General features: G+C 33.2%; 2 protein-coding genes across 5 annotated transcripts; both read left to right on the forward strand.

Moving 5' to 3' along the window:
- The first annotated feature begins 3,076 nt into the window (after positions 1-3,076).
- Positions 3,077-43,117, forward strand: LOC142614220 (uncharacterized). Its single transcript, XM_075786783.1, has 10 exons — positions 3,077-3,157; positions 36,652-37,192; positions 37,410-37,559; positions 37,782-37,862; positions 38,669-38,773; positions 38,932-39,000; positions 39,212-39,313; positions 39,400-39,543; positions 40,856-41,211; positions 42,444-43,117. The coding sequence occupies exons 2-10, from the start codon at positions 36,652-36,654 to the stop codon at positions 43,053-43,055; spliced, it is 2,160 nt and encodes a 719-aa protein (XP_075642898.1). The 5' UTR covers positions 3,077-3,157; the 3' UTR covers positions 43,056-43,117.
- Positions 14,764-22,956, forward strand: LOC142614140 (uncharacterized). Of its 4 annotated transcripts, none has more exons than XM_075786682.1 (7): positions 14,764-15,377; positions 15,569-15,718; positions 15,904-16,047; positions 16,517-16,609; positions 16,990-17,097; positions 18,900-19,411; positions 22,202-22,956. In XM_075786682.1, exons 1-7 carry the CDS (start codon positions 14,807-14,809, stop codon positions 22,826-22,828), a joined length of 2,205 nt encoding a protein of 734 aa, XP_075642797.1. In that variant the 5' UTR covers positions 14,764-14,806; the 3' UTR covers positions 22,829-22,956. The 4 variants fall into 4 exon arrangements, with proteins under 4 accessions (XP_075642797.1, XP_075642798.1, XP_075642800.1 ...); XM_075786683.1 differs by having other exon boundaries at positions 16,529-16,609; positions 22,202-22,938; XM_075786685.1 differs by lacking the exon at positions 16,990-17,097 and having other exon boundaries at positions 22,202-22,938.
- Positions 43,118-72,089: the final 28,972 nt, after the last annotated feature.

The raw sequence follows: 72,089 nt of genomic DNA on the forward strand, positions 1-72,089 counted from the left end.
TTATTTAGGTTAACATAATTTTATAAAAAATAAAAAATAAAAAGCCATACCATCACAACATAAAAAATAAAAAATAAAAACCCTTAAAGTTTCATCAAAACCAAAAATTTATCCTTAAAAAAAAAAACCCCAAAAATTGATGTTTTGGTAGAATCGGTTGGATCCCATACGATCTTATACAATTCTACACGATCTTACATACGATCCTACCATTTTTACGATCTTAGTGCGATTCTAAACATTTTGGTGAGTTGGGATCGTAAAATCGTGTAATCTTACGATTCAGATCGCGATTTTGACAACCATGATTGTGAGTATACTGTAAAATTTTTAAGATTGATAGAGTATCTCAAGTAAATAAACATCAAATCACTACTTTGTCTTTCTTTTCATTTGCTCCCATGTACCCACTCCCTCTTTTAATATCGGATTACAAATGTAACACCCCATGATTTTGACACCAATTTAATTATTATACGTAAATTAAAAAAGAGTCTTACAATTAAATGGGTTTAATTGAATTGGGCCTAAGATATTAAAAATAATATAAATACTATGGAATATGAATGTCACGCCCCAAACTTCAAAAGGTCCAAAGCATGAGAAAGACGTCTCAAGTACCTGTAAAATTTTTCTTTTTGACAATTCAATTCACATAAAATTTACGCCATGCCTTACCACTGAAGTTTTTGCTGGGTTTAACAGCATTCTACATTTCCATAGCTTCTACCTTGGTGTCCTTCACAACCGGACATTTCTTCATCTTTAGAAATCAACTAAAATTTGTCTTTTGCTTCGTATATAGTGACCTACACGCTTGTAACAGTCTCTTCTATGGAAATATTTCCACACTACTTTCAATTGGTGTAGAATACCTTCAAGAAGGTGCCACAACGGAAATACAGGGTTAATATTCCTCGATGGTTTTTGGAAGATTAACTAGTATTTATATTCCTATCTTCAAGGATCTGATGGCTGAGGTTATTGATTGGTACACTTTCTCCAATAATATTGATACTGGACTTGTACTATGTGTTCTATTCAATAAACCAAATCATATTTATTTAGGTGAATTGAATATTATCTACCTTCTTAATTAAGTTGTTGAACCACAATTTATCGTTGGGAGTTCAATTGGTCTGGTTGTTTTATTTTTATTATCATTATGAATTTGAATTTGAATGTTCCGAGTCAACTTTAATTATATATAGTTTGTGGGATATAAAAAATTTATTAAGTTTGTATTTTCATTTAATTTTGTTGGCTTAGTCATTGTCTAAACAAATATGTTGATCTTTAACATGTAATTCCAATGGTCTCATCTTTTTAGTAATCTCCCTAAGCTAGTTAGACATAGGACTATAATGGTCCGTTTAGATTAAGGGGTAGAGGAGAAGAAATAGAGTAGAGTAGAGTAGAAATGGCCTAAAATTAGTTTATTTTTAGTCAATTCTACTCTACTCCCTAAATCTAAACAGACCCTAAATGAACCAGATTATTTATGAATAACTTGAGGTTGGCTTGGGAAAATGTTTGTTTATATTAGTGTGTTTAGCAAAGGGGCCAATCTTGTACTCGTGTTTAAGCTTGACTATAATATGGATTAAGCTCAAACATAATAATGTGTTCGTAAACAAATTTGTATGTGTAAGACTTGATTTAATATGTACATGAAAACAAAAGGTATCTATCCTTTGCATTTAACTATGTCAATCTCAGTATTGTGATAATGTCATTCAAAAAGAGAGAGGAACAAAAATAAGTTTTTTGCTTTATTTACAAAAAATAAATCAAACATTAGTGTTTGCATAGTAAAATTTGAGGTGAGGTTTCAATTTTTAATTTTAATTTTTCAAAATTGACCCCACCGCGTTTTATATTTTAATTTATATATGAGAACTGTTTTAAAAATGGCTTACTCAACAAGCCCTTGCTTTTGGGATATTGATCAAAAGAAAAAACTAGAACTTGATATTTGTATATATATATATTTTTTAAATCTAAGCCAAAAACGGTAGAAGAGACATCTTCCTTTGCCTCAATTCCATCTGTAACAGCAACCTAGAGAGTAGAGATCCCTATTACAGAAAAAAGGGTGGGGTGAGACTGTTCTACGCTAATGTTTAACTTCAGCAAAAAGTTTTGTCATTTTATTATTTGTTTAATATTTGCTCTCCAGTAATGAAAAAAAAAATGCTAATAGCAGTACTATATAAAACCTTAGCAAATTATGAGACCCCATAATCATTTTACAGCTTAATCACTTTTAAATCCTTAACTGTGTACTTAATAGTCTAAATTTTAAGTGATTAACCAAATTTCATATTACATACATATATAAACACAAGCCAAATTAAGTATAAATCAATATAAAACTTAAGGGACTAATAGTATTCATTGGGTAAATTTCATGGACCAAGAGTACAGTTTCATTAAAAGTTTAAATTAGCAAAAAAGTAAGAAGAATATAATTTCAATTTTAATAAAAAAATTGTAAAGTGAAATAAATATTATTTAATTTTTTTAATTAAAGAAATACCTTAAAGTTATAGTCATAGACTTGTTTTTGAGAAAGTAGTCATAGACTAGTTACATTAAATCAGTTCTGATTTAGCCCGGAAAGATAATCTCTATCTTGACTGCTTTATTACTATAGTTATTGCGTGTTCATTTCTCTAGTATCAAATTCTTTACTTCATCATTTTTGATAAGAATCAAATTCTTTAGGTGATATCAATGTTGTACATAATTTAATCAAATACTTTAAAAATAACGTGTTCCCCTTCTTTTAAAAAGTTAACATGTTCCCTCGTTCTCTTTTTCAAGGTAAGGTTCTAGGGTTTTTTTTGTTTAATAAAAAAGGCTTAAATTTGTGTACAAAAGACGACGAAGAGAGAAAGAGAGATCGATTACTCATTAATGATATGGAATATTAGCTTAATTAAACTCCAAGTCTTCTGGTCCCGTTTCACTTCACAATCTCCTTTAACACCATTAATTAATTAAGCAGGTGCGCTAATAACCAACATAATGATAATGCTATAACTAAACTGGTAGGTTTCCATGAGCCTTGGACGATATTCCGTCAGAAAGCTCAACACCAACATATAGTACTGGAACTTGGAAGGCGACTTGGCAGCCAGTGACATCTTTCCTGGTATAAACAACTTCAGTAATTAATTTGTTAATGAATTTCCCCATCATTTTTTTTGTCTGTATTAATGTGTTATGTTCAATTTAATTATCTATATGTATTTTAAGTAAAGATCATCTTGCATGGGGTTTCTTAGGGGTTCTCTTTTTATTGACTAAAGTACACTTTTGGGCCTCAAAGTTTTAAGTTTTGTTTCTGACCCTTTACATTTGATTCTGTTTTAATATTGCTTATGTTGATTATTTCTGTTAATAATCCAACAGTTTAGTAACCTTTATATTTAACTATTTTAAAAAAATACTAATTCTAAAATGTAAGAATTGTAAATAGAAAAAAAATTATGGATAATCAAATTACTAATGGAAATGGATTGCACTTGTAAATGGTATGCATGTCATCAAATACAATATTTAATTATAAATCAAACTAAAAAATTGCCATGTTTTGCAGGATATATATTTCTATTAGGTTTTTTTTTTTTTTTTTTTTTTTTGCATAGGGATGGCAATTGGTATGGGATTCGGAGGATTGCAGATTCATTTTCAGTACTTGATGATTAAAAAAAGTTCCATTGTTGCAAACTTGTTTCCACAACCCTAATCCTAATTCTGTCCATTTTTCATCTTCACTGTTCCAAGTAGATGATGCTGATACATATTGTCTTGAACAAGAGAAACCATTGGATGATGATCACCACTTTGAACCCTGTCCAAACCTTGAATCCCATCCCGTTGAGGACGTTGCAGAAAGATTGTCTCAAAGTGCTGCCAAAGGTGAATGGAATGAAGTCTGTAAGATATGTCAAAAAGACTGGCTTTTAGATGTTCCGATCACCAAGTTAGGGGGCACGGTACTCCACCTAGCAGCGTACCATAACCTAGAAGATATATTTGAGCTTCTTCTACAAAAATTAGCTCCCGGAAGTCCTCAGGCAGAATCTTATTTAAAAAGGGAAAACATTAAAGGAAATACCCCTCTTCACTATGCAGCATCAGTGGGGAGTGTGAGGATGCGTATTAGCATCATTGATAAAGCTGGCTCAACAACGTTGCTAAGTGTTTGTAACAATGAAGGTGAGACCCCTCTCTTCTCAGCAGTACTTCATGGTCACAAAGACGCTTTCTTTTACCTCGATTCTATCTGCTGCCCCCACGAAATCTCCAATTACTGGACAAGGAAAAATGGTGACACTATTCTCCATTGCGCCATCTCTGAAGAACACTATGGTGAGCATTTTTTCTGCTTAAGAGGAACACAATCATGGGTAACTATAGAATTCTCTCCTTTCACATATGAATCTTAGTAATTAAATCCATGATGAGATTCATGCGACAGAAATGAGTGTACATAATACATTTATCTTATGCAAAAAGTATTCTATAGTTTTTCATTGTTAAATACGTTGGAATGTTAAAATTTCGTTTCATTATTGTGTTTGGCAGAATTGTCCTTAATAATACTACGTATAAGTATAGAGCTCTTGTAAACCTTGGTAATAAGGATGGCATGACCCCTCTCCATCTCTTAGCGAGTAAGCCTTCTACCTTCAAAAGTGGCAATGATCTTCTATGGTTTGAAAATATCATCTATCACTGTAAGTATTCTATATCTAAGACAAAACTAATTCTTGTAAGATTAACAACCTCATATATATCAGAAATCATCAAATAATAGTGCGACAAGAGTAACTAGGGAGATCACACTTTGTTTCCTTGTGTTATGAGTCTTATGACCTGATCTTACTTCATCATCTTGTAGCATGAAAAAATCATTTAAAATAATGTGCTTAGTAACTATGCTGCTTTCATTTCAGCATTTGCCATAACAGACGAACAGGAACTATTTTGGGAAGCAGATGAACAGAACCTTGAAACACCACAAGTTACCCATGGAGGCAGGCACCAAAGTGAGTAATGTTCACGCACACACACATCACAATGTGTTACTAAACAAAAAAGTACACTAACATTATTAGTGTGTTCAAGTAGATAGAGATAAAACGAAGGGCACATGCATTGAATATAAATGCAATCATATAGGGGTACTTTATGAAATTTGATTGAAATATGACTCCATTCTATCTTCCGATCATGTTATATCAAATATGAAATACAAATTCTTGTTTCTATTCTTGTGTTATCACCAAAAATATCTATAGCGTTAGGTATTAAATTACAGTTTTTTTGTATTTCTTGTAATTAATTAAAAACTAATACAATGTATAGAAAAATTTAATAAAATATGAATTTTTAAAAAATGTTTAATTAAAAATGAAATTTGATAATTATAGCAACTATTAATAAACATTTATTATGATTGTGTTTGTAAATTGGACTATATATATATATATGTATTCTACTATTTTTATTAAAAAAATTAATTGGTAAGATTTTAATGGAATGTTTAAATACAAAGTAAAATTAAAATTTAATTAAAGATTTACAATAGATTAATGATGTGTAAAATTATAAGGATTGAAATGCTTATGAAGCAAAATATTTTAAAATTAACCAAAAGTCAAATGTTTTTAGATTTATATATATTATTATAAATTCTAAATATAGCAACCTTGCCTTAAAATTGGTCATTGGTGTCATGACTTGCTTCTATATATTGTTATGGGTCAAGACAATGATATTAATAACGGATTGGTATTGATAAATTGTCTTTGTGAATAGGACACCGATCAACCAACGGAGCTACAGGGAAACAACTTCCACCAAATTACAGAACCTGCTTTCAACTTGTAGAACCTGTATACAAGGCAGTGTCATCTATATTTGGTATGCTTCTTTAACCTGTGTTTTATATTTGATTCGTATTTATTTTATACTTTTATATGATTAGGATCTTTTACAGTTGTTAGAATATTTATTACTAAACTATTAATGACACTTTCATTCGAGATATGCTTTATAACTAAGATACTTTTCATTTCAGCATTTAGCAAAAAGAATGCAAGGAATGCAATCAAGGGCGTTGATACAGAGAACCCTGAAAGTGCCCAAGGTAGATATCAATGCAAGAAATGTTCACACTACAATATGTTACAAGAAAAACAAAATATGTTCACAATAATCGATGGTGTATTTATGGCTAAGAAGTTTGAGAAAAAAATTACCACCCAAAATCAAGTTAGTGGTTTGACTTGTGCTTCTGTTGCAATCGGTCTAGTTAAGAGACTGATAATGGATTGTTACGGATCAATTTTGTACTGTAGGAGCTGATCAAGGGCATGGGCATCAATTACAAATCCCACCCAATTACAGTTCCTGCTTTTTGTTTGTAAAACTTGTCTTCAAGGCAGTGCAATGTATATTTGGTATACATTCTCCTTCAACTATTTTCTGTTCCGTTTCCTTTATATATTTCCTTGCTCACTTTGGTGGTATACTGGTATGTCTTTAGAACCTTTGGAATTGGTAAGGAAGGTAAGGATGACGAAGGTGAGGCACACATGGTCTATTCTGATCATGAATGAATTGCTGAAAAATGCTTCAATGTATCAGTTTTCATCAGTACGCAAAAGCTTAAATAATATGCATGAAAAAGGTAACCATCTAATCCTAGTCTATTCTACCCGAACTTTTTTCTTTTGAGATAATTACAAATTCTTTATTTTTGTTTTTAATGGCATTTAAATTATTTTCTTATGATTTAAATAAGAAAATATAATTCAAATTATTTTCTTACATAAAAATACACAAAATTTATAATAATAATAATAATAATAATAATAATCTTTAAATTATGTTCTTTAAAAAGTAAACTTATTAAAGGAAACAGTGACTTTGATATGCAGAATGCAGTGGTGGGACTAGAAATTTTACTTTAGAGGGCAGGCTAAATATATATGAAAAATAAAATATTAAATTTGAAGAATAAGCTACTAAGAATATACACACATTTATTTATATTACTTATACATAAAATGTGTATATAACATGATTTAACATATGTTATTTTCTTATATATAACAACAGTATTTGCATCAAGTTAGTATTTGCATATTACAAAATAATATTTTTCATCGAATCAGGTTATAAACTGTGAAAAATCGTTAAAATCATATTGATTTTAATTAAAATAATTAAATATTTTTTATCAAGATTTTTGTTAGATAATTTAGTGATTGCACCTTAGAATATATTAATAGTTTTAAAAATTTTGAAGCATATGGAAAATTATTCAATTTTAAATAATTTAAAAAATAAATGTCTATTTACATGCCTAAACATCGAAGTCAATATGACAAAAATGTAGCAATAACAAAATCTAAATAAAAATCTTTTTTTTTTCATAGATTATAAATGCAATAATTTTTTTTTAACACTTACTTACCATGAAATCCACAATTGTCCATTCTTTTAAAGTAAAAATAAAAACAAATACGTAACTTCCATGCACATCTCCAATTTCTGAATGTTAAATTAAAATACATGTAAATATATATTGTAAGCGCACACTGTACCTGATCCCAAGAACAGTTATGGGCTCAGGCCCAATGAGCCTTAAACAATATGAATTTGTAGAGTGTGAGCTTGAAACCCAGGTTAGAAGCGTATGAGGATTAAATGACAAACTAAAGATTGCAAATGCTTGGAAACAACAAGGAGTATAGTCAATCAGCCTCCTCGGACATAAGCCAGGAGTTGTTATTATATTATCTCTCTCCTTGTTTCTTTTCTTTTTAGGTTACAAAAAGTCCGTCCCCCTTTTTGTCTTAAATTGCTCTTTATATATTACTCTTTTGAATGCTTTGTACACGTGTTGCCTCACCTCCCCCTTAGACTAGATATTTCTTTTCTCAGTGCCTTTGAATAGTAACCAGAAGTTTCTCTTCCACTGTTCAGGTGTCACTTCCCCATAAATGCGGCCAGGGTGGTAGGTGCAGGGTTTTTAATGTGGAGGTAGCAGCCTTTATCTTTGACATTTCTTCAACACCGGTGCTTCTGGGGCGTTCTAGGGTTCACCCCTTTTAACCATTGGCCTTAACTGTGTCATCCCCTAACCTTTACTATGAAATCCCGAGTTCTTCGGTGCTCATCCGAGGGTAAGTTCACCCTCGGCTGGATCCTCGGATCCTCGGCGTATGGGCCGACCCATAGTACTAACAACTTCTAAACCCAGGGTCAGGTCGGCCTTCCTTAACACGACCCAAAAGGCCCACGTTCCCATCAGGATCTTTTTACTCCCCACATATATATATATATATATATATATATATATATATATATATATATATATATATATAATTATTTGGGCATATTAATAGATCTAGCAAATTCAATTGTGAGAAAGTGGACCTCCCTTCAAACCCCTAGCCCCACTTATTTTTGGATGAGTAGTGCTATGGGTACTACTATAAATTTTACTACATAGAGTTTACAAATTGATGTGTTACTAATAAAAAAGAGGCAATTCAAATATTTATTTATAAGGTGGTTAAAGTCTATCAATCACATTCATTGCAATTAATTTGTAAGGTTTTTTTTTGTTTTTTGCAATAAAACTTCTAGTAGTTTTAGCATTTTTCTGAGATAATTATATTTTATCATCTTAAACTATACCTCAAATTGCAATTTATAACATAAACTTCCTGGATGTATAGTTAGCCTAAACTATCATATAACACTTTGCTCCCCACCTTTTATGCTGCTATTATCTTGAAGTAAAATTTATTTTCTTGTGCAATAACAGAGAAGAATGAAAATGAAGAGGCGCTCATTGATCTACCTGCAGAGGCAATACTGATTGCAGCAAAGAATGGAATTACCAAAATGGTTGAGAAAATCATTAAAATTTATCCTATGGCTATATATGTATGACGTGGATAAAGACCAGAAGAACATAGTGCTATTAACAGTGGAGTATAAGCAACCAAGTGTATATGAACTCCTACTCTCACTTAGGGAGAAGAATGTTATAAACGACACTGTATTTAAGTGGACAGTGAAGGTAATAGTGCATTGCACCTTGCCGCGACGAAAGCAGAATTTAATTGGCCAGTTCCAGGAGCCGCATCCCAAATGCAGTGGAAAATTAGATGGTATGAGCTACGAGCCAAATATGAACTTTTTATTTCTATTTTTTTATAATTCAATAGTTGAGAATAGAAAGATTTAAAGTCTCTATAGGAAACATTAGGAGATAGCAGTTGAGTTTTGGGTTGTTAGGCTGTGGTGGAGCCACATAAGGATAGTTAGTGTTTATATATAGATTATCTCAAAATTTTAAAAGATTATTAAGTATATCTACTTTATGGCCTCCAAATCCTAATTACTAAAATTGACACTATAAATAAAATAATTTAAAAATATATAAATGAAATAAAGTATGAGATTCTTTATATTCATTTGATAAAATTACAATCCTATAAATGAGAGTTTTATATACCAATTACTAAAATTAATTAGTCATTCATAAAATTACAATGAACATATAGTTATCTTGAAAATTATCTTAAAAATTAAAGAAAAAAGAAAAAAAAAGTTTTTTTGTAGTACAAATTGGATAATAAAGTACATAATTAATATCTTGAATTTATGTTTATAGTATTATTTTATATTTCTGTACATAGTAGGAAGATAATTATTACGAAGAAAACAATACTTAATCATCATATTTTTATTTGCACACTAAAAAAAAATTCAAATTCCTAGCCCACGTAGAGTGAGATTTTGGATAGTATTTTAGTCATAAATAATATATTAAAGTCAAAACATAATCAAAATTCAAATGGAATTCAATTAGCTTCTAATTGTAATATAATTTTGCATCAAATGTCCTTTTTAATTTTCTTAATTTTGGCGTCAAGTGATTCATACATAATATTATGTTCTAAAGTCTAAATGACCACCTCACACACATAGATAATACCATTTTATCATCGCTATTATTTAATGTTTTCGTTAATAGAAAAGTGAGCACAAATTAGTTTTTATTTAAAATACAATGAGAGAGAGAGAGAGAGAGAGAGAGAGAGAGAGAGAGAGTATGTCGATCTTGGATGAACAATCAAGCCACAACCTAACCATGGTATGTCGGAAATCAACTACTATAGATTAATACAATGGGGTCACAAACATGCTTTCAGAAAGAAACAAATGTGTTCCTTAGTTTGTAACTTGACCACAGATGTAGGAAAGAATAACCTTGTCTTTTAATTTTGGGATGTAGTACATAAAGAACTCCATGAAAAGAGGCTTCCTTCCTCTCCTCAACAAGAATGGCCAAACCCCTGAAGAGGTCTTCACCAAAAACCACAAATATCTTGTTAAAGAGGGCGGGGATTGGCTAATAAGCACATCAGATGCCTGCTCAGTAGTAGCAGGTCTCTTCGTCTCCATTACCTTTTCCATAGCAACCACCCTGCCTGATGGTATCGAAGGGAACAAACACAGTAATGCATCCAAAATTTTTGCGGGTTCATCCTTTGTCTCCTTCTACTCTTCACTCTTAGCAGTAGTCATGTTCCTTGCAATTCTCACATCTGGGTGTATAGAAAGAGATTTTCGCCATGCCTTACCATGGAAGCTTTTGCTAGGCTTAACGGCATTCTACATGTCTATAGCTTCTACCTTGGTATCTTTCACAACCGGACATTTCTTCATCTTCAGGGATCAACTAAAATTTGTGTCCTCCACCTCCTATATGGTGGCCTACCTACAGGTAACATTGTTTTCTATAGGAGTGTTTCCGCTCTACTTTCATTTGGCTTGGGCTACCTTGAAGAAGGTGCCACAACGTAAATACAAGGTGAATATTCCTCACTGGCTTTTGGAAGATTAACTAGTATCTACATTCCAATTTGATTCAAGGGTCTGATGGCTCTGGTTATTGATTGATAAACTTTTTCCACCAATATTGATGTTGAACTTGTACTGTGTGTTCAATTTCAATAAAGTAAAACATTTATCTATTTATTTATTTCTACACATAATATATATATATATATATATATATGTGTGTGTGTGTATATGTATATTTCTTTTTTTGCTTGAACGTATAATCAACCTCATACAATTCATTTAAAAATAATTTTGTTAAAACAAATGAGTTTTACTCTAAAGATTACATTAATATATTCAAAGTCTCCACGTTTAGAAAGAATTTCACTTAAATTTAGCCAAACCAAAATAGACCAATAAGCTACGTGAATGTGGCTTAATAAAAACGTAGCAATAATAAGTGTTATGCTTAAAATTTTAGATATTACAAGTTGAAGATCTATACTTTTTTAATAATTTGGATTTAGAATAAGTTCTCTCAACTCAAATTTGTATTTTGTCATTATGTAAGTGTACAAGAATGGACTAAATGTAATGAATGGATCAAAGTGGACCAAAATATATCAAAATAGACTAAAGTAGACGAAAATGGACCCAATTATACCAAAATGGACCAAATTGAACCGAATGGACTAAAGTTGACTGCAGTAGACTGAATAAGATGAAAGTGGACCGAATAAGGAGAATGATCCGAATAGGACGAAATTGAACCGAAGTGAACAGAATAGACTAAGTAGAAACAACGTGGACCGAATAGGACCAAAGTGGATAGAATGGACTGAGTAGGACTAAAGTGAGCCAAATTAGACCAAAATGAATTGAATAGGACCAAATTCGACCAAATAATAAAGAATGGGACCGAATAGAATCAATGAATAGAGCCAAAGAGGACCAAATATGACCAAATGAATCAAATCGGATAGAATAAAACCAAAGTGGACTAAATAGGACTGAAATGGACTGAAGAATACTGAATAAGACAAAAGGGGACAGATAAGACCGACTAGAACCAAAGTAGACTGAATAGGACTGAATAGAACCAAAGTGAACCAAATAAAACTAAATAAGACCGAATGAACTGAATAGGCCCAAAGTGGACTGAATATATATTTTTTGCATAATTAGATTGGAATTGAATGCTCTAAACCACAAGTGTCTATATATATATATATATATATATATATATATATATATATATATATATATATATATATATATATATATATATATCAAATAATGTCACATGTGGCTGAAAATTAGAGGAAACTGAAATATTTAAATGGGAGGGGATATCTTACAACATTTGTTCCCTCCGCAATTCTAATTAGATTTTTTATTTTCTTTTTTTGGTTTTTGTTTTTAAATTTCTTTAATATATTTCTTATTCATATATTAAAATTTTAACATACTTATAATCAATACATTAATTTTTTTATATCGCAAAATGCATTCAAAAAAGAAAGAAAGTGTTTCATATTTTATCAGTGTTTAAAGGTTCAAAACATATAAAAATTAAAGAAAAATAGGGAAAATGAAAAATTAAACTTGCATCATTAGCGGATTAAGATCAGGTGTAAGTGCTAAATTGCACCATGCAATTACACCATTTCCTTCACAAATTTTTTTACATTTTTAACCTTTTAACTTTAACTTTTTACTTTTTTAATATATTTTTTATTTTATAGTTTAAATTAAAAGTTGCTTCTCAACCATTCATTACTATTGCATTAGGTGTAATACCCTAGGTAATGCACCTGATCTCAATCCCACCATTAGCATTGTGTTTGTTCCCATTTAGGCTAACATATTCCTTCTTTTCTTTTTTCTTTTTGTCCCCCTCTGGCCCTCTCTCTTTTTTAATGCAAGGTTCTATTCTTTTTTTTTTTTTTTGGTTTGGTATAGACAAAAGAAAAGGCTAAATTCTTGTTTAGAAGATGACAAAGAAACCAAGCTAGCCACAGTTTTTTCCTGTTGAAGCAGTTCATTACTCTAGGTACTGCACGTGATCTCAATCTCACCATTAACATTGCGTGTGTTCCCATTTAAGCTAACATATTCCTTCTTTTCTTTTTTATTTTGGTCCCCCTCTGGCCCTCTCTCTATTTTAATGCAAGGTTCTATTCTTTTTTTTCTTTTCTTTTTTTTTTTTCTTTTTTTGGTTTAGTATAGACAAAAGAAAAGGCTAAATTCTTGTTCAAAAGATGACAAAGAAACCGTGCTAGCCACGGTTTTTTCCTGTTGAAGCAGTTCATTACACACGAACTAATCCGGGAGACGCCTACTAAGTACTAACAACAAGAAATGTTACTAATGTAACACTGCTCCAAAAAGATCCAATGCTTAAATTAGGGGAAAATATGATAATAGAAAGTAACTAGACATTGATTCTTTTTCTTTTTCCTTTTCTTTTTTTGAGAAACAACTAGCCAGACATAGATTCTTTTTTTCGCTGAGGAGCCAGACATCGATTCTTTTTTTTACTGAGAAGCTAGACATTGATTCTAGTTGTTCTATACATATGTTACCTATATTATATTGGAGTCACTCCTTATATAGAACTGTTGTCAATATTTAATTATTATTACTTTTAAGGTTGTCGAAGGAAAAAAAAAAAAGAAGAAAAAAAAAAGAAGAAGAAGAAGATAATTACTATTTTTTTTTTTTATATTTCCTTAATTTCAGCCATTATATATATATAAAAGATAAAAATTTTATTCTAACTTGATATAAATATATATGTATGTGAAACTCCTTCTTAGAGACTTAAACTTTGGTCATTACCTCTCACATCTCTAAATACTTATATTTATAGAATGATCATCATACTAAGAGTGTGCGGTGATTCAGCCATTCTTTTCGGTGGCAGTATTGGATATTAGATTACGGCTATAACCATCCTCAGAGGAGTGAATAATTTTCTCCGAGGTCGTGATTCTCATTGGTGTATCCTGAGATTTTCTATAATGGGGTTTAAGTGGTTCTCCCGTATTTGGTGTCGGACGTGGTCTGCAGGCAGGGTTGTCCTTGTTGGACAGTCAATATTTTTTTGGAACTGATGTACATAACATGTTAACACCATTATATTGGCCTTTCTACAGTTATTGCGTGCATGTTCATATCTACCATTTCGATCGTTTCCTTAAAGATATGCACAGTTGATGATCCCATGAATGCTTTCTTCATTTAACTTGTTAATGTTCCCTCTTTAGTCTTTCGCTTTTTCAAAGACAAGGTTCCTTTGTTTTTAATGAACTTCAAACACAAGGTTCTATTTGATTGAAAAACAGTAGGTCGAATGAAATTAAATGTCACTCTCACAAAGTCATAGTATTGTTTATATTCTGCTTATAGATTTCAGAGTACAAGATAGGATTTAAAAGTTGGAACTTGGATCAGATAAAGATTATAGAAATTCAAAAATCCTAAGAAGCAAATAATAATAATAATAATAATGATGATGAGGCTAGTCCAAAATCAATTGTATCTCAATATAATCATAACACTGTGCACTTGATTATTTTAATGTTGATTTTCATTTGCTTGTTATGTTAATTAATATGGATTTTTTTTTCTTGAATAAGAGGTATTTATTACTTATTAGCACTAAAAGAACATTAGGGCCTTAGCCATCTCGATTCACAGCACATATGGTAGTAGCACTACAAGTTCCCAGCATGGAATAATTAATTATCCACTTTTTCTTTTTTCCTTTCTCTTTTCCTTGTCCATTTCTTTTTTTCTTTTTCTTTTCTCTTTTTATTCCTGTGCCAACATCATTGGGATTTGTTGATACTTGATACTATAAAAATTGATAGACAGTTCCGGTAATGTGAGCTCCGCAAACATACCTTTTGCCTAAAATATGAGTATGTTCTCCAGGTTGTTTAGTCCTTCAACTGCTCTTGAAAATTTGGAAGAAATTACAGACAATTTTGAAGAAACTATCAATTTCGAAAGAAAAATATACAAAAAAATCAGGTCCCGGCAGTGGGCTGATGTTGTCAACATATATCGGGTACATTTTGATCGGGCTCACAAGGTGATGGCGATGTTAAGGGAAACAGTCTTGCACTTAGCTATCGCCCATGGCTCAGAAGATGTCGTTGAGGAACTCGTAAAAATAATTGATGATAACAAAGACCGGTTCAAGAATGTTCTACAATATAAAAACGATCAAGGGGATACCCCTTTGCATGTGGCAGCATCAACAGGGAGTCTGAGTACGTGTATCTGCGTTGCTGAAGCCGAGCCATCAATGGGGAATGAACGTAACAAAGAGGGTAAGAGCCCTCTCTTCTTGGCTGCTCTGCTTGGTAGAACAGAGATTTTCTTTCACCTCCATTCCATCTGTGAAAGACACCTAGACACATCCTACTACAGAAAAGAAGATGGTGAGACAATTCTACACTGCGCCATCAAAAGGGAGTATTGGGGTGAGCATTTTAATTAATTTGTTGAAATTCACTTCATGCCTGTCAGATAATTTAATATAATAAACTAATGTTTAAACCAATAGTTGCTACATGTTTACTTGTAACAAAATCATGGAATCTACTGTATATTGGTGAAATTGGTGGCTGATTGAATACTTGCCAAACCATATTTTAAACGTTGTGGTTGACAGATTTGGCATATCGGATACTTCTCCTACACGGAGAACTTGCTACTTGTGTGGATGAGAATGGAACATTGCCGATCCATCTCTTAGCAGAGAAGCCTTCTGCCTTCCGAAGTGGTTGCCACCTTGGATGGTGGAGCATCATCATTTATCATTGTAAGTGTTACTAAATTGTCAAGCCGATGGGAATGCTCGTAATTGTTGAAATCCGAGTTGTTCAATACATTCACAAGAGATTATTAGGTGCAATTAGCACACCTAATAATTTGTCTACATTATACCTTCGAAATATTTCTGTTGTACTGCATTACATATCATTATCCTTCGTTGTTTATTCGAAGGGACACCGGTTGACGTGCCTAAGAAAATTAATAAGAGTCGTACAAGACAATTGAATAAAAGGCGTGAACAGAATTTTCCAGAGAACTACCAAACATGCGTCAGCTTCATTCAATTGCTGCGGAGGTGGACTATAATTCAAGTTGGTAAGTGAAATAAAATCTTACATTAAGAATAACTAGTTAAAGTCACTTAAAAAAATCACTTTAAAACAAATTATGGCAATTGGAATGAATGAGTGATTTTTTTTTTTTTTTTAAAGGAAGGAATAAGCAGCAGTCGAAACTTTTTCTCCCTAGAACTCTAAGCATTTTATATATAGGAAAGTAGCAATTAAGCTATAAAGCCCTTGGCCATGATTAATACTTAAAATAACATAACCGGTTCAAGTCTATAAACTTAAGTTTTGGGATTAAATATAATGTATATGTATGCTGTATTAGCTTCTCATTTGGAATATCCGATATTATTTCCCCAGCAAAAATTTTAACACACAAAAATACATAACCAATGAAAAGCCTCTCTTTTTTCTTTTTTCTTTTATATTTATATCTAATTATGTGTGTGCTTAGTCACATAACCAAACTAGTTCCTAATTTCTCTCCTAATCTATAGTGGCTATTATAGGAAAAGTATGTGAAAAAGTCAAAAATGCTGATGAAGAGAATCCTGAAAGATCGAATGTTACTACTAAATCGAGACATGAAGGTGAGTAGTGCAATTGTAACAAGTGTGTTCTAAATGCTAAAGAATCCTGCATCGGTTAGGTTCAAGACTTAGTAAAGGTTTATGTACAAGTTGATCCTCTCCACCTATTATTTTTTGGGTTGGATACTCTAATGACCTTCTAGTACTATGCTAAATCTTACATATGCCATTTACCTTTATGCCCATAAAATTCTATTCTTTTAGGTTTTACATTTTTGTTTTAATAAGTACTTAACTTATTTGTTTGTGCATTTTTTTTTTCTTTCTAAAGCCTATCTTTTTTTAGGTACAACTTTTCAGCAAAAAACTACATCCAAAGGTAGACAACTAGTGAATCTTACTATTTGCACATTATAATAATCTAATCTTATTTTGTGAAGGATCCAAAAATGAAGATCATAAGCATTATTCATTTTGGAAATATTGTTGCGCCCCCTGTATGATTATCACATTTGCTTGCAGAGGAATAAAGCGCATTCTTGGATTTGGTACACCATTCTTTTCACTTTTTAGCCTTCCTTATTTTATGTTTCTCTATTTGAAAATAGGAAAATCTTAATGGAAAATACTTGTTACGGGTGGTGTTTATTGCACACTATTTATTACACACATATTTACACATATGAAAATTGCATTGAAAACGTGAGTCACAATTTCCACTTGGATGTACATATTTACATTTTTCATTCACACCTTTGAGTTGTGTCCACAAGAGGTTAGCATAGTAAAGATGTTCAAGCAGGGCCAGACCCATATAGGGGTGATGGCCCACCTTTAATATTACATATAAAAGTAAAATTTTAAATTTTAAATACAAAATTAAGTGTACTTAGCCCCCTAAAAATTTTTAAAAATTATCAAAAGCCCTCAATAAAAAAAAAATTAGACATTACATTTCTGTGATTATGCACTCTGAGATCAAATTTAGCTGTGTGGTGTGTGAAGTTTTTTACTTTCTCTGAACTTCACACCATGTTTCTTAATTTTTAAATTTTTTTTCTTTTAAATTCAACATACTTTTGTTGTTAAGTTGTTTGACCTTTTTATTGTTCATTGTTTGTAACACCGTTTTTTTTTTCTTGGTAACAGTAATTAGTTCAAAAAATATTTGACATGTAATTAGAAGATATATATGACTTTTATTTAATTAGTACATTACGGAAAATTTAGCTACAAATATTTGGGTTTTTCAAAAGAAAAATACAAATCATTCCGAATAAATGGAGGGTTCTAGCTGCTGCATACAACCGTAACCAACTCCTCTCGCTCCAATATCTTTATCACTCTCTTGATCCAATTTGAAGAATTCTTGTAACCTCTATGAAAGATTAGGTTTACAATATTGTAACACAAGCAAAAACATAACGTTCTCTCCCTCTGGTTTAATTGGATCAAAACCCCATGACTATCTCGATCAGAAAAAATGTTCACAACTCATTTTGTACATGTGATATGAAAATCAATATTATCTCAAATTTTTCCCGTTTGGTAATTTTCTCACTCATCCTATGCAATTTCCAATCGGCCAACCAAGCACATTTGCATTCATATCCCATTGAAAAACAATCAATTTTTTCAAATAATTCTCAGAACCAACAATCCATTTAATTTCTCTATCAAAGATTACAAACTACAATGCCCCGGTACCAACCCATAAAAAAAAAGCCACAACGTCATCAATTAATTATTAAGAATTAGTATCCTATAAAGAAAAAAATTAAGAATTAGTAAATTTGGTGACAGCCTTAGTTCCCCAAGATAGCTGGACATGCCACATCAACAATTTATAAATAAAATATTAAAATAGTTTGTAGCCCAAATATTATTCTTTTTTATTTATTGTGTATTTTTTTTTTTTTTTGCTGAAAGAATTATTTATTATGTTATTGATCTTACATTAGGATGTGAGCTTTTTGTAAAAGGGCAAAACTTAGATGCACCTCCAATTAATTCAAATACATACTTGCATTTATTAAGGAAACACATGCAAACAGTTTTACTTTTCAATGACAATTAAATTAAATAAAGCTATATGTTTGAATTTAATTAGAGAGTCTAATATATGCGTTTGAGTAACAATATCTATGTTTTAGCCTATGTAAAATTAGTACCATATTCAGCATTTTTCATACTAATATTTTGTTAACATAGCACTAGTTTGCATTAAAAAATTGTTTGTTTGGCCCTCGAATTAAAATCCTGGTTCGGCCCTGTGTTGTTCATGTAACTATATGTACATTAATATATTGGGATCATAATATATATTCTGTTATATGGTTCCGAGGATCAGGGGAAATAAAGAAGATAAAAGAGACGCACAGATTGACCGTTAAGATCATGAAACTTTGTATCAAACCTATAAGCGTAGAGCACTACTTCGACGGAGGGACGAACCCTTGGCTAACCAGAAATGAAGATGAAGACTTTAGTTTTATTGCTGCATATAGGGATGTTGCGTCGGCGTATCGTCTACAGCCACAGGAAGAGAAAGAGACACCCATATTGTCTGCGGCAAAAAATGGAATCACAGAAATGGTTATGGGAATACTACGCAGGTTTCCAATGGCTATCCATGACGAAACGAGAGATGGAAAAAATATAGTACTGTTGGCAGCCGAGCACAGACGAACACAAGTATATGAGCTATTCCGCAAAAGCCATTTACCGATTGAAAGTATATTTCATAAACTGGATAAAAACGGAAATAGCGCACTGCACCTTGCAGCTGAACTACGAGAGCAGAAGTCGGGCCTAATTCCTGGGGCTGCATTGCAAATGCAATGGGAGATTAAGTGGTATGAGGTATGAATCCAAAGTGCACTTTTCTTCTTTCTTTCTATTTTTGGGATAAATAAAATAAGTAATACTCTTATTAATCAAAGAAACAAAGATACAAGCACCAATCCAAGTAAGGAAATTATGTGGTTTGAGGTTTGACCACCTACATCTATAGGATAAAACTCTAGAAGTTATATTTGTACTGTATACTTAATTCATGTTTACAACAACCCTTAAGCAAGATTTATATATATATATATATATATATATATATATATATATATATATATATATATATATATATATATATATATAAAGATTAGGAATTAGGAATTTAGGATTAGTCTGATTGGACATTACACTAAATTTAGACTCTTAAGCCATTACATCATATATTATATAACAAAAATTGGCTCCTAAAAGCTGCGGTTAGACAAAGTAGCAAACTTTTATATGCACCAAGTACATACTGTAAGTGCAAAATTGCACCTGGCCCCAAGAACAGTTACGGGCTCAGGCCCAATGAGCCTTAAACAATATGAATTTGTAGAGTGTGGGCTTGAAACCCAGGTTAAAAATGTCTGAGGATTAAATGACAAGCCAAAGATCGCAAACACTTGAAAACAACAAGGAATATTGTAAATCAACCTGCTCGGACGTAAGCCGAGAGCTGTTCTTATATTATCTCTTTCTTTTTTTTCTTTTTCTTTTTAGATTACAAAAAAGGGAGGCCCCCATTCCTGTTCTAGGTTTCTTCTTAAATACTCATCTTTTTGATACTTTGTACACGTGTTGCCCCAACTCCCCCTTAGCCTAAATATTTCTTTTCTCAGTGCCTTTGAATAGTAACCAGAAGTTTCTCTTCCACTGTTCAGGTGTCACTTCCCCATTAATGCGGCCAGGGTGGTAGGTGCGGGGTCTTTAATGTGGAGGTGGCAGCCTTTATCTTTGGTATTTCTCTAACATCGGTGCTTCTAGGACATTCAAGGGTTCCCCCCCTTTAACCATTGGTCTTAACCGTGTCGTTCCCTAACCTTTACAATGAAGTCCCGGATTCTCCGGTGTCCGTCCGAGGGGAAAATCACCCTCGGCTGGACCCTCGGATCCTCGGCGTATGGGCCGACTCGTAGTACTAACAAGTTCTAAACCCAAGAGCAGGTCGGTCTTCCTTAGCATGGCCCAATGGCCCACCAGAGTCTTTTTACTCCCCACACATACATTCTCATTAATTATTAAAAAAAAATTCTCTATAATATAAAGATAGTTTATCCTAGATTAAACTACACAACCAATAATTTACTTTACGTAAGACTATATTGTTTGAGTTTTAAACCTTATAATTTTGAGTAAATTCTTGATAGTTAAGTTTAATTCAAGATAAAATATTGAAACATTATCAACAAAAAAAATAATAATAATAAAGCTTGTGCCAAATGTCTTAATATGCTATGTATTACACCAATAGTTTGTACAAAATAATTTAAATGAATTTAAATATTTGTTGAATGTTGCAAACCTTACCAAGTGGCTCACTAATTGTTAATACAATTTTGAGTAAAGTCATGCATCACATGGGCACATCCTAGTAATCGTAAACATTACAATTATTACTTTTAACAATTTCCCTCAAACTCAAGGTAGAAGTTTGATGATGCCTTAAGTTTGAAATAAAAGCTTGTAAAGACCCCTCAAAGTTGGCTTTAATAAAGTCTTGAAAGAGACCAAATTGGATGAATGATAGACTGGCACATGATATGATATAAATTTGTAAGTGGATTGGTGAATTTGGTATATACAAGGCCCAAATGCTCCAATTTGAGTATTTTTGAGCCTTACATGAGAAATCAATCCAAACAAAAATTTATGCCAAAAAAAAAAATACATGGTAGGCTTAATTGAAAAAGTCAACTAGTCAAATTAATTGTCAAAAGTCAACAATAAGAGGGCTAAGTCAATAGTAAAAAAAAGTCAAAAGTTTAGTAGTATCAAATCCAGATCAAAACTAGTTCGAGAATTCAGGTCATATAAGAAAGAGGACTTGTTGACATAGCAAGTGATATATATCATTGACATCGTTGGTACGGGCTTAGGGCTCACGTAAAATGACTAAATTGTAACACATGACATGGTATTTAAACCACTGGCAACATTAACCTGGAAAAAAGTTGGGCAATGATGCACGTTTAGGGTGCCAATTGATAACCTTTCTTGATCATTGACATCATTGAGTCAATTGCTCTTCTAGGATTGTACCAAAGTTTGTTGTGTTGAGTCTTGGCTTTAAATATAAAGTTTCTAGGTCTAACGTTCAAGTACACAAACCTTAGATACAATGAAAGAATTGGATAACCATTCTTTTAGTTTTTAACTTTTTTGTTTTACACATCTTAGATATTACCTAAATTTTAGATATAAAATAAAATGAATTTAAGAAAAACCCACACTTTTATCTTTCTGTTTAATATAAATCATATCATTTCAAAGCTAGAAATGTAAATTAGAATCATGGGAGAATTATATATGTCGGACTTGGATTTGTAACCTTGTTAATGATCCTATGGTCGAGTGTCTATTTATAATTAAGGAAAATATTTTTTAGATTCGAACTTTGAATCCATGCAACGTCTGGGAAAGTGTTTGAAATTTTGGTGGGCTAGCCTACCACTATTATATACAATAGCCCGAGAAAAAAATTAAAAATTAAAGATTCCAATTTTTTTTTAAAAATTTCTTGATGAAATTCCAAAATCCTAATAGCCATTATTCTTTTGTTGTTATTGTTGCCATTGTTTCCTTTGGTCTTAATGAATACAGCACATAATGAACTCCGTGCCACGAGGCTTCCTTCATCTCTCCAACAATGAAGGAAAAACTCCAGGGGAAATCTTCATGAAAGAACATGAGATTCTTGTGGAAAATGGTGGAAAGTGGCTACACGACACATCAAATGCATGCTCAATTGTTGCAGGTCTCTTTGTCACGGTTGCCTTTAACATGTCAACCACCGTGCCTGGTAACGTGGATGACGAAGGCAATCCTCACTTCGAAAGGCAACTGGCATTTAATATTTTCGCAATTTCATCCTATGTCTCCTTCTATTCTTCATTGTTATCGGTGATCATGTTCCTTGCAATCCTCACCTCTGGTCACAAAGAAAGCAGTTTTCGTAGTACCCTACCAATGAAGCTTTTGTTGGCTTTAACTGCGTTCTACCTGTCTATAGCATCTACCGCAATATGTTTTTCTGCAGCACACTTCTTCATTCTAAGAGAAAAGCTTAAATCTGCAGCTTTTCCATCATATTCATGGGCAGTCTTGCTGCTAATATTCTTTGCTATAGCGGGCTTTCCATTGTACTTTCATTTGACATGGGCTATCTTCAAGAAAGTCCCACGTCATCATCACCTAATAACTCCGGCTGGTTTTCATATTAAACATTAAGTAAAATTGTTGCTTCCTAGCTTATTCAAGAGTCTTGATTTATTTACATATAAGTAAAATTGAATTAAGAACCACTGGTGAGTCAGATTTATATATATATATCGATAAAGTCATTTATTTATTTCCTGTGATGATCAACTTGTACCGTGTGTGTGATCTATTGAATATTATCTTTCTTCTTAATTAATACTAGCAAGATGTTCTGCAATTGTCAAAGGATAGTTATAAGACTAGAATTTTATCATTGGGAGTCTCAATAATTTGTGTAGAGCTATCATGATTCATAACTGCCTGCTCTTGCATTACTTTTTACCTTACAAATAGCACCCTCAACACTTTGCAACAGAAATGGTATATAGCTTCTTGCACCAAAAAGAAAAAAATTGCACCTCACTTACATTTCAATGGTTAAAGAAGGGGCAGCAAAATAAGACAGGTAACATATTCCTTTTCCCTACCTTAGGAGAGTCATGCTCGACGCACTTTGATGAACAGCTAGATTCAGGTTGATGAGAGATAGTGGCTTCCTAAACAAAAGATATCGAGCCATACCTTGTTAGCACCTCATTAGTCAAAAAAAGAGACCAGTGTGGATAAAAAGTACGTAGAACCATTTTGCTTTTACCTAGCTTTGCTGATTTGACTTCAATCTCAAGTTCTCAACATCCTTTAGAAACCCATGGAGGCAAAATAGGACGGAACAAGGGTTAGGGTTCTGTTATCCGGAGGCTTTGGATAACAAATCAAATAGGCCCAAAGCCCACCGGCCCATTTACCGACAAAATCAAACTCAGATTATAGACAGGAGTCCAAGGTAGTTATGAGATTGACTCAAAATGGGCCCATAAAAAGCCCAGCCCGGGACCACAAAAGTTTGGCTACTAGCCTTGTCAGCATACAACAACAACATGATTTGAGGCCTGCACGGAATTCCAAGAAAGGAGGGATGTCATAAGCAAAATGAAAAACACGAGAAAGGAGGGATGTCATAGGAATTCAATAGAAGAAGGTTTTGAATGCATCTGCAAAGAAGTAGTTCACAAAAATAGAGGGCAATTAGTAACTTTAGATTGAAATTCAGACCAAAAGGGATGCAGAGGTCATGATTTTTGCTTAAATATATTAAGGTTCTCTCAAGCTGATCCTCAATCAACATTCTAATGTTAAAAAAATATCTCACAGTCTAAGCACTAAGCCAACACCCATTGGTGAATTTCATTTGAAAATGTCTCAAATTCAAAAGTTCACCTATTTTCTAGGTAGCACATGCCCATGTTTCAGCTCTAGTGACCATATAGAACTACTACAGATGCAAAATTTACATAAAACACTCATGAAAAACACATCAAACTTTGAATTCCAAAAGACCATTGAACATATCCATTGTCCACAAGTTAGTTCCTGGAAATTCCATCTACTTACAACTTAAATCTAAACTATTAAAGCTATAAACTAATTATCCTCCACAAATCTCTTGTAGGGGTATTGGGCCCAGCAATTTATGAAGGGCGGCCCAACGAAATCTTTTGGGCTAGAAACCCAAATCCGAAAACATCAAAATGATCATAGAGTATTTAAATGTCCCAAACGTCCGAGGAGTAGATTTGTCCTCGGAATATTAAGCCGAGGACACGCAGTATACGTGGAGGACAATAAAAAGAGCGGTGGAATGTCTAAAGTAAAGCTGCTGCCACCGCCCATACATTAAAAGCTCTGTAATTGATACGCTGGCTGATAGAGGGAAGGATGGGACCTGAGCATAGAGCTTGGAACTTGGTCCCTAATCCCAGCGGGCTTTAGGGAAGAATGGATGGGACAAGTATCCGAAAATCAGGATTGCAACCATAAAGTGGAAGATATAAATAGAAGGGAAGGGATACGAAGAAGGGAGGGGCTTTTTGAGAGAGAAAAAGTGTATGATAATCAATATTTGTATCCGAACTTGAGAAACACTCCAAACTTGAGAAATACTATTAGAAACTATCCTCGGAAACAGTCCGAGGAGGAATTCTCAGTCTTACTCTTTGCAAACGATTCTTTGTTTTCTTCCATTGGGCCCAAAGCCCGTTCTTTTTGTAATTGTCTAAACCATCCTTGAAATCTAGATTACAAACCCATCCTCTACAAATTCATTGTGAAGAAAGGCCTTTCAAGCCCATTTCCTCCCAGTCGTGGTTTGGGAATCTGAATTGTGTCCTTACATCTCTTATTCTTTGTTTTCCTTTTAATTTATTTTTTACTCTTTGGGTAATTTCCACAAGCACTTGGCACACATACTCTATGTCTAGACTTGCACAGACCAGGTTATTTTTTACTCTAAATCAGAGTTACCTAATGCCTAACACTAGTCCTCCTATGAGTAGCCTCCAATTAAAGGAGATATTTGAAGCCAAAATAGACAAATTGAAAAACAAACCTAAATTATACAGTAAGAGTAATTATATTTATAAACAATAATTCTAGATTTGCAGTTTAATTATACAAGTTATATACAAAAAATCCAAAAACAAAAACAAAATGTTTATGCTATCTATGGAAAAACAAATAAATACAAAATTGAAGGTTAGGTTTTCAAGGAGAATGTGAAATTGGATTCATCAATGTATAGAAGATACCTAAGCAGAGGTTTGGGTAGGTAAAAGTGTGAATATATACAAGATTTGGATGCGATTGTACCAACTCGGTGAATCTAAAGCAAAGAAAAATCAACCAAAGTCAAAAACTCTGTTTGGTTGCCGAGAAAATAACAGAAAAACACGAGAGAGAGAGAGAGAGAGAGAGAGAGAGAGAGAGAGAGAGAGAGAGAGAGAGAGAGAGAGAGAGAAAACCTGTGAGGAGTTGAGAACCTACCTTAATGTTTAGGCCGAGAGAGATGTGAGCTATGAAAGCGAGCGGGAGCGAGAGTGAGAGAGAGATTAAACTCTAGTTTAAAATGAGCTTTTTTTTTTTTTGTTTCCCACAGTCATCCTTAAAGTTTCAATAAGAGATTAATCACTATTCATGGGTGGGCTCATAGTGGGATAAATCGCTGGTCCAGAGACTTTTTTCAAAGTGCTGGTGCTCGAACTTGAATTTGGGAGTCTCTAGTCAAACGCAAAACAGCCACTTTGAGACCGAGTACCCAACTACTTGGCCAACTCCATTGGTAAAATGAGTTTTTATACAATACAATAGAGTGTTATTGATTTCTTACGTTTTACAACCGTGGATACAAAATTTATTTTATTTTATCCACAATTGATGAAACTGTTGATAAAACTATTCTGTTTTTAATATTTTTTTGACCCCTTTTTACTACCGCATTTGAAGGAAAAAACTAAAACCTAGTACTTTTTAATATTTTTTCAACAGTTATAATAACTGCAGAAATAAGTTTATGAATTTTCTTATTTTTACTCTATAGTTGTACTCAACCGTAGAAAATTAAGCTTTTATCTAAATTTTTTAGTGATCGTGGATATAAATATATTGAAAAAACTCAAGTTTGTTGTAGGGTGAACAGTGATTGCCTCCGAAAGCTCAACAGCAGCTCATAGTCTTGGAACGAGACTTGGTGACCAGAGACACTTTTTCTTGTAAGTAGAACCATCTTTCTGTAAGTGGCTAGAGATATTGATCCAAAGTAATATGTGCTCTCTTAAATTATTACATTGATGTTTTCTACGTTTCTAGTTGGCTTAATTTATAAAATTTCTTATAATGAATAAAAGACTTGTAATTGACGTGATGATAAAACAATTTTCATGTAACAATGATCATATATTTAAATCTTATTTTATCTATTAAATTAATTGACTACCTCACTTTTATAGTATTTACCATAAAATTTCGAACTTCACAACTTCTGTATTTTATGGAAACAAGTTAACATATAAAGCAACTATTCCAGGTTTTTATTTATTTATTTACGAATAAATATGATATTGCAATATGTGACATTGTGACTGCTGCAAACATGACTTATGGTTTCCAAAGTGGTCAAATATGTATAAAAGTTTACAGTTCCAGATGTGATATGAAATTTTCAATTTTGTAATATTTATTTAAACATTATGGATCAACAATAGTGTTAGATGCCTACTGCTGAATGCTGCAAATTAAAGAAAGAAATCTGGAATTATAATTGATAATATGACTAAATTCCATTTATGGTTTCTCAAGCCATAATCAAGACACAAAGAAAAAGATAAAAGAATGTTAGAGCAACTATTAGAGCATCCGCATTGAGTAGGGGATATCCCAAATGCAAGCCCATTTTACCATTTTGAGCCCAAAAGACCACTCCAACGAAAGATGTAAAATACAACTATGGTAAAAAAAAATACAATTGAGCTACAATGCGATTCTACATTTAGAATCGCACTGTAGCTCAATGGTAAAAACAAAAAATATATTTTAATCGATTTTGGTCTTCTCTCTCCTCTCTCAGATCATTATTTTCATTTTCTTTCTCTCTTTCTTCTACTCTCTCTTCTTCCTGCTCTCTCTTCTTCAACGGCATGAAGGCAATGGCATGGAGGCTCGACAACTTTTATGGTGGAGGCGTGGAGGTCGTGGGTTTGTTCATGGGTTTATGGCGACCCTCTCTCTCTCTCTCTCGCCATAGCTATTGGTGAGAACAGATGAGTTTGGGTTTGGTGAGAACAGATGGGTTTCATTTTGGATTTTGATTTTTTATTTTGATTTGGCTGGGTTTGTTCATTTTTTATTTTGATTTTTGGATATTTGGGTGGTGTGATTGAGAATAGTGGAGATTGGCATGGCAGAGATCGGTGGGTGGCAAGATCGGTGGAGTTGTGATCGGCGTGGGTGTTAATGGTTTTTTTTTTTTTTTTTTTTTTTTTTTCTGGGTTTGCTGGTATATGTGATCGGCATTGTGGCTGCTATGGCGATGTGATCAGTGTGATGGGGTTTTTTTTTTTTTTCTTTTCTTTTCTATTTTGCCGATCTGGGTTGATGGGGATGAGGAATGGAGGATTCTAAAGAGTGAAGCAATGGAGGATTCTGGAAGGGAGTCTGAACAATAAAATTGGAAAAAAATAAAAAAGGAAAAATATATTTTATTATGAAGATATATTATTTTAATGAGTAGAATAGAAAAATAGAAGTTTGGATGTTGGATGTATTGAAAAATAGTATTGTATAATTGATAAAGTGACTTTTTTGTATGGTAAAATAGGATATAATTGAGATAAATGAATCTAGATGCTCTTAAGAGAAGCCAAAGGTTTCGTTACATTATTAACAATTTGACTTACTTTTAATATATTTTTTGAAGTAAAATCTCCTTTTTGTTTTAATGAGAAATTGTCACATCATCCACTAACTAAATAAAATGTAGAAATTAAAATCTACTATCACTTAATTAAATAAAATCTGAAAATTAAAATCTACTACCATTTGCTATTGTATATTTAAAACAAAATAACATACTCAGTTAAAAAAGTACTAAAAATAAGTCAAATGATAATTCTCTTCCAAATTCCCTTTCTACCATTTTTATAATAGAACCCCACGTTCCCACCTACCTTAGACTACTAAAAAATAAAAGGAAATATAATGTAATAGAAATCATTAAGTCTACTAAAAGGCTAACATGGAAACTAAATTAAATAAAATCAATTAAGGATGTAATTTTGTTGCTTTCGCAACTATACTCTTTGCGATTGACATTATCTTCTTGATTGGTGTCATTGAACATCAAATTCTGGGAGGATTGTAGTTGAATGTGCTAAGATGGCATCAAAATCGGAAATACAGGAGGCGCAAGCGTCAACAAAGGACAGCCTTAAGGTACGCGGATGTATAAATGTTTTTTGATAGAAAGAAATAATAACATCTTTAGAGAGACTTTCCTGCAGAAACACAGAAGCCTCTTCAAACCAAACTGCATAACTACAATCAGATCTAGCCATACATAATGATTTAGCATTCAAGTTAATACATGTGCAACCGCATACCAGACCTATTTACATGTTAGATAGAAATCTCCCTCAATAAGGCTCCCTTTAAGTTTAACCAAGTCCAATAGATGCCCAACTTTAATAATAGATTTAAACTAAAATTTTTTTTTTTAATAATAAATTTGTAGGGTAAATATTGTAGTAGTATACATCTATGCATGAAAATACAGGGTGCTGAATTAGCAGGAGACTGATAATTTTTAGTAAACAAAAAAAAAAAAAAATGATAGTACAAAGAAATCCATTGTTGCAAAGTGGCTCCACGACCTTAATCCTAATATTTTTTCCATTTTCACCTTCAGTGTTCCAAGTCGACGGATGAATTTTTAGCCTGGGTAGATAAAAATGGGAATGATATTGACACACAATTTGAAGATTACATCATCCAACTCGAATTGAAAGACTTCAAAGATTATGAAATGTTATATCCGAGTGCCATCAAAGGTGATTGGAAAACAGTCCTTAAATATGTCATCAAGAAATGTTTTTAAGTACTGTCCCGATCACCAATTCCTTGGACATGGTATTCCACCTAGCAACCTACGATAACCGAGAAAGGAAATAATCCTCTCCACATTGCAGCATCAGTTGGGAGTGTGATGATGTGTAGCCTCATCATTCGTATCTCAAAATCAATGATAAGTACTTGTAACGAAGAAGGTGAGACCCCTCTCTTCGTAGCAGCACTTAATGGTCATAAAAAGGCTTTCCTTTACCTCAATTCTGAATGCGGCTCTAAAGAAAAATACTGAATAAGAAGAAATGGTGACACCATTCTCCACTGTGCTATCGCTGAAGAACACTATGGCAAGCATTTTGATGCTTTTTTTATTTGTTTATTTTTAAGAAACACACACTAATGGACATGATCAAGTTAAGTACTTGGTGTGTGTATATATTTTAAATATTAACCCCACTCAATCATTTTTTATTAGACTAATATTTTAAAAGTTCTTATTGTTAAATTTTACCTTTTCATTATTTTTAATACTCATATTAAATTTCTTGTTAACTAGATAATATCTATTCAATGAATAAATTCATGTTTTGTATATAATTTTAAAATACAAAAAAAAAAACTAAAATATAATAAAGAGATAGTTATTAATTTTTTTTTTATCATAAAATGTAATACATATAGAGATTTGTCAAAATACATATCCAATAATAAGAAATTAAGAGATGAATATATATATATATATATATATATATATATATATATATATATTACGATCAAATTATATCTGTTATAAATTTAAGCAATATTATATAATTTAATAACTTTTTAATAGTTTAATATTTTGAAAATTCATTTTTAGATTATATGCTCTCTATATTCTTAACATGTTGTATGTCAAGTTTTGTGTTTATCATATATTATTTACTATTTGATCCATACTATCACCTTTAATAATTAATTTTAAAAACACAAAAAGTTAGAAATTAGTTAGACTAGACAATTATTTATCTATGATGATCTTGAAATTTCGCAAATGTAAAAGATATAAAAAAAAATGATCCAATCAGAGTTATCATACTTGTATCCTAAAATAAAATTATTGAATAGTGTAATTTTAATTAAAGTTACACCAAGTGTGTATATATATGTTGTGTGTGTGTGTGTATAAAACTGTTTTATTCATCAATTAATTGAGTTTCATTTGAATTTTTTAAGTAAATTATTATTGTTGTTTTTGATAGCATGGAAGTGGATTATTAATCTGTCAAATACATTTAACTAAACAGCACTTTATGAAAATTGGCAAGTTATGCAATTGTTTGTTGTTAGATTCGTTGTTGTTGTTGTTATTTTGATTTAGAATCAGAGAAAATAATTATTAAGTCACATTTGGGTATTGTGCTTGGCAGAATTATCCTATGATATACTTCACTTGTATGGAGGTCTATTGGTAGATTTTGCCAACAAAAAAGGCATAACCCCCTTCCATCTCCTAGCTAATAAGCCTTCTGCCTTCAAAAGTGGCAGCCACCTTTGATGGTTTGAAGATATCATTTATCACTGTGAGTAAGGTTGTCTCGGGATCTTACATAGGATCGTAAGAGGTAGGTGGAATCGTAGATCATAGGATCGAATCGTAAATCGTAAGATCCTACATATTTTTATATTTAAAGCAAAAAGCGCATTGATAATGACTTTGTATGTTGAATAATCATGTAAATTGTGAATTTATCCATAAAAAAACAAAGATTTGCATTATATGATGTAATTTACATGTCTTACATAATTACGTCTATACTAACGAAACAAATATATTTAGTTTTTGACTCAATGTATCTAAAAATTTCAATAAACATTTAATTAGCAACCAAATACCAAAATATTTATCAACAATATGAAAATATTTTCCAAGTTCTAAGTTCTAAGTTTAAAATCCAAAATAAATTATCAAATGGAAACTAGCTAACAAAAATATGAAAATCCAAAAGTAAGATTAATATTAAGGTAAAGTGAACATTTAATTATTCTCATTACAGGGTTCTTATGACCACCATTCTAATCATCATCAACCATTTTATCATCTATGTAGACATTGTATATTTGTATACTAGAGCTGCAAAAGAGATCAGGATACAACTTCACACTAAATTATTCAAATTATACCACTCAGCAACAATTACAGAACGTGCTCAAAAAAATCAATCAATCAATATACAAATACCAGCATGCTAATAAAATTATATATAAGAAAAACATTTTAGTGATATTATAACACAAAGTAGTATATTAATCAAACAAATTTAACAACATTATAGCTTAAAATGTAGCAAAACCAATATAAATTCTTCATTTAGAAATGATAAAACATTCCTTCATTTTTATTACAAGTGAACTAAAAACTAGAAAACATTTATTTAGGTTAACATAATTTTATAAAAAATAAAAATAAAAAGCCATACCATCACAACATAAAAAAAAAAAATAATAATAAAAAAAAAGCCCTTAAAGTGTCATCAAAACCAAAAATTTATCCTTAAAATAAAAACACCCCAAAAACTGATGTTTTGGTAGAATCGGTAGGATCTCATACGATCCTATACGATTCTACACGATCTTACATACGATCCTACCATTTTTATGATCTTAGTGCGATTTTAAACGTTTTGGTGAGTTGAGATCGTAAAATCGTACGATCTTACGATTCAGATCGCGATTTTGACAACCATGACTGTGAGTATACTGTAAAATTTTTAAGATTGATAGAGTATCTCAAGTAAATAAACATCAAATCACTACTTTGTCTTTCTTTTCATTTGCTCCCATGTACCCACTCCCTCTTTTAATATTGGATTACAAATGTAACACCCCATGATTTTGATACTAATTTAATTATTATACGTAAATTAAAAAGGAGTCTTACAATTAAATGGGTTTAATTGAATTGGGCCTAAGATATTAAAAATAAGATAAATACTATGGAATATGAATGTCACGCCCCAAACTCCAAAGGGTCCAAAGCATGAGAAAGACGTCTTAAGTACCTGTAAAATTTTTCATTTTGACAATTCAATTCACATAAAATTTACGCCACGCCTTACCACTGAAGTTTTTGCTGGGTTTAACAGCATTCTACATTTCCATAGCTTCTACCTTGGTGTCCTTCACAACCGGACATTTCTTCATCTTTAGGAATCAACTAAAATTTGTCTTTCGCTTCGTATATAGTGACCTACACGCTTGTAACAGTCTCTTCTATGGAAATGTTTCCACACTACTTTCAATTGGTGTAGAATACCTTCAAGAAGGTGCCACAACGTAAATACAAGGTTAATATTCCTCGATGGTTTTTGGAAGATTAACTAGTATTTATATTCCTATCTTCAGGAATCTGATGGCTGAGGTTATTGATTGGTACACTTTCTCCAATAATATTGATACTGGACTTGTACTATGTGTTCTATTCAATAAACCAAATCATATTTATTTAGGTGAATTGAATATTATCTACCTTCTTAATTAAGTTGTTGAACCACAATTTATCGTTGGGAGTTCAATTGGTCTGGTTGTTTATTTTTATTATCATTATGAATTTGAATTTGAATGTTTTGAGTCAACTTTAATTATATATAGTTTGTGGGATATAAAAAATTTATTAAGTTTGTATTTTCATTTAAATTTGTTGGATTAGTCATTGTCTAAACAAATATGTTGATCTTTAACATGTAATTCCAATGGTCTCATCTTTTTAGTAATCTCCCTAAGCTAGTTAGACATAGGACTATAATGGTCCGTTTGGATTGAGGGAGAGGGGAGAAGAAGTAGAGTAGAGTAGAGTAGAGTAGAAATGTCCTAAAATTAGTCTATTTTTAGTCTACTCTACTCTACTCCCTATTCCTCCTCCCTCAATTCAAACAGACCATAAATAAACCAGACTATTTATGAATAACTTGAGGTTGACTTGGGAAAATGTTTGTTTATATTAGTGTATTTAGCAAAGGGGCCAGTCTTGTACTTGTGTTTAAGCTTGACTATAAAATAAATTAAGCTCGAACATAATAATGTGTTCGTAAACAAATTTGTATGTATAAGACTTGATTTAATGTGTATATAAAAACAAAAGGTATCTATCCTTTGCATTTAACCATGTCAATCTCAGTATTGTGATAATGTCATTCAAAAAGAGAGAGTACCAAAAATAAGTTCTTTTTGCTTTATTTACAAAAATAAATCAAACATTAGTGTTTGAATAGTAAAATTTGAGGTGAGATTTTAATTTTTCAAAATTGACCCCACCGCGTTTTGTATTTTAATTTATGAGAACTGTTTTAAAAATGGCTTACTCAACAAGCCCTTGCTTTTCAAGGAAGTCAATACCGTACCGGAGGTTGTACCGGTTTGGCCAGTAGTACGATATATTTCGGATACCGGTCAATACCGGTATACCGTTTCGGGTTTACCGCTATTTTATATATTTAATATATATACACACATATAAAATCTCTATTTATCAAAAAAAAAAACCCAAAAAACTTGATTGTTAATTGTATAAAAAAAAATAATACAAATAATTAAGTTAACACAAATTACATAGATCATCTACTATATTAAAAAAATAATATATATATATTAATAAATTTAAAAGTATATATATAATTTGTATATTTATAAATTTACTTATTTGGTAAAAGTTGATTTGTTAAAAAGACAAAACTATTTAAGCTTATAAGTTTATTAAAAAAAATAAGACAAAAAAAAAAGAAAAAATCAACAAAAACTAACGTCAAATGCCAAAGAATAGATAATAAGTGGGATGGGTTTGGTAGAATCAAATAAAATAATTAGAAAATTTTGTTGGTAATAAAGCCAAAGAACTCAAAAACATCAGTTACTATACTTTTCAATTTTCCCATTTTCTAAGCATCTTTTGTCAATTTTTTACTCCACCATAATTTATTTTTCCTTAACTGTCTTGTCTAGTCAACTTCATCTTTTTATTTATTTACATACTTTTTATTACTATCTCATTTCTCTTTAATTCTCATCCACATGTTTTCAAATTGAATCTTGTCCTAAGATCCCTGCACAGTAGCCCACGTCCTTCACCTTCAGTACTTCTCCGGTTCTCCCTCGCAAATCTGCTTCTCTCACTCTCTCTCTTGTCTCTCACGCATACTTTTCTCATCAAAAGATTTAAAACTAACCCATAAGGCCATAATCCCACTAAGATCCATTTCTCTCTTTCCCTCACAAATCAGTTTCTTTCTTGCAAGTTCCTTCTCCCCACTCAAATGTTGCATCGGCTGGTCTGACCATACTGGGCTTGAGCCACACTGCGCTTGAGCTAAACTGCTACTACCGTGCCTCCTTCTATTTTTCTTTCATTCTCTCTCTCTCTCTCTCTCTTTTTTTTTTTTTTTTTTCAAGTTGCAAAGGAATTACATTCCGGGCCGAAACGCATTTTTCGGCCGGAATGACCGAAATTCGCCGGAAAGGCCGGTACAAACCGGAATAGTCCGGTATTTAAAACGAAACAAAATGAAGGTCTACCAGTACCGGATTGTTCACCGGTACGAAAAATTCCGACTATCTCGGCCGGTACGAAACGATATTAACTTCCTTGTTGCTTTTGGAATATTGATCAAAAAAAAAAACTAGAACTTGAAATTTATATATATATATTTTTTAAATCTAAGCCAAAAACGGTAGAACAGACATCTTCCTTTGCCTCAATTCCATCTGTAACAGCAACCTAGAGAGTAGAGATCCCTATTACAGAAAAAAGGGTGGTGAGACTGTTCTACACTAATGTTTAACTTCAGCAAAAAGTTTTTTCATGTTACTATTTGTTTAATATTTGCTCTCCAGTAATGAAAAAAAAAAATGCTAATAGCAGTACTATATAAAACCTTAGCAAATTATGAGACCCCATAATCATTTTACAGCTTAATCACTTTTAAATCCTTAACTGCGTACTTAATAGTCTAAATTTTAAGTGATTAACCAAATTTCATATTACATACATATATAAACACAAGCCAAAGTAAGTATAAATCAATATAAAACTTAAGGGACCAATAGTGTTCATTGGGTAAATTTCATAGACTAAGAGTACAGTTTCATTAAAAGTTTAAATTAGCAAAAAAGTAAGAAGAATATAATTTCAATTTTAATAAAAAAATTGAAAAGTGAAATAAATATTATTTAATTAAAAAATACTTTAAAGTTATAGTCATAGACTAGTTAAATTGAATCAGTTCTCATTTAGCCCCGAAAGATAATCTCGATCTTGACTCCTTTATTACTATAGTTATTGCGTGTTCATTTCTCTAGTATCAAATTCTTTACTTCATCTTTTTTTATAAGAATCAAATTCTTTAGGTGATATCAATATTGTACATAATTTAGTCAAATACTTTAAAATAACATGTTCCCCTTCTTTTAAAAAAGTTAACATGTTCCCTCGTTCTCTTTTTCAGGGTAAGGTTCTAGGCTTTTTTTGGTAAAGAAAAAAGGCTTAAATTAATGATATGGAATATTAGCTTAATTAAACTCCAAGTCTTCTGGGTCCCGCTTCACTTCACAATCTCCTTTAACATCATTAATTAATTAATTAAGCAGGTGCACTAATAACCAATATAATGATAATGCTATAAATAAACTGGTAGGTTTCCGTGAGCCTTGGACAATATTGCGTCAGAAAGCTCAACACCAACATATAGTACTGGAACTTGGAAGGCGACTTGACAGCCAGTGACATCTTTCCTGGTATAAACAACTTCAGTAATTAATTTGTTAATGAATTTCCCCGTCATTTTTTTTTTGTCTGGATTAATGTGTTATGTTCAATTTAATTATCTATATGTATTTTAAGTAAAGATCATCTTGCATGGGGTTTCTTAGGGGTTCTCTTTTTATTGACTAAAGTACACTTTTGGGCCTCAAAGTTTTAAGTTTTGTTTCTGACCCTTTACATTTGATTCTGTTTTAATATGGCTTATGTTGATTATTTCTGTTAATAATCCAACAGTTTAGTGCCCTTTATATTTAACTATTTTAAAAAATACTAATTCTAAAATGTAAGAATTGTAAATAGAAAAAAAAAATTATGGATAATCAAATTACTAATGGAAATGGATTGCACTTGTAAATGGTATGCATGTCATCAAATACAATATTTAATTATAAATCAAACTAAAAAATTGCCATGTTTTGCAGGATATATATTTCTATTAGGTTTTTTTTTTTTTTTTTTTTTTTTTTCGCATAGGGATGGCAATTGGTATGGGATTGCAGATTCATTTTCAGTACTTGATGATTAAAAAAAGTTCCATTGTTGCAAACTTGTTTCCACAACCCTAATCCTAATTCTGTCCATTTTCAATTTTCACTGTTCCAAGTAGATGGATGCTGATACACATTGTCTTGAACAAGAGAAACCATTGGATGATGAGGACGCAGCAGAAAGATTGTCTCAAAGTGCAGCCAAAGGTGAATGGAATGAAGTCAGTAAGATATGTCAAAAAGACTGGCTTTTAGATGTTCCGATCACCAAGTTAGGGGGCACGGTACTCCACCTAGCAGCGTACCATAACCTAGAAGATATATTTGAGCTTCTTCTACAAAAATTAGCTCCCGGAAGTCCTCAGGCAGAATCTTATTTAAAAAGGGAAAACATTAAAGGAAATACCCCTCTTCACTATGCAGCATCAGTGGGGAGTGTGAGGATGTGTCGTAGCATCATTGATAAAGCTAGCTCAACAACGTTGCTAAGTGTTTGTAACAATGAAGGTGAGACCCCTCTCTTCTCAGCAGTACTTCATGGTCACAAAGACGCTTTCCTTTACCTCGATTCTATCTGCTGCCCCCACGAAATCTCCAATTACTGGACAAGGAAAAATGGTGACACTATTCTCCATTGCGCCATCTCTGAAGAACACTATGGTGAGCATTTTTTGGCTTACGAGGAACACAAAATCATGGGTAACTATAGAATTCTCTGCTTTCACATATGAGTCTTAGTAATTAAATTCATGATGAGATTCATGTGAGAGAAATGAGTATACATAATACATTTATCTTATGCAAAGAGTATTCTATAGTTTTCCATTGTTAAATATGTTGGAATGTTTAAATTTCGTTTCATTATTGTGCTTGGCAGAATTGTCCTTAATAATACTACGCAAGTATAGAGCTCTTGTAAACCTTGGTAATAAGGATGGCATGACCCCTCTCCATCTCCTAGCAAGTAAGCCTTCCGCCTTCAAAAGTGGCAACGATCTTCGATGGTTTGAAAATATCATCTATCACTGTAAGTATTCTATATCTAAGACAAAACTAATTCTTGTAAGATTAACAACCTCATATATATCAGAAATTAACAAATAATAGTGCGATAAGAGTAACTAGGGAGATAACACTTTGTTTCCTTGTGTTATGATCAGTCTTATGACCTGATCTTACTTCATCATCTTGTAGCATGAAAAAATCATTTAAAATAATGTGCTTAGTAACTATGCTGCTTTCATTTCAGCATTTGCCATAACAGACGAACAGGAACTATTTTGGGAAGCAGATGAACAGAACCTTGAAACACCACAAGTTACCCATGGAGGTAGGCACCAAAGTGAGTAATGTTCACACACACACACATCACAATGTGTTACTAAACAAAAAAGTACACTAACATTATTAGTGTGTTCAAGTAGATAGAGATAAAATGAAGGGCACATGAATTGAATATAAATGCAATCATATAGGGGTATTTTATGAAATTTGATTGAAATATGACTCCATTCTATCTTCCGATCATGTTATATCAAAAATGAAATACAAATTCTTGTTTCTATTCTTGTGTTATCACCAAAAATATCTATAGCGTTAGGTATTATATTACAGTTTTTTTTGTATTTCTTGTAATTAATTAAAAACCTATACAATGTATAGAAAATTTTAATAAAATATGAATTTTTAAAAAATGTTTAATTAAAAATGAAATTTGATAATTATAGCAACTATTAATAAATATTTATAATGATTGTGTTTGTAAATTGAACTATATATATATATATATATATATATATATATGTATGTATTCTACTATTTTATTAAAAAAATTAATTGGTAAGATTTTAATGGACTGTTTAAATACAAAGTAAAATTAAAATTTAATTAAGGATTTATAATAGATTAATGATGTGTAAAATTATAAGGATTGAAATGCTTATGAAGCAAAATATTTTAAAATTAAAAAAAAAAGTCAAATGTTTTTAGTTTTATATATATTATTATAAATTCTAAATATAGCAACCTTACCTTAAAATTGTTCATTGGTGTCATGACTTCCTTCTATATATTGTTATGGGTCAAGACAATGATATTAATAACGGATTGGTATTGATTAATTGTCTTTGTGAATAGGACACCGATCAACCAATGGAGCTACAGGGAAACAACTTCCACCAAATTACAGAACCTGCTTTCAACTTGTAGAACCTGTATACAACGCAGTGTCGTCTATATTTGGTATTCTCCTTTAACCTGTGTTTTATATTTGATTCGTATTTGTTTTATACTTTTACATGATTAGGGTCTTTTACAGTTGTTAGAATATTTATTACTAAACTATTAATGACACTTTCATTCGAGATATGCTTTATAACTAAGATACTTTTCATTTTCAGCATTTAGCAAAAAGAGTTCAAGGAATGCAGTCAAGGGCGTTGATACAGAGAACCCTAAAAGAGCCCAAGGTAGATATCAGCGAGAAATGTTCACACTACAATATGTTACATGAAAAACAAAATATGTTCACAATAATCGATGGTGTGTTTGTGGCTAAGAAGTTTGAGAAAAAGATTACCACCCAAAATCATTTTAGTGGTTTGACTTATGCTTCTGTTGCAATCGGTCTATCTAAGAGACTGATATAATGGATTGTTACGGATCAATTTTGTACTGTAGGAGCTGATCAAGGGCATGGGCATCAATTAAAACTCCCACCCAATTATAGTTCCTGCTTTTTGTTTGTAAAACTTGTCTTCAAGGCAGTGCTATGTATATTTGGTATACATTCTCCTTCCACTATTCTCTGTTCTGGTTCCTTTATATATTTCCTTGCTCACTTTGGTGGTAAACTGGTATGTCTTTAGAACCTTTGGAATTGGTAAGGAAGGTAAGGATGACGAAGGTGAGGCACACATGGTCTATTCTGATCATGAATGAATTGCTGAAAAATGCTTCAATGTATCAGTTTTCAACAGTACGCAAAAGCTTAAATAATATGCATGAAAAAGGTAACCATCTAATCCTAGTCTATTCTACCCTAATTTTTTTTTAAGATAATTACAAATTCTTTATTTTTGTTTTTAATGGAATTTGAATTGTTTTCTTTTGATTTAAATAAGAAAATATAATTCAAATTATTTTCTTACTTAAAAGTACCTAAAATTGATAATAATATAATCTTTAAATTATGTTCTTTAAAAAGTGAACTTATTAAAGGAAATAGGGACTTTGATACGCAGAATGCAGTGGTGGGACTAGAAATTTTACTTTAGAGGGCAGGCTAAATATATATGAAAAATAAAATATTAAATCTGAAGAATAAGCTACTAAGAATATACACACACATTTATTTATATTACTTATACATAAAATGTGTATATAACATGATTTAACATATGTTATTTTATTATACATAATAAAATTATTTGCATCAAATTAGTCTTTGCATAATACAAAATAATATTTTTCATCGAATCAGGCTATAAACTATGAACTATTGTTTAAATCATATTGATTTTAATTAGAATAATTAAATGTTTTTTATCAAGATTTTTGTTAGATAATTTAGTGATTGCACATTAGAATATATTAATAGTTTTAGAAATTTTGAAGCATATGAAAAATTATTCAATTTTAAATAATCTAAAAAATATATGTCTATTTACATGCCTAAACATCGAAGTCAATGTGAGAAAAATGTAGCAATAACAAAATCTAAATAAAAATCTTTTCTTTTTTTCATAGATTACAAATGCAATAATATTTTTTTATCACTTACCATGAAATCCACAATTGTCCGTTCTTTTAAAGTAAAAATAAAAACAAAAACATAATTTCCATGCATATCTCCAATTTTTTAATGTTAAATTAATATGTTTATTTATTTGGGCATATCAATAGATCTAGCGAATTCAATTGCGAGAAAGCGGACCTCCATTCAAACCCCTAGCCCCACTTATTTTTGGATGAGTAGTGCTATGGGTACTACTATAAATTTTACTACATTGAGTTTACAAATTGATGTGTTACTAATCAAAAAAAGACAATTCAAATATTTATTTTTAAAGTGGTTGAAGCCCATCAATCACATTCATTGCAAATTAATTTGTAATTTTTTTTTTTTTGCAATAAAACTTCTAGTGCTTTTAGCATTTTTTAAGATAATTATATTTTACCATCCTAAACTATACTCCAAATTACATTTTGTACCATAAACTTTCAAAATGTACAATTAGCCTAAACTATCATGTAACACTTTGCACCCCACTGTTTATTCTGCCATTATCTTGGAGTAAAATTTATTTTCTTGTGCAATGACAGAGAAGAATGAAAAGGAAGAGGCACTCAGTGATCTACCTGCAGAGGCAATACTAATTGCAGCAAAGAATGGAATTACCGAAATGGTTGAGAAAATCATTAAAATTTATCCTGTGGCTATGTATGACGTGGATAAAGAGCAGAAGAACATAGTGCTATTAACAGTGGAGTATAAGCAACCAAGCGTATATGAACTCCTACTCACACTCAGGGAGAAGAACGTTATAAAAGAGAGTGTATTTACCGAAGTGGATCACGAAGGTAATAGTGCATTGCACCTTGCCGCAACGAAAGCAGAATTTAATTGGCCAGTTCCAGGAGCCGCATCCCAAATGCAGTGGGAAATTAGATGGTATGAGGTACGAGCCAAATACGACCTTTTCATTTTTATTTTTTTAAAATTCAATAGTTAAGAGTAGAGGGATTTGATGTCTCTATAAGAAACATTAGGAGATAGTAGTTGAGTTCCTAAACTTTTAACTGCTATCTACTATAATATGTTTCCCAAGTTTTGGGTTGCTAGGCTGTGGTGGAGCCACATAAGGATAGTTAGTGTTTATATATAGATTATCTCAAAATTTTAAAAGGTTATTAAGTATATCTACTTTACGGCCTCCAAATCCTAATTACTAAAATTGATACTATAAATAAAATAATTTAAAAATATATAAATGAAATAAAGTATGAGATTCCTTATATTCATTTGAAAAAAATCACAATCCTATAAATGAGAGTCTTATATACCAATTACTAACATTAATTAGTCATTCATAAAATTACAATGAACATATAGTTATCTTGACAATTATCTTAAAAATTAAAGAGAAAAGAAAAAAAAAAGAGTTTTTTTTTTTGTAGTACAAATTGTACATAATTTATATCTTGAATTTGTGTTTATAGTATTATTTTATATATCTGTACATAGTAGGAAGATAATAATTACGAAGAAAACAATACTTAATCATCATATTTTTATTTGCACGCTAAAAAAAAATTCAAAGTCCTAGCCCACCACTAACTAGCCTTACAAAGTAATGTGACGAGGACAGCACAAAATATTTATTGAGCATTGGATTTTGGGAGAGAGGGATGAGATTTTGGATAGTATTTTAGTCATAAATAATATATTAAAGTCAAAGCATAATCAAAATTCAAATGGAATTCAATTAACTTCTAATTGTAATCTAATTTTGCATCAAATGTTCATTTTAATTTTCTTAATTTTGGAGTCAAGTGATTCATACATAATATTATGTTCCAAAGTCTAAATGACCACCTCACACACATAGATAAGACCCTTTTATCATCACCATTTTTAAATTTTTTTTCGTTAATAGAAAAGTGAGTCACAAATTAGTTTTTATTTAAAATACAATGAGAGAGAGAGAGAGAGAGAGAGAGAGTCAATCTTGGATGAACAATCAAGCCACAACCTAACCATGGTATATCGGAAATCAACTACTATAGATTAATACAATGGGGTCACAAACTGACAAACATGCTTTCAGAAAGAAACATATGTGTTCCTTAGTTTGTAACATGACCACAGATGTAGGAAAGAATAACCTTGTCCTTTAATTTTGGGATGTAGTACATAAAGAACTCCATGAAAAGAGGCTTCCTTCCTCTCCTCAACAAGAATGGCCAGACCCCAGAAGAGGTCTTCACCAAAAACCACGAGGATCTTGTTAAAGAGGGCGGGAATTGGCTAATAAGCACATCAGATGCCTGCTCAGTAGTAGCAGGTCTCTTCGTCTCCATTACCTTTTCCACGGCAACCGCCCTACCTGATGGTATCGAAGGGAACAAACATAGTAATGCATCCAAAATTTTCGCGGGTTCATCCTTTGTCTCCTTCTACTCTTCACTCTTGGCAGTAGTCATGTTCCTTGCAATTCTCACATCTGGGTGTAGAGAAAGAGATTTTCGTCACGCCTTACCATGGAAGCTTTTGCTAGGCTTAACGGCATTCTACATGTCTATAGCTTCTACCTTGGTATCTTTCACGACCGGACATTTCTTCATCTTCAGGGATCAACTAAAATTTGTGTCTTCCACCTCGTATATGGTGGCCTACCTGCTGGTAACATTGTTTTCTATGGGAGTATTTCCTCTCTACTTTCATTTGGCGTGGGCTACCTTGAAAAAGGTGCCACAACGTAAATACCAGGTGAATGTTCCTCACTGGCTTTTGGAAGATTAACTAGTATTTACATTCCAATCTTCGTCAAGGGTCTGATGGTTCAGGTTATTGATTGATATACTTTTTCCACTAATATTAATGTTGGATTTGTACTGTGTGCTATATTTCAATAAAGTAAAACATTTATCTATTTATTTATTTCTACACACACAAGCTCAAATGTATAATCAATTTCATGCAATACATTTAAAAGTAATGTTGTTAAAACAAATGAGAATTGTCCTAAAGATTACTTGATAGGCCAAGAATGCATTGACCCCTTGTGATGAATTAACTAATTAATTAGTCAAGTTAATTAATTAGGTTCAATTATATGTAATGAGCGTAATAGCACAAACAAATCACAAAATAACTAAATGCAGTGGACATTAAATTTGACACGATGATTTGTTTAAGAATGGGGAAAAACTCCAAAGCATAAACCCCAATGGATGATTTTAAGGTCACCACTCCCGAGAATCCACTATGATTAAAACAAGCGGTTACAAGTAAATGAATCTCAGTATCTTATACCAACCTATAGTTGAACTCTTAACCCAATACACAATTGGACTTATTCTGTAATGACAATCTCTCATTTTCAATACACGGCTCCCAGTATATGACTAACCAATAGATGCGCGGATCCCAATACGGGACTTACTCCTTTGCATGAAACTGAGTACGTGACTACTTATCAACTTGAGGAAGAAGAATGTTGGTTGCAAAGTTTTTCACTTTATTAACAATGAAGATCAAGCAGTACTTGATTACAAAACCTTAAGGCGCAAAGACGCAGTAGCTTCTTTTAGAGAGAATAAGGCATCGGTCACCTTTTGCATATGTTTTCATTGTCTTATCTTGTGTGACGGCTTTTAAAATAAGTCTTATATATGTTTAGGATTGTGAGAAAAGAAACCCTACACATACATGTCAGCATGGGCCAAAAATTAGATCTAGAAATCTGAATTTCGTAATTCTCGATAGATACAATATCTGTCAGCAACTGTCGAGACCTCGATAGATAGAATCTATCGAGAGTTGTCGAGGCTCATTAAACCTCAATAGATATCTATTTGTCGAAAGCTATCGGGAATCTGTCCAGCTTTAATGAACAACCCTTCTTCACTTGATTCATGGACAGATTTGCATGGCTTTAACACTTAAACTTGAAACCTTATTTTTTAAAGTATTAAACACATCCTAGATCTATCCAAATACAAGTAAAGTGTATTTTGTCAAAAGATTAGCCAATTACATAAAATGTTGACATATGTTCCTAACATGAATAACATATGTCTTAACAATCTCCCCCTTTGGCAATCCGTGACAAAACCACAACAAACAAATGAACATATGAGAGAAGTTTTAAATCACTCAACTTATACTCACTTGTTAAATATAATAAAATCTATCCTAACACAAACTCTTAAAAAAATTTGCAATAAGAGAGTTCATGGAAAGGAAGACTTTGACAACTTGTATTTTTGAAATACTTTAAACAAAACTCATTAAGGCATCTTAGTGTGAAATAGAAATAAAAGATTTCATACAAAAAGAAACATGTGTATAAAGACAAAAAAAAAACAACAACAACAACACATGTAGAGGTATGTGAAGAAGACACGTATCATATATATATATATATATATATATATATCAAAGATAACCACAATATATGTAAACATGATCACAAAACCGGTGTACAAGAAGAAGGAAGTAAGCACTCCCCCTAACAAGATGAAACACATCTCCCCCTTATAAAAGCATGTATTTCTCCTCCTAACTTGTAGAATCTTAAAAAAGAAACCACAAATTCTCCCCCTTTTTGGCATGATTGACAAAGGGTACAAGAAGCTCTAAAGCTTCACCCAAGAAACATAAAGATGATCAAGGGGGCGAAAGAAATCCATATAAATGCATGAGTGTAATAAAACAAGATACTATGGATGACAAGATAAAAGAAACATGCAAAACATGTGAAAAATAATGCATGCAAGAGGATCTCGATGGATTGAGAGCTATCGAGATGCTATCGGGCCAACCTTGATGGATTGAGAAGCTGTCAAGGATCTATCGAGGAGACAGAAACTTTCTCAATTGATTGAGAAGCTGTCGAGAAGCTATTGAGATTGCGATAAAAAGAAGCTGAAGAGCTCGATAGATAGCCTAGTTGTCGAGAGGTGTCTAGCAGCTATCAAGATTTGTTAAAAACAGTTTTTCAAGAAGAGAAAAATGAATGCATTTAAGCATGCTACTCAACCAAAGATCCAAACAGCAATTTTAGCTCTAAAACACATCTTTTAATCCAGAAAAATGTCATACATTTAGATCGAAAACATACACACACACACACACTAAACACATCTAACCAATTTTATGTTTCAAAAATAAGTCAAGACAGTTTAGTGAGTATACATTAACACATGTAAACCTTGTGATGCCAAATTACATTGTACATGCACATGTATCAAAAGTAGTAAAGAATATTGCGTGTAGTGTGTGAAAAATATTGCAAGATTGCATAAGTGTCTACATGTTATGATGATTTGCGATATGAGTAAATCAATTTAACTTGCACATGATCATAACTGCTTGATGGGGACTATCACCTTCAAGGTATATCCTATAACTCCCACATTTTCTAGAATACACGCTTACAATCATATTTTAAAATATTTTGTTTCTTTTGCTTTAATTTTTCTTTGCATATTTTTCTTTTGTTAAGCATATCATGCATGGGCATATAAGAGAGAAAAAAGAAATACCCAATTATGTTAAGCTTTTTGACATTGCATTTTTGCTATGCCGAGGCATACTGATGTCATTTCATGATTGACAAGCAACAGTAGTGAAATAGTTATTTATGCATTTCTCTTAGGATTTTTTAGTCATTCCCGTAAAAAAGAGTTATAAGAGTGTTAAGTACAAGAGATTACTTAATCTTACTCATCACAAACAAGAGTCATAAAGCTCACTTACTTAATTGTGCATAGAGATGCTCATCTAAGATATAAGAGATACAAAGTTTAGAAAAATTTGTTTCATTGTCCATTCAAGGTACACAAGTACCAATGTACACAGACACACACTGTTTTTGTATTTTTCTAATTTTTTTCCTTTTTTATTTTGAAAACAAAACAAAATAAAAACTAAACAACCAAATAAAACAAACAAACAAACAACATTGTTAGGACATATGTGGTTCACTTGTTAAGAACATATGTCGTTATTTTATGCAATTGGCAAATCCTTTGACAAAACGCACTTTATTTGTAATTGGGTAGATCTAGAATGTCTTTAATATTTCATGAAACAAGGTTTCATGATCAAGTGTTAAAGACGTGCAAGATCGTCCAAGAAACAAGCTGAAAAGTGCCTGTCATTAAAGCTCGACAGCTGCATCTATCTAGCTTTAAGAAGCTGTTCTAGCCCCGTGGCTCGACAGCTGCTCGCCAGCATCTCGACACCTCTATCTATCGAGGTTTAAGGAAAACAGTTTTTCAAATCTGTTTTGATTCCAATCCGTGGATATGTCTTTGGGCCTTCTTTTTTCACAACCTTAGACATATAAAAGATTATTTTAAGGGCCGTATAAAGAGACATAAGTTGCACAAGTATTAAGAAAAGTTTGTTCAAGCAATTTGTAACTAGAGATAAAGTTTGCCCTAGTTCATCTCTTTGTGAAAAAGTGGTTGTGTCTTTGCATCATAGTGTTTTGTAACTGAGAATCTTCTTGTTCTTCATTGTGAGGATGAACTGATGAACTTTGCAACCAACATCTTTCTCAAGTTGGTGATTGAAGTCGCATACTGGGATCTGCGCAATTGGTTAGTCACATACTGGGAGCTGTGCATTGAAAATGAGAGATTGTCACTACGGAACAAGTCCAATTGGGTATTGGGGTAAGGGTTTAACTGTAAGTTGGTATAAGGTACATGGATTCCTTTACTTGTAACCGCTTGTTGTGATAATAGTGGATTCTCAAGAGTGGTGACCTTAACATCACCCGATGAGGTTTTTGCCTTGGAGGTTTTCCCCATTTGTAAACAAATCACCGTGTCAAATTTATTTTTCGCTGCACTTTAGTTTATTGGTGATTTATTTGTGCTACCACGCGTTTGCATGTTAACTTGGTTAATTAATTAAACTTGGCTAATTAACCAATTAATCCATCACTAGGGATCAATATGTTTTTGGCCTGTCAAGTGGTATCAGAGCAGGTACACTCTGATTAGGGTTTAATCTTTGTGTGTGATCCACTGACCCCTATTTGTCATGGATAGAGGACAATCTCTTATTATCCCTCCTTTATTTGATGGGACTAACTATGCATACTAGAAAGTACGCATGAGAGTTTTTTTGCAGTCTTTAGATGAGAAGGTGTGGCAAGCTGTAGAGATTGGTTGGACTAAGCCAAAGGAAGCGCAGGCTGATTAGGATGAGGCTAAGATCAAGGTAGCAAACTTCAATAGCAGGGCATTGAATGCGTTGTTCAATGCAATCACGAATGAGGAATTCAAGAAGATATCCTCCACTGAAACTCCAAAGGAAGCATGGACCATCCTCATGACAACCTATGAGGGAACAAAGGCTATCAAAGATTCGAAGCTACAGAGGCTCACTACAAGCTTCGAAGAGATAAAGATGGAGGAGAATGAGACGTTTGATGAGTTCTATGCTAAACTCAAGGACATAGTGAACTCTGCCTTTAATTTTGGTGAAATTATCCCAGAACCCAAGATTGTGAGAAAAGTGCTCAAATCTTTGCCTGAACGATTCCATGCCAAGATCACTGCAATTGAGGAATTAAAGGATATTGACAAATTTCCTTTGACAGAGCTAGTTGAAAATCTACAGACCTATGAGTTGGGTTTGTCTAGAATCAGGAAGTCTAGCAAGAGCAAAAGTATGGTATTAAAGGCCAAGAGTAGTGATACTGATGAGTCTTTCGATGATGAAGATTCTAAGATGAAGTCCTACATCACCAGGCAATTCAAGAAGTTTATGAAGAATGCCAATGGGAAAGGCTTCAACAAGGACCATAGGCAATCCAATTCTTCTCAATTCAAGGGCCAAGATAAAGGAAAGAAGGATGCTAGGGATGGTGGTCAGTACATTGTTCCTGCAGGACCTAAGTGCTTTGGGTGCCAAGGCTTCGGGCACATGAAACAAGAGTGCCTAACATATCTCAAGACAATTAAGAAAAGCAAGGCACTTGCTGTTACACTAAGTGAAAACCGAGCCAGAAAATGATTCCAACAATGAGGATGACGGAATCTTGAATGCCTTCACTACCACAGTCAATCCTACTGAGAGGATTGTTGAAGATGTGGATGAAGAAGATAAATTGATGGAATCTAAGTTTGAAAAGATATATGATCAAGATAACATTCACACAGCCTATGCTAAGTTATACAAGATCTTAGAAAAGCATGAGAAGTTGTATAGGTTGACCACCAAGAAGCTTAGTGATGTGGAGCTTGAACATGAAGAGCTTTCCACAAAGTTTGATGAAGTAAATCAAACTATTGGAGCACTGAGGTTTGAGAATAATGTCTTCGTTGAGAAGACTAAAAGCTTGAAGCAGAACTATTCCAAGTCAAAGCTCAACTGGAAAGGACTTCAAGCGCTAAGCTCGATGAGATGCTCAGTTTTCAAAAATTTGCTTCAGATCGAATAGATTTAGGGTATGATTTCTCTTCCTCTAATATTACTTCTTCTAGTGCTACTGTTTTTGTTACTCCTAGCAATAATGTTGAAATTGAAAACACTAATGTTAAAACTGAATTAGCTAGTGAGAACACAGACAAGGGAAAATCTATCTTAGGAGCACCCCCTAAGCAGGATAAGAAGGAAGTTAAAAACCCTAGGGCTAAAAAGGCTAACTCTCAAAGATTTAAACAAAAGAAGCATCTCTGTCATCACTGTGGAGCAACTGGTCATACTAGACCAAATTGCTAATAAGTCGTTAGCCACTAAAAATAGCAATAGCATGTTGGAGTCGGTAAACCAGAATCAGTTTCCATCCTCGTTTGCTCCTTTCGGAGATCTTTTTAAAACTCTCATGTTCCTTTCAAATTTGAACAGTATCAATTCTTCCCCCTCACCGTCGGTTCAAGGGTTTGCGAAAAGGAAAAGTTCTTCCAAGGTGTGAAAGGAAAAGGGTTCCATGTGATTTAATCACTTTTTCTCTCTCTCCATCTGTTTTTGTTTTTGCATTACTTATGTGTTTTGCTTTAATGTTTTGAGTCAGTCTAGTTTTATACATTGCTTTGTTTTGCCTTACTTGTTTTTGGTTGTTAGTTTTTCAGTTTTAGTTATTTTGTTTTGTTTCAAATATAAAATAAAATAATTGAAAAAATTAGAATAATACAAAACAGTGTGTGAATGTGTACATTAGTTCTTGTAAACCTTAAAATGGCCATTGAAACAGAGTTTTCTAAACTTTGTATCGTTTGTAGCTTAGATGAGCATCTCTATGCACAACTAAGCAAGTGAGCTTTGTGGCTCTTTGTTTGTGATGAGTAAGGTTAAGTGATCTCTTGTACTTAACACTCGTATCACTCTTTTTGACGGGAATGACTAGAAAATCCTAAGAGAAAGGCATAAATAACCATCTCACCACTGTTGCTTGTCAATCATGATAATGACATCTGTATGCTTCGGCATAGCAAAAGTGCAATGTCTAAAATCTTAACATAATTGGGTAATCATTCTCTCTCTTTTATATACTCATGCATGGTTTGCTTAATATAAGAAAATATGCAAAGAAATAAAAGCAAAAAGAACAAAATGCTTTAAAACATGATTGCAAGCATGTTTTCTAGGAGATGTGGGAGTTATAGGATGTACATCGAAGGTGATAGTCGCCATCAAACAGTTATGATTATGTGTGATTAAAGTGATTTTTCTCATATCTCAAATCATCATAACATTGAGACACTTATGCAATCTTGCAATATTTTTCACACATAACACGCAATATTCTTTGCTATTCTTGATACATGTGCAAGTACAATGTGATTTGATCATCACAAGGTTTACATGCGTCAATGTATACTCACTAAACTGTCTTAACTTGTTTTGAAATATAAAATTGGTTAGACTTGTTTAGTGTGTGTGTGTGTGTTTGGGATCTAAATTCTTATTATTTTTATTATTGAGAGATGATTTTGAGAATTCAAAATGTTGTTTGGATCCTTGGTTGAGTTGCATGCTTGATTACATTCATATTTGTGTTTTTCTTTTCTTGAAAAACTATTTTTAAGCAATCTCGACACCTCCTCAATACCTGGCTTATCTGTCGAGCTCTTCAATTGCATCTTATCGCAATCTCGACAGTTGGTGGATCAATCAAGAAATCTCCTAGCTTCTCGATAGCTTCTGGACAGCAGGTGGATCGATCGAGAAATCTCCTGGCTTCTCGATAGCTTCTCGACAGCTAGTGGATCGATTGAGCTTCTTCTTCGTGTCTGTTGATTCTATTCCTCGACACCTCCCCGACAGCTGTATCTATCGATGCATGTATTCTTGACACCTACCTCGACACCTGTCTCAACACCTCTCGACATCTGTATCTGTCAAGATTTACCGAGGTTCTATAAATAGGTTCTGTGTGATCCAGACTTCATTTCTCTTGATCTCTCTCTCGATAGCTTTGTCTCCTCACCTCCCTTTTTCACTCTCTCTCACTCAAATACTCTCCTCAAGGTTTCTTCAAGCTTTTTCAAGTTTTTTTTTCTTCCCTTGGTAAGCTTCTTATCTTTCATTCTACATGCATTTCAAGTTTTGAAACCTAGGTTTTTGAGTTTTGGAAAATTTTTGGAGTTTTTCAAAATTGTTGAGTTTTTGTGAAAATTTGGGATGGGTTTTTGCCTAGATAAGTTTCAAATCTCATACATTGCATCTCATAAGCATAATAACTGTATTATCGTGCATTTAGATGTGTGCAAATTGATTATGCGCTGGGAGGATTGGATTGGGTGGAGCCCATGATGTCTTTTATATGGCATGTCACATGTTTATGTATTTTTCATGCATACGTTCTTTCCTTTCGATATACTTGTTATATTTGAATTATGTTGGAACTTTTCTGAGTGTTTCTCTCTTCCCCCCTCTCTCTAGTTTGTGTTAGTGCGTCAATGGCACCAAAACATAAGTCTATTCCATCCTAGAACCCTCTAATCCTACTCCCTCCTCTGTTCGGTTCCGTGATGAGAAAGCTCAACAGGACTTCTTGGAGAACTTCTCTAAACGAGGTGGTCATTCGGAATACCGAGTTATTTTGTCGGACTTCACCGACACCGACCTTCCTAATGTCATTCATAAATGGGAATGGGAGTCACTATGTGACGTCTCGGTCACTTGCCCTTCCGTGCTAATTAAGGAGTTCTACTCCAACATGCATGGAACTGATACTTCAGTACCTCTTTTTCATACTCACGTTCGAGGTACACGCATAGTGGTCACACTGAAGTTGGTATCCGATGTGCTTCTGTGGACACGACCATGTGACTCCTCTCAGGAATGGTTTTTAAGGAAAAGAAAGGGTTTGATTTTGGGAGTACTTTTTTTTACTAGAAAAATCGTGAGTCTGAAAAAAGTTGAGGAGTCGCCACTTATTTTATTATTATGTTTTTTAAGGGAAAACAAAACAAAAAATAAAAACCCTTTCTTTTTTTATTTGATTGACTCAATGGATAAGGAAAATGGTCTACGTCCACCAAGGACAAGTTCGGAGGTCAAATTACACCGTGGGAAGGTATGAGGCACCCACGCATGACTGGTATGTCTACCAGTCTCTACTAAAGAAATAAAACCTATTTTATGTTCAATTAATCGTTCAATGGGCACTATATTATTAATCAATTGCATTACACCAAATCAAGCAAGTAGTTGATTTTATGGCATGGTGGCCTAAAGCTAGATCATAAGACAAGATAACGATAATAAAGAGAAGTGACAACTTAATAACAAAAACAAAACTATGACCAAGAAATTAACAAGCATGTCAAGGAATTGATATAACAAATACTAAAAAAAAAAAAAAAAGTGTAAGCTTAAACTCTTCCAAGATATGATTTGAGCAATATGAGAAGATTTTATTTTAATGAACTAAAAGGATTGTAATTTTTTTAAAGAAAAGAGTGGGGCTTAATCAGATTAGCTTGTGACTTGGATTTGATTTGAAGTGAAAAGAAAAAAAAAATTTATTTTTGTTTGTGGAAACTGGTTTTTGTTTGTGGAAACCGGAGCATAGACTTGCTTTTGATTTGAAGTAAGTAAAAAAAAGTATATTTTTATTTTATTTGTGGAAACCGAAATTAAGGACTTGCTTTTGACTTGAAATAAGTAATAAAGTATGCATTTTTTTATTTTGTTTGTGAAGACCAAAATCATGGAGCTTGTTGGGAACAACATGGGTCTAGGCTAGCTACGGTGTAAAAAAAAACTATGTCTCATCACAAGCCTTCAATGCATGGTCCACCTTTTAAGAAATCACATGCTTACATGATTTAACCCCACTTTTCCCTTTTAGCTTTCTTTTATTACAACCAAACTTTGCTATTTGTTCACAAGACAACCAAGCTTCATGCTTTAACATTCAGACTGAAAGGAAAATATCCAGCAAAGCAAGCAAGCTTCAAACAACTGATACACGCAAGAATAAAAAGTGGGAAGGTTGAAAACATACCCAGCACCCTTGGACGAGTTTGATGGTGACTCCACTGAGACGAACAGCAATGACAATGGCGTTCTCTGATGGATGGTCCCCCCACCACGCGACGCTCCACCAGCGACGGTTGACGAAGAGTTGTTGAAAAAAAGCTGTGTACAGTATGAGATTTGTCCCCCCTCAGGACCAGATTTTCCCTTAAGAAATTTCAATCTCTCAATGTTTTTTTTGTTTTTTTGTGTTTTTTGAAAGCTTTTTTGAAGATTAGAATGCAAAGAGGTGTAATAAAAATGATTTTTGGTGATGAGAAAAAGATGAATCCATCCTAGTTCTAGAATCCAGTGGAAAACAAAAATGATCTTCTTGTTTTCCTTTTCCTCTCCCTTTTTTTTTGGTTCTCCCCCCTTTTCCTCCACGCCTTTCTTTTTCTTTTCCCCGGCCTTATATGGTCTGCCCCTCTCTATTTTTTCAAAATTTCAAAATCCACACCTGCCCTCGCTGGAATAGTGGTATGACAACCAGGACAAAAATCCATTCACAGGAGGGCACGCCGGACCTGCTTAATGTGGGAGGTGTTTGTCCTGTGTACCCAAGATATACCTTCTCACCATTCTGTTTTGTTTTTGTCCTTTTCTTTTGGACCACTAAAGCTGGGTTTACCAATATATTTCAAATAAAATACAATTTTCTTTAAGTTTAATTAACAGAAGGAGCTTGAGGGACAAAACTTGATTTTTTTTTTTTTATATAACTTTCAAAAATTGAGAATTTTGTGGAAAAAAAAAGAAAAAGAAAAAAGACAAGCATACATGAATTAAAAATGGTTGGCTCAAATGCACTTAAAATAAAAATTGACAGTTAAAACTATGAATAAATAAATAAATAAAGGAGTTAAAAATAAATAAATAAAGATGTGTCAAATGAGAGAGAGAAATTAGGAAGTTACACATATTATTTAATCAGTTCATTATTGGGGGACGCATGTGCAAAAGATATGCATTATAATTGAGGAACGAAATAGGGTGTCTACAGCTTCATGTTTTGAGGGTTGCGCATCCTAACTACCCCAGTTGTGAGCATCTACAGACTGTGTCCAAAGACGAGATGATCTCTGCCTTCTATGAGCGCCCAGTTGATTGGGGTGAGCATCAGTTTACACCATGTCAGTCTTTTGCTAAAGGTCCTAGATTCTTGAACATGGTGATGACTTTTGTTTTATATCCTTTTTCTCATTGCAACTCTATTACAGAGCCTCGTGCTCGGTTTTTGTTGTCCCTTCTTGAGGTTCTTTCCATAGATTTTCCTTCATATTTTATTCTTTCTATCATAGATGTGTATAGGGATATGGCTACCCGTGATAAGCTCATCTTTCCTTCTGCTATCACGTGGATTTTATGCCATTTTTCTGTTCCTTTTCCCTCTTCCGACCATTTCTCCGTTATGTGTGCTATTGACTACGCTACCGTTAAACGGAGAGAGGCGCAGTTTCGTTTGAGGCGGTCCGGTTCAGCAACTCCTCCTTTTACCTCCGTTTCTTCTACCTTCGCTCCCTCTTCTTCAGTAGGTAGTGTAACTTTGGATGCGATCATGGCGCAGCTTCAACACATGGATGCTCGCCTTGATACACTTTCTACTGAGTTGTATCAGGTGAACACTCGTGTTGACCGCATTGCTAGACGGCAGGCTCGCCTTTGTGGTTTTGTGGAGTCTCTTTCTCCTCTTCCCGCAGCATCCGAGACATCTGATGATGGTTTCAACAACGATGACGATGATGCGGATGGAGATGCTAGCTCTTCCAGTTCTGACGAGATGTCTACTTGACACTCCTACTCTTTGTCACCCGTGACAAAAAGAGGGAGTAATTTTGGATATCAGAGTAGTCATTCTTAAGGGGAGAGTTAGGGTATAGGAGATTTTCGTTAGGAGGAGAGTTTCTTTTTGAGGGATGTAGTGAGGATTTCATGTATCTTTTCTTTTCTTTCTTGTTGAAGATACATTGTTCTTGTACCCAGGTCTTGTGACCATTTTTACATACATGATGCTTATCAAGTGGTATATATGATGATATATGTTTTTATTCACCTATCTCTACATGTGTTGTTTTTTTTCTTTCTTTATACACATGTTCTTTCTTTTGTATGCAATCTATTATTTCTTCTTTACACAAAGATACCTTGATGTGTTTTGTTTAAAAGTGTTTCAGAAATATAGGTCGTCAAAGTTTACTTGTCATGAACTCTCTTCTTACAAAGTTTTTCAAGAATTTGTGTCAGGATAGATTTTATTGTATTAAATAAGTGAGTATGAGTTGAATGATTTATAACTTTTCTCATATGTTCATTTGTTTGTTGTGGTTTTGTCACGGATTGCCAAAGAGGGAGATTGTTAGGACATATGTGGTTCACTTGTTAAGAACATATGTCGTTATTTCATGTAATTGGCAAATCCTTTAAAAAAACGCACTTTACTTGTAATTAGGTAGATCTAGGATGTCTTTAATATTTCAAGAAACAAGGTTTCAAGATCAAGTGTTAAAGACGTGCAAGTCTGTCCAAGAAACACGCTAAAAAGTGTCTGTTATTAAAGCTCGACAGCTGTTTGATAGCTGCAAGAGTGTAATGAAACAAGATGCTATGGATGATAAGATAATAGAAACATGCAAAACATGTGAAAAATAATGCATGCAAGAGGATCTCGATGGATTGAGAGCTATCAAGATGCTATTAGGCCAACCTTGATGGATTGAGAAGTTGTCAAAGATCTATCGAGGAGACAGAAACTTTCTTAATTGATTGAGAAGCTGTCGAGAAGCTATCGAGATTGCGATAAAAAGAAGTTGAAGAACTCGATAGATAGCCTAGCTGTTGAGAGGTGTCTAGCAGCTGTCAAGATTTGTTAAAAATAGTTTTTCAAGAAGAGAAAAACATAGAAATGAACACATTTAAGCATGCTACTCAACCAAAGATCCAAACAGCAATTTTAGCTCTAAAAAACATCTCTTAATCAAGAAAAATGTCATGCATTTAGATAGAAAACACACACACCCACACAAAAGACGTCTAACCAATTTTATGTTTCAAAAATAAGTCAAGACAGTTTAGTGAGCATACATTAACACATGTAAACCTTATGATGGCCAGATCACATTGTATATGCATATGTATTAAGAGTAGCAAAGAATATTGCGTGTAGTGTGTGAAAAACATTGCAGGATTGCATGAGTGTCTACATCTTATGACGATTTGAGATATGAGTAAATCAATTTAACTCACACACGATCATAACTGCTTGATGGGAACTATCACCTTCAAGGTATATCCTATAACTCCCACATCTTCTAAAATACATGCTTGCAATCATATTTTAAAGTATTTTGTTTCTTTTGCTTTAATTTTTCTTTGGATTTTTTTCTTTTATTAAGCATATCATGCATAGACATATAAGAGAGAGAAAAGAAATACCCAATTATGTTAAAGTTTTTGACATTACACTTTTGCTATGCCGAAGTATACCGATGTCACTTCATGATTGGCAGGCAACGGTGGTGAGATGGTTATTTATGCCTTTCTCTTAGGATTTTTTAGTTCTTCACATAAAAAAGAGTGATACGAGTGTTAAGTACCAGAGATTACTTAATCTTACTCATCACAAACAAGAGCCACAAAGCTCACTTACTTAGTTGTGCATAGAGATGCTCATCTAAGTTACAAGAGATACAAAATTTAGAAAACATTGTTTCATTGGCCATTCAAGGTACACAAGTACCAATGTACACAAACACACAATGTTTTTGTATTTTTCTGATTTTTCCCCTTTCTTTATTTTGAAAACAAAACAAAATAAAAACTAAGCAACCAAATAAAAAAAGACAAACAACATTGTTAGGACATATGTGATTCACTTGTTAAGAACATATGTCTTTATTTTATATAATTGACAAATCTTTTGAAAAAACGCACTTTACTTGTAATTGGGTAGATCTAGGATGTCTTTAATATTTCAAGAAACAAGGTTTCAAGATCATGTGTTAAAGCCGTGCAAGTCTGTCCAAGAAACAAGCTGAAAAGTGCCTGTCATTAAAGCTCGACAGTTGGCTCAACAACTGCTTGACAGCATCTCAACACCTTTATCTATTGAGGTTTAAAGAAAACAGTTTTTCAGATCTGTTTTGATTCCGATTCGTGGATATATCTTTGGGCCTTCTTTTCTCACAACCTTAGACATATAAAAGGATTATTTTAAGGGCCGTCTAAGGAGACACAAGTTGCACAAGCATTGAGAAAAGTTTGTTCAAGCAATTTGCGACTGGAGATAAAGTTTGCCCTAGTTCATCTCTTTGTGAAGAAGTTGCTGTGTCTTTGCACCGTAGGGTTTTGTAACCAAGCATCTTCTTGTTCTTCATTATGAGGATGAACTGAAGAACTTTGCAGCTAACATCTTTCTCAAGTTGGTGATTGAAGTCACGTACTAGGATCCGCGCAATTGGTTAGTCACATATAGGGAGCCGTGCATTGAAAAGGAGAGATTGTCACTACAAAACAAGTCCAATTAGATATTGGGGTAAGGGTTCAACTGTAGGTTGGTATAAAGTACTGGAATTCCTTTACTTGTAACCGCTTGTTGTGATAATAGTGGATTCTCGGGAGTGATGACTTTAAAATCACCTGGTGGGGTTTTTGCCTTAGAGGTTTTCCCTATTCGTAAACAAATCATCGTGTCAAATTTATTTTCCGCTGCACTTTAGTTTATTGGTGATTTGTTTGTGCTACCACACGTTTGCATGTTAATTTGGTTAATTAATTAAACTTAGCTAATTAATCAATTAATCCATCACTAGGGGTCAATACGTTTTTGGTCTGTCAAACATGAAAGCATGAAAGAAATATGCATATGCATAAAAGTATGATTCCAAAAGCAGATAAGAAATCAAGCAAAGAGAGTCCTGCATTAGATAGAAAGAAGTAAAGTAGAGGACAAACATAAAAGAAATTAAGTCTTAGGCTCCTCTATCACTTACACAGCACGAGTCTTTGGTCAAGAAGATGAAAAGGCACATGTCCTAGTATGACTACTAAAGGACATAGAGGAATTAGAATTTCCCCAAAATTGAGTTAAAAAACTCAAAGTTTTTAAAAAATCATAAAGAATAGGTACAAAGCCTTTAGAAAAGGAATGAGACTTGTTTGACACTCACTTATGAGGAAACAACTTGAAACAATTAGGACGAGTGTGTCTATAAATACCATAATGGTGACAAACATGAGTAGTTTTAGAGCTACTAGGCTTCCTAGAAGGAGGTTTAACCTTAGAGGTTGACAGAGACCTCAACTTAGGACAATTTAGCCTAATATGACCAACAATATGACAATGATAATAAGTGGGAACAAATTCAGAATTTTTATTCAACCTAGGAGGAGTTTTAGACATAGGTTTAGAAACTTTAGCATTAACACCAGATTGATTACCTTTGTCTATCCTAGCAAAATTAGCCTTCAACTCTTCATTATTCCTTTAGAACGGGGGAATATAAAAAAAAATTTCTTTTGAGTTATGCTCAACAACAAGTTTGGCACTAGTTAAAATTTTAACTTCAGTTTTAAATTCAACTAGTTGCTCTTCCAAACTCTTAATTTTGTCCACCTAAGATGAAATTTGATTTTTAACATTCTCATTCAAATTATTGGCTTCATCCAATTTTGCAATCAATTCATCTTTTTCAAGCTTGACCTTTTTAAATTTAGCCTTTAATTTTGTACAACATTCAAGAGATTTCATACAAAAATTATAAAACTTGCAATAGGCATCTTGAATATCATCATCATCATTCAACACAAGATCATGCAAATCAAAACACTCAAGAGTTTCCATGACAACATGGGTCAATAGATCACACAGCAAAGATTAAAACCTAATTAGAATGTGTCTGCTCTAATACCACTTGATAGGCCAAGAATGTAGTGACTCCTTGTGATGAATTAACCAATTAATTAGTCAAGTGAATTGATTAGATTTAATTACATGCAATGAGTGTGGTAGTACAAACAAATCACCAAATAACTAAATGCAGCGAAAATTAAATTTGACACGGCTATTTGTTTACAAATGGAGAAAACCTCCGAGGCAAAAACCTCACCGGGTGATTTTAAGGTTTTCACTCTTGAGAATCCGCTATTATCAAAACAAGCGGTTACAAGTAAAGGAATCCTAGTACCTTATACCAACCTACAGTTGAACACTTACCCCAATACACAATTAGACTTGTTCTATAGTGACAATCTCTCATTTTTAATGCACAGCTCCTAGTATGTGACTAACAAATTGATGCGCAGATCCTAGTACGCGACTTACGCTTTTACACAAAACTCAGTACGTGAATCACTCACCAACTTGAGGAAGAAGAATGTTGGCTACAAAGTTCTTCACTTCATAAACAATGAAGATCAAGAAGCACTTGGTTACAAAACTCTAAGGAGTAAAGACGCAGTAGCTTCTTTCAGAGAGAATAAGGCACTAGTCACCTTTTGCATCTGTTCTCCTTGTCTTCTCTTTTGTGACAGCCTTTAGAATAAGTCTTATATATATTTAGGGTTGTGAGAAAAGAAACCCGACATATACATGTCAGCATGGGTTGAAAATCAGATCTGGAAATCTGAATTTCGTAATTCTCGATAGATACAGTATCTGTCAGCAGCTGTTGAAACCTCGATAGATAGAATCTGTCGTGAGCTGTCGAGACTCATTAAACCTCGATAGATAGTTATTTGTTGAAAGCTGTCGGGAATCTATCCAGCTTTAATGAACAACCCTTCTTCACTTGATTCATGGACAGATTTGCATGACTTTAACACTTAAACTTGAAACCTTATTTCTTGAAGCATTAAACACATCCTAAATCTACCCAAATACAAGTAAAGTGCATTTTGTCAAAAGATTAGTCAATTACATAAAATGTTGACATATGTTCCTAACATGAATCACATATGTCCTAACACATTTGTATATTTAGAACTTTTTGTATGGAAAGAATTTCACATAAATTTAGCCAAACTAAAATAGACCAAAAAACTACGTTAATGTAGCTCAATAGGAGCGTTGCAATAAAAAGTACTATGCTTAAGATTTTAGACATTACAAGTTTAAAATCTATAATTTTTTTATAATATATTTGGATTTATAATAGGTTCTCTCAACTCAAACTTGCATGTCTTTTTTCATTATGTAAGTGCACAAAATGACCGAAGTGGACCAAATTGGACCAAAGTATTCCAAAATGACCGAATTGGATCAAATTGAATTGAATGGACTGAAGTGGACAAAATACGGCTAAAGTCGATTGAAATAGACCAATTAGGACTAAAGTCGACCGAATAGGGAGAATGGAACAAATAGGACTAAAGTGGATTGAATAAGACAAAAGTGGGTGGAATAGGACCAAAGTGGACTAAGGTGGACTAAATAGGAATAAAGTAATGAATCAGACCAAAATGGACCGAAGAGGACTAAAGTGGACCTAATAAGAATGAATGGGACCGAATAGGACTAAAGTAGACTGAATAGATCCGAAGTGGACTGATATGACCAAAGTGAACCAAATAGGACTAAATAAAACCAAAGTGGACTGAATAGGACCAGAATGTACTAAATAAGACCTAAGTGAACAGAATGGATGGAATAGGACCAAAGTAGATTGAAAAGGACTGAATAGAACTGAAGTGGACCGAATAGAACTGAATAAAAGCGAATGGACCAAACAAGATTAAAGTGGACCGAATATAGATTTTTTGCATAATTAGATAGGAATACTCTAAATCACAAATGTATATCACATGTGGCAGAGAATTAGAGGAATTTGAATTATTTAAATGGGAAGGGATATTATATATATATATATATGTGTGTGTGTGTGTGTGTGTGTGTGTGTGTATGTGTGTGCGTGTGCGCGCATGTGCGCATGCTTGAGAATTTAAATTTTGGATTTTGAATTTAATTATTGAATAATTGAATTCTTCCATGTTAATTCTCATTCTCTCTAAGACAAAAGAAATCTCTCCTAGTACAATATGTGACATAGAAGATTTGAACTCATGATAAAAGTGTTGAGGAACATGCGCAGAGCCAGGAGGTGAGGAGTGAGAGGTGAGAGCTGTAAAGAAGGGGGGGGGGGGATCTCCAAAAAAAAAAAAAGGCTAATAGATATATCTTACAACTTTCACCCCCTCCACAATTATAATTAATTTTTTTTCTTTTTTTTTGTTAAATTTGTTTAATGTATTTCTTGTTCATATATTAAAATTTTATCATACATTAAAATTTTATCATACTTATAATCAATATACTATTTTTTTATTATCCCAAAATGCATTCAAAAAAGAAAGAAAGTGTTCATATTTTATCAATGTTTTAAGGTTCAAAACGTATAAAAAGAAAAGGAAAATAGGGAAAATGACAAATTAAGTTTGAGTTTTAACACCAAAAAAAAAAAAAAAATTTCTTTTGTATTATTTTATTCTTTCATCAAAATTTGTGTAATAAGTATTAAAAAAGAAGAAGGATAATCATAACAAATAAAGCATTTCATTCATAACTGAAATTTTGACTTCATTAAAAAAAAAAATTGACTTCATTAATATATACCGGAATAACTTTTTATATTTCATATTCATCTCAAACAATCTATATATATATGTTCAAGTACTTTCTTTTTCTTTTTTTGAGAAAACTAATATGTTCAGGTACATAGGCATATATACTTGTGTTGTGTGTAAAATTTCGTTTCCATAAAGTCAAATCATGCCTCTAGTGCTAAGAATGAATGCTTTTAGGAAAGGGTTATTTGACTAAGGAATATTTATACAAGTTAATACAAGATGGAGGTGTCTCCATCATTTATTTAGCAAGCTTGCTCCTAGTATATACAATAAAAAATTTTGCTGATTAATCTCAAAAAAAAAAGAAAAAAAGATTGAGGGTAATGGTACGTACAAGTACAACTCATTAAGAGCACTCACATTCGGTTTCTTCAAAAGATCTTATTTTACCATCTCAAAAACTACTTTATTTATTATACTATACCATTTTATAATACATTTAATATCCCAACTTTTATTTTACCATACAATACATTAAAATAATATATCTACATAATAAAATAATAATATAACCCAAAACTAAATAAAACCCAAAACCATCATGAGAGAGAGCGATCTTTGATTGAATTTTTCCTTGAAAGAAACCTTCTTTCCTTCTCTGATATCTTTCTTCATCACCCAAATCCCATTCTCACTAAATCAGCAACCAACTAAACCCCAAATCTAATATTTCTCTATTCCATTTTTCCCTTCAATTTCATCAAGATCACGCTTCTTTCATATCCAAATTTCCCATTTCACACACAAACAAGCAAAACTAAACCACACCCATTTTCTATTTTTGTGAAATTTCACGTTCATACACACATACAAACACCACAACCATGACACTACCACTGCCTTAATCTGCCAGCAACCCAGCCACCACCCACACACCGGACCCACGACCGTGCCATAAAAATTCAGCCACCACTGTACTAAAATCTCATTAATAAACTAAAGTAAAAGCTAGCTTCAGCCATGGAGTCTCTATGAAAAGAAACTAGAGGATTTGGGAGAGAATGAGAGAGAGTGATGACAGAGAAGAGGAAAGAGAGAGTTGAGAAAGAAAAGGAGACCAGACAGAGAGAGAATAAAATTGATTAAAAAATAAGATACAATAGTGCTACAGTGCCATCCTACATTTAGGATGGCATTGTAGCACAATTGCATATTTTTTTGCAATGGCAAGAGTTTGCAAGACTAGGTAATGGGGGGTTTTGGAACTCTGATGCTAATACCAACATATGGCATTTATAAGACCCAATGGGAATGCTCTGATTAGCCGATATTCTTTTCTTAAACTATGCACCATTAGCATAGCGTGTGTTCTTGTTTAAGCTAACATATCCCTTCTTTTCTGTTTTTCTTTTTGTCTCTCTCTCTTTTTTTTTTTTTTATGAACCCCCCTCTCTCTCTTTTAAGGCAAGGTTCTAGTTCCTTTTTGTTTTGGTGTGATACAGACAAAAGAAAAAGCTAAATTCTTTGTTCAGAAGATGACAAAGAGACCACGCTAGCCACGGTTTTTTTCCTGTTGAAGCAGTTTGTTACACACGGACTAACAACAAGAAATGTTACTAATGTGACACTGCTCTAAATAGATCCATTGATCCAATGCTTAAATTAGGGCGGAAAATGCTTATAGAAAGTAACTAGACATTGATTCTTTTTTTTCCTTTTTCCTTTTTTTTTTTTTTTTTTTTTTGAGAAACAACTAGCCAGACATTGATTCTACTATTCTAGTTGTTTCTAGATGTTACCTATATTATATTGGAGTCACTCCTTATTTAGAACTGTTGTCGATATTTAATTATTTATTACTTTTTCAATTGTCAAAGAAAAAAGATAAGAAGATATTTACTACCGTTTTTCGTATTTCCTTAATTTCAGCCATCTTTTATTGTGGCAGTACAAGATATTAGGTAACGGTTATAACCATCCTAGGAGGACTGAAGAATTTTCACAGCCTGTACTTTCATTTGACATGAGTTATTTTCAAGAAAATCCCACGTCATCAACACATGATAACTCCGGCTGATTTTCATATTAAGCATTAAGTAAAAATGTTCATTCTTAGCTTTTTTTAAGACCCATTGATGACCACTGCGCATCCTTGATCTGGTGGTCACTCCATAAGTATAAGTGCTTGCAGAGTGTGGAAGATAAAAGCTGAAGTTCAAGTTTTTGTAAAGAAGCTTCACACACATATACACTTAGATTAGGCTAAAGTAGAAATTCTATCTTCTATAAAATAAAATAAAAAAATCCAATAATGAGTCATATTTAATATCGATATATAAAGTCATTTATTTATTTTCTATCATGATCAACTTGTACCGTGTGTGCATTAACTCATCTATTGAATATTAAGTTTCTTCTTAATTAGTACTTCTTTTTTTTCTTTTTTTGATTGAAAGGTAGATTATTAATACTTCTGCAATTTCCAAAGGAATTAAGACTTGAATTTTATCATTGGGAGAGTTTCAATAATTTTTCTAGAGCTATCATGATTCATGACTGCCTTACAAATAGCACCCTAGCTCAACACTTAGCAACAGAAATGGTATAGCTTCTTGTACCTAAAAGTAAAAATTGCACCTCATGCTAGAAAGGGAACATATTCCTTTTCCTTACCTTAGGAGAGTCGTGCTAGACACGTACCCTTTGATGAACTATAGCTTCAGCTTGATGGGAGTTAATGGCTTCCTGCACAAAAGAGAGCCATAAGTTGTTAGCACCTCATTAGTAAAAAAAGAGACCAGTACGGGTATAGTAGAACCATTTTTCTTTAACCTTGCTGATTTCAATCTCAACATCCTTTTTGAGATTTGGAAATCCATGGAAGCGAAATGAAGTGCAGTTTTCATTCTGAAAAGATTTGGGACTTGATGAGAATAAAGGGTAGTTTTCATTCTGAAGCAAGTTAGCGTTGGAGCAACCACCAAGAATGGTGGTCTAGTGGTCTTGGCGCGAATGCAAGAGTGCAGCGCTGTTTGAGGTCCCATGTTCGAACCCAACGGGCAGAGAACGTGGAAATTTCCTCCTGCAGTTAATTAGCCCAAAGGTACTAATCTCATGGTAAAAGATCTGTTATCACCCTAGACAGCAGTAATTGTAGTTAAATCCAATATTTTCTAACGGGTGAGTACCCCATAGTCACGTCCATGGAATCTACCACAATAATTGCCCCTCTCACCCATTATGTTCATTCCAAAAAAAAAAAATGTTAGCGTTAAGGCACAAGGCTGGCAAAAGTCCCGCGTATGTATTTGATTACAAATCACTTACAAACGTATCAATTTTCGTTCGGTTAACAAATCAAATAGGCCAAGGCCCACTAGCCCATTTACCGAACGAATCAGGCTCAGATTATAGGCAAGGCCTGTGCAAGGAAGTTATCAGATTGACTTAAAATGGGCCCATAAAGTTTGACCCCTAGCCAAGTCAACATACAACAATAGCATGATTGGAGGCCCACACAGAAGCCCAAAATAAAGGAGGGATAATCAACATAAGTTATGGATGTCGTAAACAAATTTAAAAACAATGAACTAGCCCAGACCTTCCAGGCCCAGTAGCAGTCAACAAAAAGGAGCGTCAGCTAATCCAATATTGAGGTTATTTTTCCCTTTTTAGATTTTAATGGTAATAGTATGTAATCCTTGCTTAAACATCTAGAGATACAAACTATTTTATAAAAAAAATTTACAAACTACTAATGTGATATTAATGGTAGACCTAGATGAAAACCTATAAAAGGTTAGTCACATTAACATTTTATAAAAATATTGTAAAATAGTTTATGACTGTAGCATTACTCAACCTTGCTTATGCATGGAAATGATGAATTGTAGTAATGCTAGCTTGAGTTATTAAACATATAGGACATTAGTTTGACCAAAACATTTGAAAGTACTAAATGGTTTTTTCTATAGATTGGTTATGCCAAGTTTCCTAAAACCACCGCTATATGCCACCTATTATGGCAATTTTGGCTACTGCTGCAATAAATATGGTCTATATCGGCAGTTTGTACGTTTAAAGGGCCGCTTTAGAAAGATGTACAAATTGCGGTGGTTTGAAAACGCTGATCTTGGTCTTATTTTTTTGTTAATTTTTTTTTATATAAAAGTAATTAAAAAAAAACAGTAGGGCTCATTACAGTGATTCAAAAGTGACGCAATAGCTTCAAAATTGAGAAAATTTTAAAGTACAAAACAGAAAAAACAGTAGGGCTTATTACAGCGGTTCATTAATTAGCTTATTATTCTTTTCTTAAAGTATGCACCATTGGCATCTCGTGTGTTCTCTCATTAAGCAAAGTATATTCGCCTTTTCTTTTCTTCCTCCTCTCTTTCTCTTTTTCGAAGGCAAGGTTCTAGTTCCTTTGCTTTATTATGGTAAAGAAAAAGCTAAATTCTTGAACGATAGATGACAAAGAAACCGTCCTAGCCACGGCTCATTCCTGTTGAAGCAGTTCGTTACACACTAACTGATCAAGGTGAAGCCTAATAACAACAACAATAAAAAGCAGCTTAGAATGTTACTTTAGAAAGTAACTAGACATTGATTGTAGTTGTTGTATGTTCTAGATATTTATTACTTTTCTATTTCCTTGTTTTCTGCCATTATTCATCGTGGCAGTAACGGATATTAGGTAAAGGTTATAACCATCCTCATTTTGGTTGTGATTCTCAGTGGTGTATCATGAGGTTTTTCATCCTCATTAGGTAACGGCTATAGCCATAGATTTGAAATACTATCTAACTATAAATGATAATAAAAAACATGTTCCCTCTTTCTCTTTTTCACGGCAAGGTTCTAGTGGATTGAAACACACAGGAGGTTCTATAAAAATTCAAAAATCCTAAGAAGCAAATTAAAAATAATAATAATAATAAAGCTAGTCCAATATAAATTAAATCTCAGTTAATTCATATTCAATTTGGAACAAACTAAATTTACAATTCTACTGTGAAGAATATTATTGAGAATTTCTTGTCATGCATATTATGAAAGACATTATTATTTAAATTTTTTCTGGTGATGTGCAATAATTCAGTCTTTTGAGCATCGTCTTGATGTTAAAGAGATGGATATTACTCTTTATAAAGCTGGTTTGGATTTTCCATAAAACTAGAGTAGTCTAATATTTACATGTCTTCTCTCAATTTTCGAATTGGCAGCCTTGTGCATGCGCATAACATTGTGAACTTAATTGTTTTAATGTTGATTTTCTTTTGCTTGTCATATTAATTAATAAGGTTTTTTTTTTTTTTTTTTTTTTGCTTTCTTTAATTAATTAATTAAAGAGAAATTTATTACTACTAAAGAAAAGAACATTAGGGGCCTTTGCCATCTAGATCCGCGAAACACGCGGTACCAAGTTCTCCGCATGAAGCATGGAATAATTATCCACTTTTCTTTTTTCTTCTCTCTCCTGTGGCAACATCATAGGCCTCTGTTGATGGTATAAAAATGATAGACATTTGCGGTACTGTGAGCTCCACAACCATCTCTTTTGCATGAATAGAAGTTTGTCCTCCAAGATGACTTCAACTTTAGTCCCTAGCAATAGTCATAGAACCGAAGAAGATTTATACAGAGAAATCAAGTCAGGTCAATGGGATTTCGTTGTTAATGATTAGGAGACAAATTTTAGATGGGTTCACAGTGCTGGGTTGATCAAGATGTTAGGTGGAACGGTATTGCATTTAGCTGTCTCTGACGGCGCAGAAAATATTGTTGACAAACTTGTAAAAATAATTTGTAGGAAAGGGATGAATGCTCTAAAAATAAAAAACAAGCAAGGAAATACCCCTTTGCATGTGGCAGCATCAACAGGGAGTCTGCGGATGTGTATCTGCATTGCTGAAGCTAATCCGTCATTGGGGAATGAACGTAACAAGGAGGGTGAGAGCCCTCTCTTCTTGGCCGCTCTTCTTGGTAGAACAGACATCTTCCTTTGCCTCAGTTACATCTGTGAAAGCAAGCTAGACAACTCCTACTGTAGAAAAAATAGTGGTGAGACTATTCTACACTGTGCCATCGAGAGGGAGTGCTGGGGTGAGCATTTTTATTTGTTGAAAGTCACTTTACCAAACAAGTAACTTACGAACTAATGTTGAACTCTAGGAAAAAATTTATTTCATGTTATTATGTCTCCAATAATTTGATAGCAGATGATTATATGAAAATAATAGATTTTACAGTACACTGGTGAAATCGGCTGGCTGCTAATTATTCATCGAAAAAAATATTGTCTGCTAATTGAATACTGCAAAAGAAGATTTTAAACGTTTTTGTTGACAGATCTGGCATATCAGATACTTTACCAAGAACGTCACCAACAACAACAACTTGCTACCTTTATGGACGAGAGAGGAATGTCGCCTCTCCTTCTCTTAGCAGATAAGCCTTCCGCCTTCAAAAGTGGTTGCCGCCTTGGATGGTGGAGCAGCATAATTTATTATTGTAAGTGTCACTAAATTTTCAAGCCGCAAACATAATTATTTTGTTAGTGGTTGAAATCGGAGTTGCACATACATTACTCGAGCTAGGGGCAACAAGCACGCCAAACAATTTCTTGAGTCTTGACATTAATGTACTTTATTTCTATTTGTTAATATTGACTCATAAACATCTCTTTCATCAAAGGATACTTTGATTTATACCTGTTGTACAACATAACTTGCCAGTATCCTCTTTTGTTATTTGGTAGGTATAGCGGTTAATGTGCCCAAAACAATCGACCCGAGAAGATTGATTAAAAGATGCACACAAGAAGAAAAGACACACAAATTCATTCAATCTCTGTGGGCTATGATTCGAGTTGGTAAGTGTAATGAATATTTACGTTAAAGTTAACTTATTGCTGCTAACAAAAAAACAAAACATTAGGATTAATTAACTTATCTTAAATGCATTACAAATCTTCTTCTTCTTCTTTTTTGAGAAACAAAAGGCATTACAAAATTAATGATAGAACACAAATCATTAAATCATGGCAACTTTTTTTTTGAGGAAGAAACCTGCTTACTGCTTTTATTTCATAGTAATAATATCTTTAGAAACACAATCAATGAGATCAGACGATAGAACACAAATCAATAAATCATGGCAACTTTTTTTTTTTTTTTTTTTTGAGGAAGAAACCTGCTTACTGCTTTTATTTCATAGTAGTAATATCTTTAGAAACGCAATCAATGAGATCAGGAAAAACAAGTTCAATCCAAACTAACAAATGAAAGGAATTTCTCTCTCTCTCTCTCTCTCTCTCTCTCTCTCTCTCTCTCTCTCTCTCTCTCTCTCTCTCTCTCTCTCTCTCTCTCTCTCTCTCTCTCTCTCTCTCTCTCTCTCTCTCTCTCTCTCTCTGCTAAGGTATGTGCAAGAGCATTACCTTGTTAGAGAGTATTTGAGAAAAAAAAAAAAAAAAAGCTCTGAAAAGAGCGAGCATAAGACAAAATGTCTTCTATAATATGACCAAAAGAAGATTGCAGAAAATTTTGATGCCATATGGCATTTATTGAAATTTCCGAATCTCCCTCAAAATTGGATCTGCAAAAGCTGAGTTCTTGAACAAATAGCACCGCCCTTCTAGCTGCCAAAGTCTCCAATAAAACTACTGAAGATGGCATGGGGATCTTCTCGGCCAAGGCCGCCATGACTTCCCCTTGAGAGTTTCACACTACTACACCAATACCCGCTCCATGTAAATCTTCAAACATCGCCCCATCAAAATTTGTCTTCAGCTCATCATGATTAGGAGGTTTCCAGGTAGGCTTGATAGCCCGAACTGGTTTAGGAGGGAGTTGCAAAGCTACTTGAAATTCTTGAAGTAGAGTAACAGCATGGTTTGAAAGATTAACCATAGGCAGCATTTTCTCCCTAACTCTGACTTTGTTTCTTCGGTTCCAAACCTCCCAGTGTTAGAGATATATTAGCCCATTAGCATAAGCCTAAGTCTAATTCTACTTTGTGTGCAAGCCAAGTTTCCTACTTGTACTAGAAGTCTATTAGTTTAGGGTTTAGTCTACTATATATACACATGTTATGGTTCATTGTAACACAAGATTTGTTCTACACTTTAATATATTATTGATGTAGCCCTTTAGGGTTTCCTCCGTGGATGTAGGTCGTTAGGCTGAACCACGTAATCTTCTTGTGTTATTGTGTTCTATACTTTATGCTTTCGCTTCCGCATCCATAATAGCATATTCAACATGGTGTATCATTGCTAATATTTAACATGGTATCAAAGTTGCCTTCCTATGGCCATGGTTTTCTGTCCTTACGGTGTATTAAGAGCAATCTTTGTCTTCCTCGGTGTTTCTTCGTTGCGTTCATCTTCTTTGGTTTTCCATTGCTGCCGTCAAAATTCTCCGGTATAGTTATGTCACTGTTAGAAGTCGCATCAAAACTGCAAGACCATTGTCTTTCTCAAGCCACCGTCACAGAGCCAAACTTCATTCAAGGGATCTTTTCAACCTAATCAAATCTCAAGATTTCATCAAGTTTCTATCTTGAGTTTGAGAGGGGGTGTTAGAGATATATTAGCCCATTAGCATAAGCCCAAGCCTAATTCTACTTTGTGTGCAAGCCAAGTTTCCTACTTGTACTAGAAGTCTATTAGTTTAGGGTTTAGTCTACTATATATACACATGTTATGGTTCATTGTAACACAGGATTTGTTCTACACTTTAATATATTATTGATGTAGCCCTTTAGGGTTTCCTCCGTGGATGTAGGCCGTTAGGCTGAACCATGTAATCTTCTTGTGTTATTGTGTTCTATACTTTATGCTTTCGCTTCCGCATCCATAATAGCATATTCAACATGGTGTATCAATGCTAATATTTAACACCCAGCACGTCATAGCAAAAACGCAGAGATTACGATGCTTATCTCGGACAAGATCAATCAACTCCATGAAGGAATTCAGTCTAGAGCCATCTGAATGCAAACTTGAATATTTTTTCTGCCACATGCCCAGATGTTCATCACAGCCCCATAAAGCGTGGAAAATTGTCTCAGGTTCCCTTTGACATAAACTGTAGGTGGAATCTTGGACAATCTTCCTCTTACACTAGTTGAATTTAGTGGGAAGAGAATCAGTACATGCTCTCCATAAAACCTTAGTTGGAATTTTAAGTTTCCACAACTTGGGCCAAAAACTCTTCGAAAGGCCAGAGTTAGAGCCTGTATTATTGGCATGATCATCCTCTTCACATGCAGTCCTGTAACTTGTTTTAACAAAATAAGAACCATTAGTGCACATAGGCCAATATAGAACATCATAATGTGGCTGTATGGTAGGGGAATGGACTTAATTTCTTTTTGCTTCAATAGTGTGGAACAGACTATCAATCAAAGCCAAATTCCAAGAACCAGTATCCACATCAATCATCTTAGATCCAGTAGAATTCTCGGCCAGAACAGACATTGGAGATGTGACTCTCCCCTTTCCATCACCTAGTAGCCAATTATCTTTGTAAATTCGTGTTGAACAACCATTGCCAATCCTCCATTTAGCACCATTGACAATGATTTTCCTTGCCTTCACAATACTTTTCCAAACATAAGATCCTAAACTAGCCTTAGCTTCAAAAATAGAGTTTTGAGGAAAATACTTTGCCTTAAAAACCTTATAAAATAAAGACTTAGTATCATGCACTAGTGTCCAAACCTGTTTTGCAAGCATAGCTTCATTAAATTTTGCCAACTCTCTAAAGCCCAACCCGCCTTCAGCCTTTGATTTACACAATGATTCCCAACTTTTCCAATGAATTTTCCTCCTATCTCTCCTTTGTTTCCACCAAAATTTACGTATCGTATTCTTGATATCTCTACAAAGATCGAGTGTTAGCTTAAAACAGCTTATGGCAAAGCTGGGAATAGCCTGAACAACCGATTTTAAAAGTACCTCCCTACTAGATTGTGACAGTAGCTTCTCTTTCCAACCCTGTATTTTATTCCACACCTGCTCTTTAATACAGTTCAAACTAGTTCACTTCTTTTTACTCACCACCGCCAAGAGACCTAGATATTTCTCATTTTCTTTGATTTCTAGAACACCAAGGAACTCTTTGATAGCATCTTTAGAAGCTGTAGAAACAAATTTTCTAAAAAAGAGATTCGTCTTCTGTCGATTTATTTGCTGACCCGAAGCTAGCTCAAATTGATTAAGAATTTCTTGAATGGTTCAAATATCACTCGTAGATGCCCGGCAAAAGAGCAAGCTATTATCAGCAAAGAAAATATGTGAAACTTTTGAACCATTTTTGCATAAAGAAAATCCTGGGATGTAGCCATTAGTGACTGCCTTCTGAATCAACCCATTTAAACCTTCCAAGCAAAGAAGGAGTAGGTAAGGTGAGAGAGGATCACCTTGTCTGATACCTCGAGTAGGCTTAATATTTCCTTTAGGTTCACCTTTGATCAAGATGGAATAAGATACTAAGCAAATGCACTCCATAATCAGACATACTCATTTCTCATGAAAACCCACTTTAACCATCAACTATGCTAGAAATTTTCATTCCACATGATTGTAGGCTTTGCTCATATCCATTTTAAGCATAACAAAATAAGTTGAAATGCAGTTTGAGACTCATAGATAATATCAGGTAAAATAAGTTTAAGCCTGTTTGCCAATACTTTAGATACCAAGTTATAAATTATATTGCATGCAATGGGCCTATACTCAGTAACTTTATCCAGGCTTTTAACTTTGGGGATAAGACTGATAAA

Source organism: Castanea sativa, chromosome 10 (genome assembly GCF_040712315.1).
Source record: "Castanea sativa cultivar Marrone di Chiusa Pesio chromosome 10, ASM4071231v1".
Classification (NCBI taxonomy): Eukaryota; Viridiplantae; Streptophyta; class Magnoliopsida; order Fagales; family Fagaceae; genus Castanea; species Castanea sativa.

Bases quoted from the DNA above. Each gene is read 5' to 3' on its own strand.
- LOC142614140 (XM_075786682.1), top strand. From the start codon at position 14,807: ATGAGTATGTTCTCCAGGTTGTTTAGTCCTTCAACTGCTCTTGAAAAT. The intron at 16,610-16,989 runs GTGAGTAGTGCA...TATTTTGTGAAG, and splicing joins TACTAAATCGAGACATGAAG to GATCCAAAAATGAAGATCAT. The intron at 19,412-22,201 runs GTATGAATCCAA...TAATGAATACAG, and splicing joins GGGAGATTAAGTGGTATGAG to CACATAATGAACTCCGTGCC.
- LOC142614220 (XM_075786783.1), top strand. From the start codon at position 36,652: ATGGATGCTGATACACATTGTCTTGAACAAGAGAAACCATTGGATGAT. The intron at 37,863-38,668 runs GTAGGCACCAAA...CTTTGTGAATAG, and splicing joins ACCACAAGTTACCCATGGAG to GACACCGATCAACCAATGGA. The intron at 39,001-39,211 runs GTAGATATCAGC...TTTGTACTGTAG, and splicing joins GAACCCTAAAAGAGCCCAAG to GAGCTGATCAAGGGCATGGG.